This window comes from Humulus lupulus, chromosome 6, assembly GCF_963169125.1.
Source record: "Humulus lupulus chromosome 6, drHumLupu1.1, whole genome shotgun sequence".
NCBI lineage: Eukaryota > Viridiplantae > Streptophyta > Magnoliopsida > Rosales > Cannabaceae > Humulus > Humulus lupulus.
In genome coordinates, this window is record NC_084798.1 from 211,573,769 (window position 1) to 211,645,857 (window position 72,089).

At 31.8% G+C, this 72,089-nt stretch overlaps 2 protein-coding genes and 1 non-coding gene across 5 annotated transcripts; 2 read left to right on the forward strand and 1 right to left on the reverse strand.

Annotated features, from left to right (window-relative positions):
- The first annotated feature begins 19,788 nt into the window (after positions 1–19,788).
- On the forward strand, positions 19,789–19,892 carry LOC133787749 (small nucleolar RNA R71). Its single transcript, XR_009872749.1, has one exon. It is a non-coding gene; the product is annotated as a small nucleolar RNA R71 (small nucleolar RNA).
- Positions 19,893–48,179: 28,287 nt separating this feature from the next.
- Positions 48,180–52,569, forward strand: LOC133783145 (uncharacterized). 3 transcript variants are annotated; one of them, XM_062222687.1, is made up of 16 exons: positions 48,180–48,393; positions 48,478–48,506; positions 48,710–48,821; positions 48,926–49,023; positions 49,209–49,305; positions 49,384–49,473; positions 49,591–49,653; positions 49,751–49,825; positions 49,917–49,982; positions 50,085–50,162; positions 50,816–50,926; positions 51,012–51,089; positions 51,185–51,304; positions 51,733–51,776; positions 51,846–51,903; positions 52,286–52,569. In XM_062222687.1, exons 1-16 carry the CDS (start codon positions 48,361–48,363, stop codon positions 52,298–52,300), a joined length of 1,167 nt encoding a protein of 388 aa, XP_062078671.1. In that variant the 5' UTR covers positions 48,180–48,360; the 3' UTR covers positions 52,301–52,569. The 3 variants fall into 3 exon arrangements, with proteins under 3 accessions (XP_062078671.1, XP_062078672.1, XP_062078673.1); XM_062222688.1 differs by having other exon boundaries at positions 51,873–51,903; XM_062222689.1 differs by having other exon boundaries at positions 51,876–51,903.
- Positions 52,570–54,135: 1,566 nt separating this feature from the next.
- Positions 54,136–55,263, reverse strand: LOC133784455 (uncharacterized). Its single transcript, XM_062223798.1, has one exon. The coding sequence runs from the start codon at positions 54,988–54,990 to the stop codon at positions 54,343–54,345; it is 648 nt and encodes a 215-aa protein (XP_062079782.1). The 5' UTR covers positions 54,991–55,263; the 3' UTR covers positions 54,136–54,342.
- Positions 55,264–72,089: the final 16,826 nt, after the last annotated feature.

Genomic DNA, 72,089 nt, shown 5'->3' on the forward strand with positions numbered 1-72,089 from the left:
CTTTTTATTTTTTAAGCTGGTGGTATGTATACCAATGATGCCCCCTTAATATCCTATGAGTGTGACCATAGGTTATTAACTTAAGAGAGATTGCAAAAATAAAAAATAAATTACATGCGGAACAAAGTAAACATGTTATTCAAAAACAAAGAAACATAGATAGAAAATCATGGTTACAGGCAACACTTTTCCTATACTATTGATAATAAGGTCTAAGGTGTTCGCCATTCCATGCTCGTGGTAGGAGGCTCCCATCTAATCTCGCAAGTTTGTATACGCCAGGGCGGATGACTGATTCTATCTAGTATGGTCCTTCCCAGTTTGGCCCGAGTACTCCTGCTGCTGGATCTCGAGTTGCTAAGAATACGCGTCTCAATACCAGATCTCCTACTCCGAACTTTCGATCTCGAACCCTTTTATTGAAATATCTTGTGGTTCGTTGCTGGTAAGCAGCATTTCTCAGCTGAGCCTCCTCCATTTTTTCTTCGATCAAGTCTAGGGTTTCTTCGAGCTGAGTATGATTGGAGCTCTGGTCGTAAATCTGAGTTCGAATCGTTGGAATTTCGACCTCAATGGGCAACATTGCCTCGCAGCCGTATGCTAGAGAAAATGGGGTATGTCCAGTTGATGTCCGAGCTGTAGTTCTATATCCCCAAAGGACTTGAGGTAATTCCTCAGGCCATCGTCCCTTTGCTTCTTCCAACTTTTTCTTCAAAGAACTTTTGAGAGTTTTATTAACGGCTTCGACCTGACCATTCGCCTGAGGGTGAGCTACTGACAAAAAACTCTTTATTACACCGTTCTTGTTACAAAAGTTCGTAAATAAGTCGCAATCAAACTGGGTTCCGTTGTCAGACACAATCTTTCTTGGCACTCCATATCGGCATACGATGTTCTTTACCACGAAATCTAGGATCTTCTTCGAAGTTATGGTCGCCAATGGTTTAGCCTCCGTCCATTTTGTGAAGTAATCAACCGCGACCACAGCATACTTTACTCCTCCTTTTCCAGTTGGGAGCGAGCCTATGAGGTCGATCCCCCACACCGCAAAAGGCCATGGGGATGTCAACATGGTCAGTTCGGAAGGTGGAGCTCGGGGTATCGTGGCGAATCTTTGACATTTGTCGCACTTTTTCACGTACTCGAAAGAGTCCGTTTTAATGGTTGGCCAGAAATATCCTTGGCGTATAATCTTCTTGGATAGGCTATGCCCCCCGGTATGGTCTCCGCAGAACCCTTCATGAATTTCTTCAATAATCTTCTTTGCCTCGGGGGGAGTCACACATCTGAGCAATGGCATGGAATACCCTCTTCTGTATAGCCTTCCGTCCAGGATGGTGTAACGAGGAAGTTGATACATTAGTTTCCGGGCCTGATTTCGATCTTTTGGAAGAATTCCATTTTCGAGATACTCAACGATCGGGCTCATCCAGGTCGGCTCTGTCTCAATCATACACACATCTTCCTCGTCAGGCTCAGTAATACTGGGTGCTGACAGGTGTTCTACGGGTACAACATTCAGCTCCACATTTTCGGCGGAGGTGGCGAGCCGAGCTAAAGCATCTGCATTTGAGTTCTGTTCTCGGGGAACCTGTTCGATTGCATAAAACTCAAAAAACTCTAATGCGGACTTTGCCTTCTCCAGATAAGCTGCCATTTTTGTGCCACGAGCCTGGTATTCTCCCAAGATTTGATTAACCACGAGCTGGGAGTCGCTGTAGCAATGTATAGCTTTGGCCTTGAGCTCTTTTGCTATTCGTAGTCCCGCAAGTAAAGCCTCGTACTCAGCTTCATTATTAGATGCTTTAAAGCCGAACCTTAACGCAGAGTGAAATTTTCTCCCTGCAGGAGTGATCAGAATAACTCCTGCCCCCGCTCCATTTTCATTTGATGACCCGTCAACGTAAAGTTTCCACAGCTCGCGGGCCGTGGTTGTTATCTCGTCGTCGGCTATACCGGTGCACTCCACTATGAAATCCGCCAACGCTTGTGGCTTAATGGTCGTTCTCGGATGGTAGGTGATCTCGAACTGTCCGAGCTCAACAGCCCACTTTAGGAGTCGACCGGACGCCTCTGGTTTAGACAAGACTTGCCTTAATGGTTGATCTGTCAGTACATGGATATGATGTGCCTGAAAGTAAGGGCGGAGCTTGCGAGATGAGTGGATTAGACTGAGGGCGAGCTTCTCCATCAGTGGATATCTTGATTCTGCCCCCAGTAATCTTTTACTGATATAGTAGACGGGTTTCTGTAATTTCTCTTCTTCTCGTACGAGCACCGCGCTTATCGCGTGTTCGGTAGTTGAGAGGTATAGGAACAGTACTTCCCCCGTCTCCGGCTTCGATAGAATGGGCGGTTCGGCTAAGTGCTTTTTGAGCTCCTAAAAGGCTAGCTCACACTCATCTGTCCATTCGAACTTCTTACTTCCTTTCAATAAGTTGAAGAATGGGAGACTGCGGTCCGTTGACTTCGAGATGAACCTGCTCAAAGCTGCCATCCTGCCAGTCAAGCTTTGAACATCTTTATGTTTCCGAGGCGAAGGCATATCGATCAGGGCCTTTATTTTGTCGGGATTAGCCTTCGAGTAGTCAATGCACGTTCTCCACGTCCCATTGGGCTTCGAGACCAACACTGGATTGGCCACCCAGTCCGGGTAAAAAGCGTCCCTTATGAAATTATTTGCTTTCAGCCTGTCCACCTCCTCCTTTAGTGCTTTCTTTCTGTCTTCATCCAGCTGCCTTCGCTTTTGCTGCTTCGGGGGAAAGCTTTTGTCTATATTCAATGCGTGGCTCGCTACATTAGGGCTTATTCCCACCATGTCAGAGTGTGACCACGCGAAGACATCCTGGTTTTTCTTCAGAAAGCAAATTAATTGCTATTTTGATTCGTCTTGGAGGTGTTTCCCGACCTTCACCTTCTTTGAGGGATCAGCTTCCTCGAGCTGAACCTCTTCGAGCTCTTCCAAAGGTTGGAGGTCAACCTTCTCCTCAATCCTCGGATCGATCTCCTCATCAATTTCTAAAACTGTCCCATCTTTATTCTGTATGACAACGAGTGCTTGAGCGCTCGTTTGTTTCTTTCCCCTCAAGGAAATGCTGTAGCACTCCCTTCCTGCCAATTGATCTCCTTTCAATGTTCCGACTCCGCTCGGAGTTGGGAACTTAAGGGCTAGATGCCTTACAGATGAAACTGCCCCCAGCCCGACCAGGGCGGGTCTCCCGAGCAATACATTGTAGGCAGATGGTAACTCTACTACCACGAACTCCATCATCTTGGTCACCGAGACTGGATAGTCTCCCAAGGTCACAGGGAGTTCGATGGACCCCATACAGGCGGTTCCTTCTCCAGAAAAGCCGTACAACGTGGTTGCACAAGCCTTCAGGTCGCGAAGGGAGAGTCCCATTTTTTCTAGTGTTGCTTTATAAAGAATGTTAACTGAGCTCCCATTGTCTATGAGAACTCGGCGCACTCTTTTGTTGGCAAGCTGTAGGGTGATGACAAGTGGATCATGATGAGGGAACTGGACATGGGAGGCATCCTCCTCGGTGAAGGTTATAGGCTGAGTTTCAACCCTTTGGCTTTTTGGTGCCCTTGGTTCGGGTTCATAAGGAGACTCGTCCCCTGTCTTCAGCTCATTCACATATCGCTTTTGAGCATTTATACCCCCTCCTGCGAGATGAGGACCTCCCGAGATGGTTATTACGTCCTCTCCATCTATCGGCGGAGGCCTGTCTTCTTCCCGAGATCGGGAGTTATTATTCTGTGCTGCCGGAAGCGCGGCTACTCTCTGGCTGGCAGTAGCCTGTCCAGTATTCTGGTTTTTGACATACTGCCGGAAATAACCTCTCGAGATCAACCCTTCGATCTCGTCCTTCAGCTGTCGGCACTCATCAGTTGTGTGTCCGGTGTCCCTATGAAACCGACAATACTTGCTGGAATCCCTCTTGGACTTTTGATTCCTCATAGGGTCCGGACGCCTGAAGGGGACCTGGTTTTCATTAGCCAGGTATATGTTTTCCCGAGACTCGTTGAGCTCGGTGTGCACTTTATATACGGAGAAATACCTTTCTCCTTTTTTCTTATTTCCTCCATCAGCCTCGGGGTTATTTCCCTCGCTCTTTTTCCTCTTGGAGGGATTCTCCGAGGTAGGCTGTGGAGCTGCTGGGTCAGCCGAGGTTGAGGCAGAGTTAATGTTTATCGTTGTAGTTTCGGTCTGCGAGGTCGCCTTGAGCGTTGACCTCGCCTCCTCTACATTGACAAATCTCTGCGCCCGTCTGTTAAACTCGGTTATCGACCTCACCGGTTTCCCTTGCATGTCATCCCAAAGGGCACTCCCGGGTAAAACACCAGCTCGGATAGCCATTAGGTGTCCACTGTCATCCACATCTCGAGCTCGGGCAACCTCAAGATTAAATCTTGTTAGATAGCTTTTCAGTGTTTCGCCCGGCTGTTGTCGGACATTGGTCAAAGTGGATGCCTCTGGTCTGACTCCCATCATAGCCCGGAACTGCTTCTTGAAGTCCCTAGACAACTGATCCCATGAGGTTATCGAGTGTCTCTTGTACTTCTCGAACCAACTCTTGGCAGGTCCGGCTAATGATGTTGGAAACAACATGCATCTGAGCTCGTAACCCACGTTACTAGCTCTCATGATAGTGTTGAATGTACTCAGGTGGCTACATGGGTCGGTTTTTCCTTCAAACGTTGGGACGTGAGGAATCTGGAACCCTTGGGGAAACTGAGTGTTAGAAATATTGGGAGCAAACGGCTCGAGCTCCTCATCAGAGTCCTCATATCGACCGTTCCCTCGTTCATTCTTCAAAAGCCTAAAGGCTTTTTCGAGCTGATCAATCCTTTCTTGGACTGGGTCCTTAGGCGGTGTCTGGAATTGCCAGCCATTGATTATGATCCCAGGCTCGCGTCTCCGTGAGGGATCTCTATGCCCATTTAGGTGATTCCTTAGGTCCGGATTCATCTGATCTCCCTTCCCCCTGCTCTGATTCAGATGATTCCGCAGGTCGGGATGGGTCTTGCGGCTTCCAGTATTTTTACGACCTCGGTCGCGTTTACTGACGGACCTGGTTTCTCCGGACTCGTCACTGGTGAAACTTACTGATCGGTCATTTCGTGGTGAATCCTTTCTACGTCGCCTTGTCTCCGCAGTGCGAGGCCGGGACGTCTGACTTCTCTCAGATTGTGCGCCTCTCCGCTCCTGGAAAGTCTCCCTGTGTCCTTGCCTATCCCCCGTACGCCCTTGATCCTGATTTTGAACAGGTTGAGCGTTTCTACGGGGAGGTGAAGGATATCTTATGGGAGACGGAGGGAACCGTATAGGTGACGGTGGTTGTCGTCCTTGCTTCGGCCTAGAGGGCCCAGAATTTGCCCGAGATGGGCCAGTTGCGTTCGGTGCACTACCAGGAACCTGAGTCCGAGCCTCGGTAGGAGCTCGGTTATTCTCAGTTCCTGCTGGTGCTTCCGCAGGTGTATTAGGCGGGACCCGAGCCCGGGTACTCCTCTGAGGCCTAGAAGGAGCAGATGGCTCTGCTGGTGCTGGAGGTTGTGCCGGCCTCCTTGTGGCAGCATTTTTTCGTGGACGTCCACGGGGCCTCCGGGGAGGAACGTGCACGTCCCTTGGAGGAGGGACTTGGTCTTCGCGCGGAGGCGGGGGCTGAGCCACCTGCGCCTCTGCGGCTATCCTAGTCAACTCCTCGTTACGTTTGTTGGCTTCTGCCAACAACTGTTTCAGCTGCCGATTCTCCAATTCTACGATAGGGACATAACGTTCAGGGTTATAGTACATGTCCTCATCCCTTGGTTGTGGAGGTGGCCCCCGGGAATCGGAGGACCCACTTCTTTCATCAGCGTCCGGGTTCTCCATTGGTTGTTTTCCAGGACCCCTTGGGTAATTTTCTTCAGGAGTGTTCTGATTGTTTGCAGCCATGAATCTCTCAGGGATGAATGCTTAAGGCTCTCAATGAAAGCACCAAACTGTTGACGCTGTTTTTCGTCAACAGATAAAAGAAGAGAGCACGTAAACAATTAAAGAAAATGGCCAAAAGAAACAAACGAATCAAACACACGGTTTTTTACGTGGTTCAGCAGTTAAATCTGCCTAGTCCACGAGTCACTGTTATTAACCTCAAGATTATCTCTGAACAATTCTTTAGCATGAATTCTACAGAGTTTTCTCTCAAGGATCAGAACTTCGGTCCTTTACAATGGTGCATGACCTCTCTATTTATAGAGAAGGTTGCCGAATACTATCCCACATATATTGGGTAGTTACTCTTTTGTGAAATAAAAATAAATGGCTTTAAATGCCAATAATCAGATAAAAAAGGAAACGTCCCTGATGACCAGGGAACGCATAACTGACTAAATAATATCCCACAATTCTTGAGGATTTACGTCAATTAATGAGGGCTACATCTCATAGTTATAATACTTGAAGATATTCAAGGTGGTCATAGCGTATCTTCAAGGTTCCAGCATTTCTGGTCTCATGTCATTGTGCGAGCCACTGACATCTCTCGAGCTAACGTTTCTTTCGAGATGGGATATCGAGCTCAAGAACCATGCTCTGAAGTTCCTGAAGATGAAGGTGTTCTCTGAGCTACCTTTCGAGATCGAGGTCATTTCGAGATCAGATCACCGCATTCGAGATCATACATCATACCTTGCAGGCTCGACTTACAATCCTAGATCACTCTAATCCTCACGAGACCATTTGTTGCGAACTCAACTTTCGAGGTCATATTTACTATGGCTCGAAATCTGGGTATAACAATATGTACACGTAAACCTAGCTAATTTCCAACAAAAATAAATAAAAAATAAAAATAATTTTCTAGCTATGATTATCAAACTCATTTTAATATATAATTTTTATATCTCTTCTATATATTAAGTGTGTAAATAAAGTAAATTTTTAGTTTTAATAGTTTTTTATTTTTTTAATGTTAACTTTAATGGAATATTCTTATATTTAACGGTAGTTTGTAAATACCCCTTAAACATAAATAAAATAAAATAAATAATTAAAATATGATATTTTTTAAATATTTTATAATGATAATTATTTAAAAATAATAAGAAATTAAAATATGATATTTTTTAGATATGTTTAATTATTTAAAAATAATAAAATTATATATTTTATAACTTAAATAAAATTTAATTAAACTTAAACTCACTTATTAGAATAATATTGTTACACCCAGATTTCAAGAATGGGAATCTTGATCTTGAAATTTAGGCTCGTAAGGCGTAAGCTTGAAATAGGTACGGTCATCTTGTGATCCACAAGTCAGTGACAGACCTCGTGAGCTTGAGGATTATGTAGCCTCGAAGGTTCTCCGAGCTTATAAGTTAGGCTCGCAACTCACAATAGCAAGGGTTCAACACTTGTGTAAACTTCTTGATTCATCTCTTGCCCTCAGACAAGATGGTTCGAGCTCGAGAGCTGTAAGCTCGAAGGGGACGGCTTCAACAACGGTTACTTATTGGGAGCATAAGTGAACCAAGATGACGAGCTCGTAACAGGCAAGCGGTCTTGAAGGCACACGGATCTAGTGTCTAAGCTCATCAGCTGTGTGTGAATGAATATATTATTCCCTATGTTTAAGGGATCTGATGTAATTCGTTATTAAATCTCACATTTTATGGGATATTACCGTGTAAGTAGTAACTAATGCATTTAATGGCATTATATTATTTGATTTATAGAATATATTCCCGAAATATGTGGGAAGCAATTCAGAAAACTCATTTATAAATAGAGTGAGATTATTTATTTGTAAATGACTGAAATATTGAGATTTGGAGAGAAAACTCTGGGCAATTGCTTCTTGAAAGCTCCAGGGAATTCCAAACGAGTCAATAATATAGAGGACTAGGCAGATTTTAACTGCTGAACCATGTAAAAGACCTTGTCTACATTCTTTTTATTTACTTTTTCTGGTATATTTTTGTTTAATTGCTCTTCTTTTTTAAGTTGACGAAAAACGGCGTCAACAAATATCATATTAAACATATAATATAATCTACTGTCAATTAGCAATAAACTGTTTTTTTTTAACTAGCAAAAAACTTAAATTTAAAATTTACGTATAATATTTAATATTACATTAAATATATAATACATAATATTTTTTTGTCACTCCTAAATTAAAAAACTAGAACAAATATAAATTTTAAAAAATAAATAAATTATTTAATTAAAATAGAATATTTATTTAAAATTTATATGACATTAATATAAATTTAATAAAAATAATTAATAAATTCTATAAATAAAACTAAAAAAAATTGCATGTATCTAGTATATATATATTTACGGCCATATATTTTTATTCCACACAATAAATATATATATATATATATATATATATTGCTCACGCATATATGACTAAAAAAGATTGAATAATTTTTTTTTAATTCGAATTCTCATATAAATCTCTTCATAACACGACAACGACAATTGTGAACAACAGGTACTCCAATATTCCTAAAATTTACACTAATATATATACATAAATAAAATATGCTCCAAAACATTATGAGGTATAATTTTAATATTATAGAACATATTTTAATAAATAAATGGGGTTTTTTAGTAATTATAGACATAATTTAGTAGTACTATATATTTTCTCACAAAGAGAATTTTCTAATATAAAAGAAAAATGATTTTGAATGAAGTTTTTTATTATCTTAATATTTTGGTACATAAATTTTGTAGGCTTTTAAATTTGTCATTTTTTTTTTGTAAAAAATGAAATGAACTGCTGATTTTTATTTTATATACTTAAATTAAGATTTAATGTATTTTAAAATTGGTTTGATATATTTAAATTTCTAATGATTGATCAATCAACCATAATCCAATAATTTATAAAGTGCTTGCCCTCAGAGTATAAAATCTAATCCCATATTTTGTATATGCACACATAATTATTCATATATCTATTACTAATATCTATAATTGCCCCCTCAGTGTTTCATTATTGTTTGTTATTTTTTATTTATGACATATTTATTTCTTATAAATTAATAACAAGTATATATCTTATAATATTAAGAAAAATGTATAGGAAAAAAAAGACAATAAAAGGTGAAATTGGTTTCACAGTGTTCTTTTTTTTTTTTTAAATAATGTTATTAAAGGTTGCTCTAAATTTGACAATTTCTCAGCTTAGGAAAAATTCGTATTTTGACTAATTACTATATATATATATATATTTATACAGTCAAGCTGTGAGTGCGGATTCGTCTAGAAATTTTCTTGGACATCTCTCGATGGCATTGCTTTAATAATAATTTCACTCATGATGAAGACTTCTACATTAATGCTTTTCGACGTTGTTTGATTTTTTTTTTTTAAAAATAATTAAAAATAATAATAAAGTATGTATATACGTATATCAACGTTATACATGTATACGTATATATATATAACAGTTGAAAAAAATGTCATTTACTTAATTTTAGGTACAAATAGTATTTCGTTTCATGCAAATGAAAAACGTAATTTTAACATTGCTAAACGATCACTAATTAAATAGATTAATTTGTATATTAATTCTCTGTCTTATTAATTAATCTCGGTACAATTAATATATATATATATCAATTATTTTGTAGAAGAATAGTTTTCTAGGGTTCATGAAATTAATAACCACGTGTAGTATAAGTAGTCGATCCAAAACCCTAAAAAGTTATTGTAATTTGGTCAATTAACGCGTTGACCAAATTGGACAGAGTTTTCTAGGGTTAATTAGTCATACGATCAGAGTCGACGAACGTTGCGAAGGAGAGAAAGGTCAACTTTTATATATTTATGGGAACTATACCATAGCAGTAGGCCACTAATTAAGCCACTTTCACTTTATTATTTACACTATCTATACACACGTTTTTTTATATATTAATATTAGTCATAAATAACCATCTCTTTTTTTTATTAGGGTTTTTCACTTTTTTTTTCAAAAAGTGAGTTAATTTAGAGACCAAGAAATCGATCATGCCTACGTCATACCTACTCATTTGCTTACTTATACGTATCGTAAGATTAAATAATATCATTAAATAATATGTGTACTAAAATTATGTAAAAATATATTAGGTGACAATTTTTTTTTTTAACCAATCATATTTATTTTAGACGGAACTCATTTTTTTTGTAAAATAGTGTCATTTTAGTTAGTGTAATAATTTTGTGTATAATTTTGATGCACATATCATTATTGAAAGAGATTAAAGTGTAAAAAGAAAAGGAAATTAATAATTTAAATTTCAGGAAGGGAATAAATTTCTATCTTTAGGTATTTTAAATAAAAAATATGGAGAAAAAAATTGTATGTAGAACTTTTTAGACAAATATATATATAGGAAGTTTTTATTGTGGAGACATGCATTTTGTCCTCATTGGACATGTAAGTATTTACTCTTTTATCCCTACACCACTCACACATAAGATTAGAATCACAAGGTCACAGATGACCTTTCACACTTTATTCTAAAACAAAGCTACAAATACAACGAACAGTAAATCAACACTATTCTAACATTGACCCTAATTTATCTAATGCAGAATTGAACAAGCTTCGAGAATTCTACACAAAAACAAATTACACAAATTAGGGCTTAAGCACTTATCAAAAACATGAATCAACACAAAAAGATGAAGGAAAATATGAGCAAGAAAACACAAACACTAGAGTTATAGAGGTTCGCCCTAATCTGGACTACTTCCTCTGTCGAGCTCGCCTGAGTGGTAGCTTAGTCAATTGCACTATAAAGAAGAATAAAGACAAGTACAATAATGGCGAGAAACTCCAGATCACAGCTTGACAGGTAGTTCTCTAATGTTTCCTCTATTTTCTCTTTCACTACCTCACTCTATTTCTTTCTAATCTCTCAGTTCTTTTTCTTTTACAGTTTCAAATCTCTCTCTCTCTCTCTTTCTCTCTCTCTCACTCAGTACATCAAAAATGAAGAAGATTCTTGGAGTCTTTTTCTTATCGCTTCAGGTGAGAGAAGTTCTCCTTTTGTATATGTTTTGTACTCGACAGTTGTAATATGTAACTGTTTTGAATAGTTGAGTGATGCCGATACTGGTTAGTAACAAATAGTAGTTGTAACTGATTTTAGGTTAGAACACGTGCAACCGATGAGGGGATTTAATCAACACGATGTTTTTATTTTTGGCCCGTGAAAAAATTATAATCCAATTTTTTTAATATGATGGTGTACAATGTAGTTATTTAGGATCTCCCACCAGTTTTCAGAAAATTCTGAATGATTTACGGTGCCCAAAACATGTTTCAAAACAAAACAAAAACTAAATAAGAAAAACTAAACACACTCACACAATGCGAATCAATCCAATAATAATAATCAAGCTTCAATTTCCTTAATACCATGCTCACATAAAGCTTCAGAAATATCCCAACAACACAATCCAGAATTTCAATCTCAACTATTGCCATAATCAACTAATTATCATTCACATCCTTTAACTATTTACCATAATGATTAAAACTCAAGTAATTGACATAGTTATGCACATCAAATTCTCACAGTCATACCACAATCTATATTATTCCATAAGTTTGCATTACTCATTATTCTCCACTAATGTAAACAACGCATGCTTAAGAATCAATAGGACTTTAATGGCTTACAATGTATGGCTTAGGTAAGGTAGATAAGAAAGTCATTTAGGCACTAATACCATAAGCATACCAACCTTTCAAATAACCATGTACACATAAATTCCAAACACCCATATTGAACACCCTTGACATGAATGAGAGATATATATTTTTCTTTCTCAGCTCTGTTTTTTTTTTTTTTTAACACTCACTTCCCAAAACTTTGTGTATACAATATATTTCCTTAAGGGAGTGAGGCTCCATGATAAAAATTTTCTCTTTTTTTTTATTTTTTTATTTTTAGAAGAAACTTTCTCTCATTCATCTTTTCCTTTCTTGAAAACCCAAAATACTTTCCATTACAAAACCCCTTCCCACATTATCTTTGTATGCTTATGATGTTAATATGGTTAGGATATTTGATAAGAATTTCGTTAGGTTTCAACAATTTTGAGATTTCAACAAAAATAGGCCTAGGCTCAATTAGGGTGACTAAGGATACAATTTTGTCTCGGGTTGGCTAGAAAGGCTCAAACGGACCAAACAAAATTGCCTACATCTTCTTCTTAAGCACACATTATCTAGGATTTCGTCTCAAATAACAAGTAACACAAATTCTAGATTAATCAACCAAATCTTTCCACAAATCCCAGTTAACATGCATAACACAGGCAATTAGCACGAATTTAACAATCATGGCAAAAAGTTCAATCTTTCCTCATATATTAGTCAATCATGGCAACAGACAAAATCAAGCACACGGATTCAAAGTGGTTTTATTTCTTAACTTTATGTTCATAGCATTCATTACTTAACCTTGACTTTTATTATTGACTTGATTCGAACACGACAACCCGACTCTAAACACATATTTACAAAACAAAAGAAAACTTTCGTAAGAAATCCCTCCCCCAAACTTTGAAACAAACATTGTCCCCAATGTGTAACTACAAAGAAAAGGAAAGAAACTTACAAAAAGTCCATGCTTACGGATAAGGAGAAGGTGGTGGTGGTGGTGGTGGATCTTGCATCCCTTGAAACGGAGGGGGATAAGCGAAATAGTTATTCTGTCCTCTGTTCAACGTCCACTGAGCTACCAACAAATTTAGTTGATCCACCTGATTATGCTCATATGTCTCCCGAGCAGCCAAATAGTTATGAGTGATCGTGTTTCATTGAACAATGTAGCGTAGCATGTCATGCGAGTATTGCATATTACAATCAATTGGACCACCAAGAGCCAAAGGGACATCCACATTCATTGGCCCTTCCACATTCTCCGGAACACTATCATCCTCTTGATTGTCAAGGTCCTCGTCATCACTCTCCCGCCTTCGTCGTTGGCCTTGTCGTCGTGGAGGTGCGGCTGGTGCTACTAAAGATGCATTAGGATAACGTGCAATTCTTGCTTTAGTAAGTTTCCCTTTGACTGGCACCACTATATCAGTTTTTTCCCTTGGTACTTCATACACTACACACATATCGGTGATCAATGACCCAAATGGCAATCCCCCAGTAGTGGTGCCACGAAGAACAAACCTCATACCCTGACGAATAATTCGTCCAACATCGATGGTCATCCCCTTCATGATAGCAAAAACCAACCTCATCCGGTCATTCGTCATATGGCTAACATGACTAGTTGGGATCAATTTGGCTGCCACAAAATAAAACCATGCACGAGCTTCTTGATTAAGTTGCCATAAAAACATCCCATTAGGCTCATCATGAGCATATACAATTCTAGCTCCTGGGCAACCCAATGTTTCCGCTATAAGAACATGATCATGCTGATCTTGTAGAAACAATTGGTACTCATCATGCTGATTATCAAAGCTCTTAGTATTGAAAAAATCATCGATGGCCTTATAACTCCCCACCGGTAGCCATTTTCCTCTCACAAAACATTCCCCCTTCTCATTCAACTCCGGAAAATTCGCATAAAATTCATACACCCAAGAGATATTCATTTTAATTTCCGGTTGTTTCACGACAGATTCCCACTGCCTACCTTCTATGTTGGCTCTAATTGGCTCAAAGATAGCACACGAACTAGGTTGAGGATCATATTCAATACCTCTTTCCTTGAGCACCGGTTTCCCCATAAAAGAAGTATATCGATCTTCCGCCTCCTTACTTACGAATTTGGTGGTATCAAATGGTGGTGCCCTAGAGGATGAGGGTCTTGAAGATGATGGTTTTGAACTATTTCTCTTAGGTCCCATGGTGACTCGGAACAATCCCCAAACAATACCTCACCTCCCAAGTAATCACGTATTAACCCCCCTCACAACTAAACAATCCCACCAAACTTAATTCACAACTTCTTCCTCACTCCAATTGAGCAAAAATCACCAAGAACAGTCACTTAGGCAATTTCGCAAACACTTGGTGGGCATCGATTATTCTCACTCTTTCCTTCCACTTTTCTCTCAATCTTAATTCCCCAAATCACAATAAAACTTCAAAAACTATCCAATAATCATCATCCAACACATCAAGTCACACATTCATCAAAATCAAAATTGCCCCTTACATGACATATCCATTCAAAAACTTAAGTGATTCAAAAAGATGAGTGAATGACTTACTTGATGAATATGAATGTCTTGTGATCTTCAATGAACTATTCCCCTCATAGAATTCGGCCCCCCTTGAGAAGAGTATGTGAGAACTTGATCAAAATAGAGGTTTGATGTGGTATTGATGATTAGGGTTTGGAAAAATGAAGAAATGGGATGAAAAATTAGGAATGGGAATGAGAAGAGTAGGATTTGATGGTTTGAAATTTGGGGAATAAGCAAAGAAAATTGAGTTATGGGTATAGAATATGGAATTTCGGGGTAGAGGAGAAAGGAGGATAATGGTGTTTGGGATATTGATTTTTCGGAGTAGGGAGAAGAGAAGAGGGAAAAATGGTGGTTAGAGAGAAAGAGGGAAACAAAAAGAGTTTAAAAAAAAATCTTTTATTTTTCTGTTCGAAGGGGCGCTGCAGCGCCACTAACTGGTGCTGCGGCGCTAAAGGCCCTGATGCTCCAGGATTTTTTTTGTTCGCGAATTGGCGCTGCAGCGCCTAGTGAGTGGCGCCGCAGCGCCTGAGACGCCCAGAAATCAGCCTCTCTGTTTGGGTATGGCGCCGCAGCTCTTAAGGGAGGCGCTGCGGCCCTAATTCTCGCCACAATTGCGCTGCAGCGCTATGAAGTGGCGCTGCAGCCCCTGGAACACTGCTTTTCAATATATTTTTTTTTTTTTCACGATTTTTCACGGCTCAAAATAAACTTAATATTTACAAAATAAATAAAATAAAGTCTACTAAAATAAAATAAAATAAACTAAATAAAAATAACAATACAAAAACAATGGGTTGCCTCCCATTAAGCGCTTAATTTATCGTCTTTAGCTAGACATTGATGACGCTTCAGTTGCTGTCTTGGAGATACATCGTCTCCACCTTCTTATGAATTTCACCAAAATAATGTTTCAACCTTTGTCCATTCACTTGAAAAAGTGAACCGTCATTATTCCTTAATTCCACAGAACCAAAAGGAGAAACTTTGGTGATAACGAACGGACCAGACCATCTTGACTTTAGCTTACCGGGAAATAACCTCAAACGAGAATTGAAAAGTAAAACTTGCTGCCCCGGCACAAATTCTCGCTTTAATATCATTTGATCATGATATTTCTTTGTCCTCTCCTTGTAAATACGAGCATTTTCATATGCATCATTCCGGAACTCCTCCATTTCATTCAGCTGCAATAACCTCTTCTCACCCGCTGCTTGGTAATCAAAATTCAGCTTCTTGATCGCCCAGTAAGCCTTGTGCTCCAATTCTACTGGTAAGTGACAAGCTTTGCCAAATACCAGTCGATAAGGAGACATACCGAGAGGAGTCTTGTACGCTGTCCTGTAGGCCCATAAAGAGTCATCAAGCTTTTGAGACCAATCTTTTCTATTCAAATTCACTGTTTTCTCCAAGATAGACTTGATCTCTCGGTTTGATACCTCAGCTTGGCCATTAGACTGGGGGTGATAAGCCAAAGCCACCTTATGTCGAACTCCATATTTCACCAAGAGTGGTTTAATAACTTTGTTGCAGAAATGTGTTCCTTCATCGCTTATTATCGCTCTTGGAGTTCCAAAACGATTAAATATGAACTTCTGCAGAAAATAAGAAACCACCTTGGAATCATTTGTAGTAGTAGCTATCGCTTCGACCCACTTTGAAACATAATCAACAGCGAGTAAAATGAACAAGTTCCCGAAAGATGGTGGGAAGGGCCCCATGAAGTCAATGCCCCACACATCGAATAATTCCACCTCTAAAATCACATTCATAGGCATTTCATTTCTTTGCGAGATATTTCCAACTCGTTGACATCTATCACAGGTCTTGACAAAAGTGTAACAATCTTTAAAAATTGAAGGCCAATAAAAACCTGATTGCAAAACTTTCGCTGCTGTACGCGATGGCCCGAAATGCCCACCGTAAGGCGCCGAATGACACTACTCTACTATTGATTGAGTCTCTTCCATTGGTACACAACGACGAATTATTCGATCCGTACTCATTTTGAACAGGTATGGATCATCAAAGAAGTAGTATTTACAATCATGAATCAATTTCCTCTTTTGATGTGCATTAAAATCAGGAGGTAACTTGCCACTAACCAGATAATTCACGATATCGGCATACCATGGAAGTTCTGTTGATACAGCCAGCAGTAACTCATCCGGAAATAATTCTTTGATCGAGTCTTTACATTCAGCATCTTTATTCTCTAATCGTGACAAATGATCTGCCACAAAGTTCTCTCTCCCCTTCTTATCCACAATCTCAATGTCAAACTCTTGAAGTAACAATACCCAACGTATCAGTCTTGGCTTAGCCTCCTTCTTTGCAAACAAATAACGCAGTGCTGCATGGTCTGTGTATATAATAACTTTGGAACATAAGAGATATGGTCTGAATTTATCGCATGCGAACACCACCGCTAATAGTTCTTTTTCAGTGGTTGAGTAATTTCGTTGAGCATCATCAAGAGTCTTGCTCGCATAATAAATTGCTCGAAAAATCTTCTCTCTTCGCTGGCCCAAGACAGCCCCTATCGCATAATCACTAGCATCGCACATAATCTCGAATGCTTGACTCCAATTCGGGACACTCATAATAGGGGCTGAAACCAACTTCTCTTTTATTGACTCAAATGCCTTCCTACACTCTTCATCAAAAACAAAATCAGTATCTTTTTCTAGGAGATTGCATAATGGCTTGCTAATTTTCGAGAAGTCTTTAATAAACCTCCTGTAAAAACCCGCGTGCCCCAGAAAACTTCTTATCCCCTTGACATTCACCGGTGGAGGAAGCTTCTCAATGATGGCTATCTTGGCTCGATCTACTTCAAGACCTTCCTTCGAAACTCGATGCCCCAAGACAATACCCTCTTGAACCATGAAGTGACATTTTTCCCAATTCAGCACAAGGTTCTTCTCTTCACATCTACAAAGGACCAATGCCAAATTGTGCAAGCACTGGTCGAATGACGACCCAAAAACAGAAAAGTCGTCCATAAATACCTCCATGATCTCTTCTACCATATCTGAGAAGATGGCCATCATACACCGCTGAAAAGTGGCAGGTGCATTACAAAGTCCAAAAGGCATCCTCCTGTAAGCAAAAGTGCCGTAAGGACATGTGAAAGTTGTCTTTTCCTGATCTTCAGGAGCAATTGCTATTTGATTATAGCCTGAATAGCCGTCTAAGAAGCAGTAATGTGTATAGCCAGCCAAACGATCGAGCATCTGATCGATAAATGGAAGTGGGAAATGATCCTTTCTAGTCGCCTTGTTCAACTTCCGGTAATCAATACAAACTCTCCACCCAGTCACTATTCTTGTCGGAATCAATTCATTGGCTTCATTCTTGATCACTGTCATTCCCCCTTTCTTTGGTACAACTTGCACACTCTAACCCAACTACTATCCGAAATAGCATAAATGATTCCAGCATTCAATAGCTTCAGTACTTCTGCCCTTACTACTTCTTTCATGGCTGGGTTCAATCGCCTTTGATGCTCAATCGAAGGCTTATAATTTTCTTCAAAAAGAATCTTGTGCATACAAACAGTTGGACTTATTCCCTTCAGATCTGAAATTTCCCAACCTATGGCAGATTTATATTTCCTCAAAACTCTTAGCAATTTTTCAGTTTCACATTCTGAGAGTTTTGATGAAATGATCACTGGGCGAGTAAAATTCTCTCCTAGATACTCATAACGCAAATGCTCTGGGAGTTGTTTCAAATCTTTCTTCTCCATCACTTCCTTCTCGACTTCTCCTTCCTTGGCTTGACAAAGAGTTTCTTCCACTTTAATACTACTAGCACAAGGAATAGCACTGAGAGCCATCACACATTCAGCCACTTCGTCACCCACAAACTCACCATTCACCTTTTTCAAATCAGCCTGAGTAATACTAGAATTAAGGCAGTGTTGTAAAGGATCAGCACATAATTCTTTTCTCATCGTCTCTTCTACTACTACCTCAATAGAATCTACACGGTGACATGTGCTCGTGTTGTCATGCTGCTGGAGTGCTTGATAAATGTTGAATTTAACCTCTTCATTGTTAACCCTCAGCGTCAAATGACCACCTTGTACATCAATAAGAGCTCTTCCAGTAGCCAAGAATGGACGACCAAGAATAATGGGGATTTCATGGTCCTCCTCCATATCCAAAACCACGAAATCAGCGGGAAAAATAAATTTGTCCACCTTAACCAACACGTCTTCAATCACTCCCCAAGGATAAGTAAGTGACCGATCTGCCAATTGAAGAGTAATGGTTGTGGGCTTCACCTCTCCTACTCCCAATTTCTTGAAAACTGAAAGTGGCATCAGATTTATACTCGCTCCAAGATCACACAAAGCCTTATCAAATGACGACCCTCCAATAGTGCATGGTATAGTAAAGCTACCCGGATCCTTCACCTTTTGAGGCAACTTCTTCTGTAGGATGGCGCTGCATTCTTCTGTTAACTTCACAGTTTCAAAGTCTTCTAATCTTCTTTTCTTAGACATAACTTCTTTCATGAATTTCACATAATTAGGCATTTTCTCAAGAGCATCTGCAAAGGGAATGTTTATGTGAATTCGTTTGAAGATTTCTAGAAACTTTGCAAACTGTTCATCTAATTTCTTCTTCTGAAATCGTTGAGGGTATGGAATGGGAGGTTGATACACTGGAAAGCTATCTTTCTTCATGTCATTCTGGTCACTTCCACTCTGCTTCTTGGCTTGCTCTTCTTTGTCTACCTCTCGTACCACTGGCTCAACTTTCTTCTTTGAACTAGCTTGAACATCACCCTCTTTAAGCACCTTACCACTTCTCAAAGAAACTGCTTGGCATGATTCCTTTGGATTTACCACAGTGTCACTAGGAAAACTTCCCTTCTGATTAGAATTCACCGCATTAGCTAATTGCCCCACTTGAGTCTCAATCTTCTTCATTGAAGCACCCATGTTAGTCATATGGGTTTCTATATTGTCGAGTCTTGTTTCATTTTTTCCGAACCTCTTGTTAGACTCCAAAATAAAGGTGCCCAAAATGTCTTCTAACGACTGCTTTTTCTCTTGTTGCGGTTGAGAATTGAATCCCGGAGGTGGTTGCAACACATTTTTATTATTGGCATAAGAGAAATTCTCATGGTTGCGCAATCCTGGATGATAATAATTAGGCATGTTGTTGCTTCTGTAATTATTGGGGAAGGAGCGGTTTGCCATAAATTGGGCTTGTTCTGGACTCATTTCTTGCCCCTGCATTGCAGCAGCCGCTGCTACACTCTCCATAACCGTTGGATTATTTTGCGCTGATAGAGCAGCCATTTGGGTTTGTAGAGCAGCAATTTGGGCATTCAAGGCTGTCATTTGATCAACTTCATACAACCCAGCAACTTTCCTTGGTCCTGACCTCTCATTAGGCCACTGATAACTGTTGGTGGCCATTTCCTCCATCAAAGTGAAGGCTTCATCCGCTGTCTTGGCTAATAGAGCACCCCCTGCAGCAGCATCAACTATTGTTCGTGTTGGAGCGTTCAACCCTTGATAAAAAATCTGAACTTGCATCCAATTTTGATAACCATGTTGTGGGCAACGTCGTAATAATTCCTTAAACCTCTCCCAAGCCTCATAGAATGGTTCTTGATCTAACTGTCGAAATTGTCCAATATCGCTGCGTAACTGGGCTGACTTGGAAGGAGGGAAAAACTTAATCAGAAACTTTCTTGCCATCTCATCCCATGTCGTAATTGTTCCAGGCTGCAAAGATTGCAACCAACTCCTGGCTCTTTCCCTCAAGGAGAAAGGGAAGAGACGCAATCTGATGGCGTCATCAGTAACGCCATTCATCTTCACTGTGGCACATACCTCCAGAAATATGGCCAAGTGAATGTTGGGGTCTTCAGTAGCTAGACCCCCAAACTGATTTTGTTGCACCATGTTGATTAGTGCAGGTTTCAGTTCGAAGTTGTTGGCAGCAATGGCTGGATTTGCTATTCCAGTGAGATTCTCATTCACAATAGGCATGCAAAAATCACGCACTGCCCGCTGCGCTGGATTAAGAGGAGCCCCAGCAGCTGCTGGTTGATTGTTATTATTGCCATTGCCACCGTTGTTGTTCAACCCGTTGTTTTCCATATTAAGCTCTTCAGTCCTTTTCTTAGTTCTCAACTGACGGAGTGTGTGCTCAATTTCAGGATTCAGAGGCTCAACAGGTGTAGAACTCCTAGTCCTTCGCATATACTGAGAACACAAGAACAATCTATAACGTTAGTAACAAAATAAATAAAAATCTAATTTAAAATCAAGACTTAAAGTTTCAATATTAGTAAAATTAATTTTAATCCCCGGCAACGGCGCCAAAAACTTGATACAGAATTTTCTACCGCAAGCGTACGGTGTATTGCAATATAGTTTTTAATTAAAAGATGTCGAACCCACAGGGATTAAATATTAAATTCACTAATTACTATTACTGTTAAGTCTATAATTTTAATTAGAAAAGTCAATAAATAAATCAAACAATAAAATAAAGAATATGAAATACAAGATAACCAAATCTTATGCTCTTGAAAAGTGATTAAATAGAAGATAAATGTACTAGAGTAATGATTTCACTATTCAATTATGAACATAGTTTCTTTATTATTCTAATCAATTCTCCTCATTTGTAATTTCTAGAATTATAATATAATGCATTTATCTTTCTCAAGCATATATGCAATTAATCTCAATTAATCAATATGATATCTCTATTCGCTATTAAATAATCAAGACGTCATTAAGCAATAGTTATTCTAAACCAAAATTCATAGAGTTCAAGGAATCTCTCAATCTCACAATCACTCTATGTCAAATCTTCTTATGTCCAATCTATGTTTATCTTTCTCAAGCATAAACCCTAGATTTCAATTCACAATAATGATGGCCAAACATTAATATGATAAAAGTAACTCAAGAAGATATGAACAAACGAGAAGAATTTCATAGAAATAATAATAGAAACCGCAATTCAATAATCAAAATAGATTCATCTAATACTCTAGCACAAAAAGAGTTTAGTTCTCCATTATAAACATAAACATAATAACAATGTATTTGTTCATAATTAAAAAAATAGAATGAAAGGAAGAAGAAATAAACTAGATGTAATGGTGATGATCTTGATGATGTCTAGCCTCCTCTTCTTCTCCGAGCCTCTAATCTCTGTCTAATCTCCTCCAAAAACCGTCCTCAGACCCTAATTAAACTTTTCCTTATATATCCCTTGCAAAAAGCCCTCTTTTGCCCTTCAAAAATCTCAATTTACGATTTCCGTACGGCTCCCGGCGCTGCAGCCCCATAAACAGGCGCTGCTGCGCTTCAAATGTGCCAAAAACGAGCCTCTGTTTCAGTCAGGCGCTGCAGCCCTTAAGGATGGCGCTGCAGCCCTAATTCAGCCTGGAAATAGCGATGCAGCCCCTGAATATGGGGCTGCGGCCCTAATGCACGAATTTTGCATTTTTCTTCGTTTCACTCCCGTTTTGTACCAATTTCTCGCCACTTTTCCTTGAACCCTACACAAACAAAACACAAGCATAAAACCAAACAAAAACACCCTAAACACCTACAAATTAGATATAAAATGACACTAATAAGTGAATCTAAAATTCACTTATCAATGGTGTACAATGTAGTTATTTAGGATCTCCCACCAGTTTTCAGAAAATTCTGAATGATTTACGGTGCCCAAAACATGTTTCAAAACAAATTATTTCACGCGTGTATAAAATAGGCTTCAAAACAACATGTTTTATATTTTCGGTACCGTCAATTATTCATAATTTCACAAAAATTTGTGGGAGGTTCTAAATAACTATATTGTATGTCGTCATATAAAAAAAATTAGAATGTAATTTATTCATGTACTGAAAACGTAAAAACATGTTGTTTTGAATCTTGTTTTATACGCAAGTGAAACAGATGGTTTGAAGTCTATTTTTGGCACCATAAATTATTCATAATTTCCTAAAAACTAGTGGAATGCCTATTATAACTACAATGTACACTGTCATATAACAAAATTAAGTTATAATTTCTTTACATGCTAAAAATAGAAACGTCTGCACCGATGGGTACAAAAGTTATGTCCCTACAACTAAATTTTCCTATATATATGTAATTCAAAAGAAAAATAATATGCCTAATGATACTCATTTAAGTATGTTTATAATATCTCTTTTCACTTATTGTTTTTCAATAAAAGATGTTTCATATGTATATATATATATAGGAAATTTATACAATAGAGATATGCCTTTTGTCCCAACCAGTACGGGCGTTTCTATTTTTAGTGCGTGAATAAATTATAACCCAAATTTTTTTAAATGACGGTATACACTGTAATTATAATAGGTCTCCCACAAATTTTTAGGAAATTCTTAATAATGTACGGTGCCGAAAAAAATTTCAAAATAGTTTGTTTCACGTGTGTATAAATCAGGCTTAAAAACAACAAGTTTTTGTGTTTTCGGTATATGGATAAATTACAATTCATTTTTTTAAATATGATAGTGTACAATGTAGTTATTAGAATCTCCACAAAATTTAGAAAATTCTAAATAATTTGTAGTGCTGAAAATAAGAAATACGTTGTTTTGAAGCTTATTTTATACGTTCGTGAAACAAGTTATTTTGAAACTTGTTTTTAGTATTGTAAATTATTCGAATTTTTTTAAAAACTGGTGGAAGGTCCTAAATAACTATAATGTACATCGTCATATAAAAAAAATTAGTTTATAATTTTTGTACGTGCCAAAAACATAGACGCTCCTACCGGTGGGACAATAGGCTTGTCCCACTATAATCGTGCCCTATATATATATAAGTAATGATATGTGCACCAAAAATATACATCCAAACATTACACACAGTGATGTAGCAGTTTAGCCTAGTTAATCACATTTATTAAAATTGGGATCCACTTGTAACGTCCCACGTCACTATGACTACTTCCTGGAATGACGACTGGCCCTGCAAACTAATATGAGTCTTTCCAACGTGTTTTGTCCTCACTCGCACGCTTCCTAAGAAAACTTCTCATGAGATCACCCATCATAAGGCTACTCCAGGTCAAACATGCTTAACTTTGGAGTTCTCTAGTGATGGGCTACCGAAAATGTGGCTGACGGGGATGTCGGACCCCTAAGGGAGGGTGATTGTGACAGTCAGAATCTCGTGATCCGCAGGGGGAAAGACCGGGTAAAAGTTGTGCATGCAATCCCACATCGTCTATGGAATGTCAAGTGTGATGATTCTAAGACTGTGTAGGTACACTACAACAAAAGTCAGTATTACCGGCGGAAGATTCCGCCGGTAATAAATGGTGTGTCCGTCGGTAAAGACCCGCCGGTACTAATCAGTCGGTATTAACACAGATACCAACTGACTGACACACCCGCCGGTATTGTATTAATACCGGCGGATTAATGGAGGCAGGACTCCGCCGGTAATGTATAACGCTGTCAACTTCGTTTGACTCGTTTAATACCAGCGGGTTCCGCCTCAATTAATCCGCCGGTAATAAAATACTAATATTAAAATATAATAATTAATTCTATTTTATTTCTTAATAAATATACATATAATACTTATTTAAAAATAATAATATTTAATATAAATTATAATTAATAACACAATTAATATTCATCAAACAAAAATAGCATTATAATTAATCATAAAATTAACATAATAAAAATATCAATTGTCTCATTTTAATTACATATGAATTAATTATAAAATAAACATAATAAAATTTCAATTGTCTTAATATAATTAAAAAACGTAATCTAATTATTATTGTTTTGATCGGGCCAACTAGGTGTAAAATATTCATTAAGGTCAATATCTTGATCACTAGTATTAGGGTGCGGCAATGGTGGTGAAGCAAACTGTAGTGCTTGTGGAGAGTGTTGCTGCGAAGATGATCTAAATTGTCGAGTATGTGGTCTCGCCGAGGGAGACTGATGCAATAAACTCTCAAACTGACCATACCTCTGCTGCTGCGACGAACTCACAAATAATGTTGAATCAAACTTTTATTATTTAATTAATTAAAAAATTAAAAAATAAATTATTATAAGATATGTAGTAATTTTTAATTAATCATTATTAATTGTAAAAAAAATTATTAAATAAAATTTTCAATTTCTATATTCAAATAATTTAATATCAGTTAATATTAGATAATAATATTTAATAAACAAATTAAAATAATTTCTTAAAATAATTTATTATTTATTTAATTAATCATTGTGTGAAAATTGTACACATTGACATAAGCTAAACATCAATCAATTGCACTTTTAAGCAAAAATACAAACAAAGATATATCAATTAACACAATGCTCTTCATCTAAATCCAACAAAAATATTAATTCAATTATAGGGCACTAAAAAAAATTACTTTTCACAATTATATCCCATTCACTTTCAGAGAAAAAAAAATCATAACCCAATAATATTATGGACTAAAAATATTCAGTTTTTTTCCTATAGAAAGGTTATTTTAAACACAATGGTTGAAAAGAGAAACATGTTTTGTCCCAAACTTACAGCAATATAACAAAGAAGACTCGTAAATGACTTTATTACTATATATTACCTCCCAAATTTGTAAGATATGATAAGCTGAAATTCCACTGAATCTGATCAAGTGGTCTTAGGCAATGAGCACAATCCTGCTCTCCCCATTACCTACACTCATGATCCTCGCATAGCAGTTGGGCATGCACTGCAACAATAATAGGTGCCATTCAAATATTAATGGGTTAAAGAAATGATAAGTTTATTAATCTGATCAAGTGGTCGTGCATACAATGAAAACTTACTGAATGGTTTATTAATCGTGCTATGTTCCCTTTATCTGTAGCATCGACTACTACTTCTTCACTGATCTTAAAGAGCTGCAGAGGAAGGAAATATAACATGCACTTTAAGACCACTTGCGCATACTACTAATAATACATGATCCCTTAACTCAATCATTAGTTTCTAATAACATTGAACAACGAAACATGAAGCAGTTTGTCGTCACTGTAACCAATTCTTCACACAGACATTTTATCAAACACTACACATACATTTTATCGAATATTATCTATCTATCTATCTATATAGATACATATACATATAACAACTACCACAATATTGAATACACAAAGCTATAAAATGGAGACAAGTTGAGCCTGCTCAGAGAAAGAAATGAAAAAGAGAGATTTTTACAGTGTGGTACCTGAGTTGAGTTGAGTTGAGGAGCGGAGAGTTGATGCGTGAGGTGTAAGGAGGTCGACGATGACCGTGGGTGTAGCGTAGCCGCTGGTTGGGGGCGGTGCGTTGATGAACAACGATGGAGGAGCGTTGAGCTTGAGGTGATCTCGGAAGATCAAAAGAGGTAAGAAGAAGAAGGTTGAGGTGATCTGCGAAGGAAGGCCGAAGGCTCTCAAAAAAGAGCATTATATAACATTATTAGTGGCAGGTCTCCGCCGGCAATACACTATTAGCGGCAGGTCTCCGCCGGCAATACACTATTAGCGGGTCTCTGCCGGCAATACAATATTACCGGGGGGTCTACCAGTGGGTCCGCCGCTATTAACCCGCCGGTAATACACTATTACCGGCGGGTCTCGTCGGTATCACCCTAACCCGCCGGTAATATCCCCGCCGCTAATGTCATTACCGGCAGACTAAGACCCGCTGCTAATAAATTTGAAACCGTTCCCGGGCATTGTATTAACGGCGGACAATCCGCTGCTAATAATGGGGAAAGTCCGCCACTAATAAAAAAATTAATTTTTTATTTTGATTTCCCCATTATTAGCGGCGGACTCAGTACTCCGCTGCTAATATACTGTACATTACCGGCGGACAAAGTCCGCCGATAATATTTCCGCCTCTAAAAAGGTTTTTCTTGTAGTGGTATGAGACTACACAGTTGAAGAGACTTAAATGAAATTATGGGTACTACCTATGCCAATAAGATTCATCTTCTTCTCGGTAGCCCATCATTTAAGAACTCAAAAGTTAAGCGTGCTTGACTTGTAGTAGTCTCATGATGGGTGACCTCTTGGGAAATTTTCCCAGGAAGCGCGAGTGAGGACATAACACGCTGGAAAGACTCGTGTTGATTTGCAGGGCCAGTCATTAGTCTTGAAAGCAGTTACAGTGATGTGGGGTGTTACAAAACTGTTTTAATAAGCAATAACACATCACTATGTGTAATATTTGGGTGCACATATTATTACTCGTATATATATATATATATATCTTTTGTTATTTCGTTTTTTAGTATATGATTCTTTTGAACCTCATTAAACTTTTGAGTTTGTCGTAGATATAAAAGTGTTTTTTCTACGAACCATACTTCCATAATGGAACATGTAATATAATATAGTTGAATATAGTTATAATAAGTAGTCGTGTTTGAAATGTGTGTATAATAATGAAAATGAAAGTGCATCGTCAAATTCCGTGTTGACCATCTCTGTGTAATTTCATCATATCTCTCTCTATATATAAATATATATATATATTTATATATATACCACTAAGTTCAGCCAACAGATTAGGAATAATTTTATCATTTTGAGAATTTAAAAAATGGAACTCACAATAAAAATTTGATTGGTATACTTATTTTAGAAAATAGAAAAAATCATTTTTGAAAACAGCCATTTAAGATTTAACAATAATTTGTTGTTTTATTTCTATTCAGAGAATTTTAAATTTATAAAACATCCAACCATTTAAGATTTCAAAAATGAATAGTTTATTTATAAATTTAACATTTTCAAATTATTTGATTTAAAAATAATTTTCTAAAATTATATTTTTGAATTAACTGCTCATTTGTACTAAATCCAAATTCAATTTTATAATTTCTAAAACTAAAAAATGATAGGGCCCATTTGAATATTTAATTGATTATTTGTTTCAAATTCTGAATACAAATACTAATTCTAATTTTAAGCTATAAAATAGAAAACAATATTTTTACGTTTTCTTCAAATCTAAATCATTATATCCTAAATTTCTATAAATCTATCACTTTTTTTTTTATATATTTTTAGATTCTCTACCAATCAAATATTTAGTTTTTTTAAAACTGAAATACATTTTACAGATACTGAACCAATTACATTTTCAAAAATATATTTTCAGACTATAAATATAGATTTTTATTTTAGAAACACATTTTTTTAAAATACAATTTTCCAATAACAAACTAATCCTCCATATTCTCTCTCAATATAAATACATTACTAAAAAATTATAGCAATATTATCGAACATAAATGGGTAGTTATGGTGTTGAATACCGTACAAAGATGAGACTTACACTATTAAATTGTCCTATATAAATAATGATATATATATTTATATTAGTATGATATAATCTTTGAAATTTTCTAAAATAGTATAACTAAATCTAAAATAGAACAGTTCCAATATTTTTATAAAAGCTCATAATATAATTTGCATGTTCTTTTTTTTCTTGACAATAATTTTTTTTAAGAAAAAGTTTTATCAGTTGACCAAACTTGTATTGTTCAAAATAAGAATATTTCCATCATTTTAATTATTAATTGCTCAGATGGTATACATATAAATAATTAGAGTATATTAATTATTTGTCAACACATTTTGTCAAAGAAACAAATTCAAAGGAAAAAAATCTTTTATTTTCTTTCCTTTTCTTTAATTCATTTTTTTGCTCAAGTTCATGGAACCCTCGATAAAATGAAAATCCAACAATGAATAAATACATATTTAAAATATTAGAATGTATTTTCTTTCATATTTTGTATAAATAAAATACGAATATATATATATTTATAGGAAATTAATTGTATTAATAATCAAATCTGACAGCAAATTTGTGTGTGCGCTTTTTTATTTTAGAGAACTTTCAAGGAAATTGGAAGACCTTTAAAAAGAAAAATCAAAATTCACCTCAAAAGTGATTTTTAGCTAATAAAAATAATTAAAAGTAAGCCAAAAAAATAATTCAAAATATAGTAGTCAAATTTGACAGAAAAGTTTTATAATTATTATTATTATAATCAAACTTCTTCTTTTTTCCTCCCTAATACCAGGTCAAAAAACAAATATCTTCGTTAAAAAACACATACTATTATATATATATATAAAAAAAAATTATATTGTCAATGTCATGTACCACAACTCATCCACATGACATAATTACAAAAATGTAGGTCCCATAATATTTCAATTTTAGCTCAAAAGTCACAATTCACAAATAAGTAGGGTACTACTTTGTATTATATATGATTTTAACAATATACTATACTATTGTCAATAAAGTTTTTTTATATATATTTTTATATAGTTATTCAATGATATATATTATTTTTAAATTAAGGTATATATGTATTTGAGAATGTTTAAACTATTATTAGCACACTTTAGCCTAATTAAAGGGTGAGTGGGTGGGTGACCATATTCGTATTAAGTTTTATATATTAACATTTTTATACAACACATAAAAATATGTCTATATGAATTTGACCTTTTTTTTTATTAATATAATACCATGTGTTTTTGTAAAGTACCGTTTTGGTACCATGTGTTTACAATAATATTTATTTGGTACCCTATATTTTGAAATTGTACTTATTTGATACCCTATATTTTAAAATCTTACATATTTGATACCCTAAATGTAAATTTAATTAATAAAATTTTACTAATTTAATACTCTCAATTATATGAGTTTCAAATTCAAATTTAATTACTTAATTGCATATATCTGATGATAGTTTGATCATATTAACAAAATTTTATTTATCAAATCCGAGTTTAGAGTATCAAATATGTATAATTTAAAAATATATAGGGTACCATATGAGAATCATTTAAAAAAAAAAGTATCAAAACGATACTTTGCAAAAATACAGAGTACCAAATGAATAAATTCCCTAAAATATATATAAAGTGATTTAAATATATTTATATGGTTATTATAAATAGATCGATCGATTGGCATTGTTTTGAATTATTTTTTAATTAGGGTCTTCGGCAAAATATAATTTCATGTTACTCTTTTTAATTTTATTTTACTTTTTATTAATTACAGTAATTATAATATTATTTCATCTTATACGAACCTTCTTCATTGCAAAAGGCAACGTCTATGCTAAGCATATAAAGCATACTGAATTTAATTTTTTTTATTAAAAAAATAAGGTAAATATTATTAGAAAATACCAAAGACGTTTATAGTAAAGGAAAATAATATGAGAACATTCATTAATATATACATTTAGAAAATTATATGTATATATACATTGGATTACTCTGGCGTTCGATATCCAAATATTAATGATACATTATTACTGTACATATATATTTTATGTAAAATTTAAGAATTTACTTATTTGATAACTTTTGTAAGATAAATACAAAAGTGTCATGAGAACTTGGGAGTGACAAATAATAATAAAAAAAAAGTAATACGAGAGAGACAAAAATTAACCCATGATATATATTTATTAGTGTTTTTTATACAATATTTATTAGTGTGTAGAGTAATGAATTATATTTAAACATTTATATATATATATAAAAATAAAGTTCTCTTGTTGTCATTCCTCTTCATTGTTGGAAGAATCAAACAATTTTTTCTGGACAATTACAGATTTGTGTGTTCTTCCAATCTACCCCTATATTTGACTCTTTCCAAGTTCCCAACTGTCCATATATATATATATATTTTGATATGTTCAAATCTCAGACAATATATGTCTATATATATATATATGTGTATATATATATTGGTTGAAAGTCATGTATGCTTAATAATTATAAATTGGTTAGGGCACAGACACAATAATTATTAATACCAGTTTTCGAAGACAGATGGGTACCCAGTATAGTTGAGCAATATAAAATTTAGAGGATCGAGCTTTAAATTTTCAATGGAATATATATATATATATATATATATATACATATACATACAAGGGTCACTAAAAAATAAAAAATAAAAAGAAAAAGAACAATTTTATTAAATTACGAGTTTTATTTTATTATTTTGTATATGTAAATGTATTTATGCATATTTTATAGTATGGGTTTATATTTTTTTAGACTTTTTATTTTGTTTCATTGTTTTAACTCTCCTTAAATTTGATTTTGATGAACAAAAAATTGAGTATAACAATACAGTTCTTAGACAGAATGAATATATTTTTATTCTGAGTTGTTAGTTTGATGAATTATTTATGATTTTAATTCAAAAAACTTTGATCAAAATCAAATTTATGGGACTATTTAAATTATTTTATAAAACACATAGTCTAAAAAATAATTTGTCAAAACACAAATCTTAAACAAGCAAAACACGTTGCCTAAAAGTATATAAACTTTTATAATATTACTTGACTAATATTTGGACAAGTATTATTGAATTGTTTCACCATTACTCATCTAATGTTGTGCCGTTTATTTTTGTCTATTTTGTCACAATTACTCTGACTAGATTGAATGCACTTTATTTTGTTTTGATTTACATGAATTTAGTGAAGGGATTAATTTTAATCCTTACTATATATATAGTACTATTTTCACTTTAAGTTCACTTTTTTACAAAAGGTTTATACATTTTTAGACCTTGTATTTTATCTTATTATTTGTTTGTGTAATGACCCACTACTCTAGACTTTTTGGACCATTAACGAAACTATACATAAAATTTACATTTTTTTTTTTGCGAAAATCCCATAATTTATCACAAACTTGTAGAAACAAAGTTTACTTTCATAAAATAAGTAGGATATGGGTACCCATTGTCTTTAAAACAAAAATAACTTAAAAACTAAAAAGAGTTACATAGAAAATGCGAAAAATACATTTAAAACCATAAAAACATAAACAAGACTACATCCTCGAATCGAATAACGCTCGGCCCCTTGACTCCATTCACCATCGATACACATCCTCTAAGCGTCACGAATCTTTCCACCTCTAAAGCTTATTTCCTGCACATAAACAGAAAGGAATGAGCCTAATGCCCAGCAAGGAAAAATCTAACACTTAATCATATACATAATTTCATAAGAAAACATAAAGACTTAACATAATACATATAACATACACTTATTATAATGGTCATTATTCTTGGGGTCCCATAGACTAAACAAGCATATGCCCATGGAGTTAGTGGGGTCCTACTAGCTAAGTAGGTCATATGCCCATAACCCATTTGGGGTCTTGTTAGCCATATGGGTCATATGCCCAAGCCTACAAACATACATACATATCATAACACATTTAATAACATAAAACATATAGATAACATAAGCACATAACATATTGATTCTAGCCTATTTTCCTTACCAAAGTTACCGGGATATAATGGACTGAGTTGGGACTTTTTGGAACACTCCTAAAACCATAAGAAAGAGTGAGTCTAAAGAAAGGAGATGAAATGAAAGAGATGGAAAGACTAAACCATTAAAAGTCACACTTACCAAACTTATGTGCTTTAAGAACTTAGATCCCCTAACCAAAATGAAGATTAAGGTTAGAGATTGAGTAGAAGACTACGAGGAAGAAAATAATATAATACAGAAATGAACTAGAGTTTTGGTTACCTCAAAGACTTGAAAGACCAATCTACACCTCAACCGAAATACTATAGAACCTCACTTCCCAAAGTGTTTGATAAGCTTATGATGTTTAAGCTTATGATTTTCCCAAACCAGGTGTTTACACTCTCACACTCACTTAACACTAGCAGCTTCTGAACTTAGAGCAAAAGGTGAATAATGGCTGGGTACTAGGTCCTATTTATAGAGTTTGGAGATGAAAAGATCTTGATTTTACTTGAATAAAAATAATGGCTTTTTAGGTGAAAATCATTTGAATAATCGTTCAGCAGAGGCTGAAGACTCGTTCAAAAGATGTTGGACTGTTGAAGGAGTTTGAATGGCTGAAAGGAAATGAATTCAAAAGAGTTTGAATTTATGCTGAAGGAGGCGATATATCGCCCCTTGTAGGCGATATATCGCCTGGGCCAGTATGCCCGAGGCGACCGTGCATCGATTCGTGTTTTCCGTATCTACGTGCTGCGATATATCGCCCCCTATAGCTGCGATATATCGGCACACGCTGAATATTTAAACATGAAATTACACATTTTTAGCTAAGTTTGAATGGAGTAAACAGCCTTGACTAAGCCCTCAACGTACTCAAAGCTGCTGACTGACCCTATAACATTCAAACTTTACTCCTTATTATATTAAATCCTCAAAAATCTTTAATCCTTAATCACCATTCATAACATGTGCTTAAAATCCTATTGGTTGATATCTAAACCTTATAGTATAATAAATATAATCCTTAATATCAGTCACATTAATCAAACCTTAGGTTAACTTAATATTCTTAAACTATAGATTAAACTTAGAAAATCTATAAGTACTACTATGAGTGTCCAAATAATTCCCAGTCTGAACCAAAAATTCACAGTAACAAAGATAATGCTATAAATATTATCATACTACTATCTATCTTAGCTAAGTAAAGTTCTTGGACTCTACAGTTTGGACTCTATATTTTGATAAATTATTTTTTTGACTTTATATTTGGTAAAATAGTTCAAATAGACCCCTAAACATGATTTTGAAGAACAAAAAATTGAATATAACAACACAGTTCTCAGGCAGAATGATTGTATTTTTGTTTTGAGTTGTTAGTTTGATAAATTATTTGTGATTTTAGTTCAAAAAACTTTGATCAAAATCGGGTTTAGGAGTCTATTTGAACTATTTTAGAAAACATAAGGTCCAAAAAGTAATTTTTTAAAACACAGAGTCCAAACATGTAATGAGTCAAAATACAGGGTTTAAAAAGACTTAAACCCTTTTACAAATTAAATATAGTGCGTATATATATAATATTTTTATGGTGCATAACTTTTGTCTTACGGGTGCGATCTTTTTTTATTATCGTGTTTATTGTACCTATTTAAAGCATACTTCAAATTTTCAAAAAATTTTGAATAATTTATAGTGCTGAAAACAACATGTTTGAACCTAGTTTTCAGCACTGTAAATTATTCTGAATTTTCTGAAAATTTGGAGGATGCTCTAAATAACTATAATATACACAATCATAAAAAAAATTGCACTGAAAACTATTCACGAGCCAAGAAATAAAAAAGTTATGCACTATAGAATTATCATATATATATATATATATATATATATCCTAAAATATTCTAAAATGTCAAGATTTTTTTGCAAGCTTTAATGTCTATACCTACCCATGTGGAGGTTTTCTAAGGCCTTAGGTATGATAGCATTTTGAAGCCTTATTCTTAAGGACGAAATTTTTTGAGACACTTTTTCTTATTCATAAAGTAAAGCAAATATTTGAGGTCTTAGATTTTTGACTAATTTGCCAAGTTGATGAGACGGTCCTCGGTGTTGGTGCTTGGTTTATTGTATCTTGTTCTTGTTCTTGTTCACTATTGTTGATTGTGAAGTTTGAAGGAAGTTCAAGCTACTAGTACTACTAGATGCTTGGTGCCTAAAGATTTCCATAAAAAAAAAAAGAGTTTGTTGACAAGTTCTTCAGAGTAATATTTAAGAGAGGGAATTTTGAATTGTTTATGTGTTTAAGTTCTTGTAATATCTCTAATTTTTTTTAGTGGATTTGCTTATGTCTAACTAGGTCTCATAAATGTAAGTTAAGAGCAATCAATCTCGAGTAAACCATGTAAAAATTTATAGGGTACTAAAATATTGAGTGCAGTTTGGTCATATGAGAATAAAAATTGTTGACCGCCAATCAAATTATTTACAATTTCAAATTACAAAATACTAAATGAGCATCGTTGAAAATATAAATTAATTAATTACCATATCATTTACATTGATTTATTTGCTTGTTTTTTGAATATGATTATTTAGTAACTAGATAAGCGGTAAAAATAAATAGCTAATTTGTACTATATATAAATTTAGAATAACTATTTACTTTCTTTCATATTATACATTGGTCTTTTATATTTTAATTTTCTTTAATTTTTTTCATATATACTTGAGTATTTTACGTGTGTATATTATATACTAGGTAAAAACAACATGCAATGCACGGTTGTTTAGTATTAAAGTTGTAAACATTATTTATAATTTTAGTATAAACTGGTTAAGTGTTTTTTTTTAAATATATATGTAATAGAATGAATTATAGTTCTATAATATATATAAATATTTTTATCAATAATCTCTACATATATTACATCTAAACACAACGTTGATATGAATATATATTTTAATAACTACATGACATATATATATATAATACAATAATATTAAAAAATAAATTAATAATAGAAATAAAATAAGAATAGAAAAAGTCATAGTGTAGACAATAGTTTATATGCATCAATTATTTTTAGTTTTTAATATATCTCGCAACGTCCTTTGGTGAATTTGATGAAGAAAAAAAGCTTCAATCACTTGATAAAAGCAAACTATCACACAAATTTATAAGATAAAAAATAATATGTATGCATTTACTATTTTAAATAAATATGATTTAATTATTTAAATTATGATAAAATATCTTAAAAATATCACATTTTAATTAATTAATTTTTTTTTTTTAAGTTTATGTTTGTTCTAGTTTTTGAATTTGGCCGTGCAACAAAAAATTATATATTATATGTTTAATATAATATTAAGTTTAATTAAATTTTATATAAGTTATAAAATATATGGTTTTATTAATTGTAAATAATTATCATTGTAAGATATTATATTTTAATTTGTTTAATTATTTATTTAAATTTAAATCATATTTACAATCTAATATTAAATATAAAAATATTCTTTTAAAGTTAACTGAAAAAAATAAAAACTATTAAAACAAAAAACTTATATTATCTACAAACATTTTATATAAATAAGAAATATAAAGAGATCTTTTATCACCACTATCCGTAGATCGAAAAGTTCATTTTAATTTAATAGTCATAATAACTTATTTTGATCTATATTATCAATTTTAATAAATATTGAATATAATTTTCAATATATAATGTTAAACTCTACTAATATAGAAAATAAAGAAATTATTGAACCGGCTAATGAATGAAACTTGTGAAGTGCACGATAGTATTATAAAATATAATGCATGTAATAAAATTGGAGATTTTTATTTTTCCTTCTGTAAATTTGAAAGGAATTAAAAGAAAACCAACACTTAATACTATTGTTAATTAATTATTAGTAGCAAGATTGTATGCTTGTGTTTGATGGCCTTTAACCACTTTTGAGTTGATTTTGTAAGTCTTAAACACTAATTTGTTTGAGAGTGGAAAAAATAATAACTATACATAAATGTATATTTGTCATACTTAAATGCATTTATATTACTTCTTCTAGATAAAAAAAAAAGTATGGATGTAATTGTCTAATAGCAAAACAATTATAATATTATAAGTGATGATATAGAGTATAGAGACACACAGATATTACATCAACTAATTTTAATCAATCCATTTATACCATATGTGTCTAATTAAATAAATATGATTAATTAAAAAAAATATGTAACAAGTAAGTTGATATGATATTTGATAGTGTCTCAATCATTATTCTTGATTATATCTTATATTATTTTCACAGCCTACTAATATTACTAACTTATTTTAGCTAGCTGTTAAACAAAATGGTCTTAGGCTTAGCAAGATTTAAATCTCACATCATATTAATGACATTTTAATTCCTTTCTATCTAAATTTAGTTAAATGATACTTGTATAATTTAAAATGTTCTAATTCGTTTTATTATAATTTTAGGCAATTTTTGAAGATAATGTGTCATAAATTCATTGAAAGTGAATTAATCTTTGATTCCTACTCTACATGGACTAACTATTACTATAAAGCTAGTATGAGTTATTAGATGGAACAAACTAATAACACTATTAACCCTTGGATAGTGAATATAGTAAAGGGATATCTATGGTTAATTCTTTTGTTTATATTTGTATATTAGTCTTATGAACTTTGTAGCTTCTTGTAAAAGAGTTTTACAAGTAAAAAGCTCATTTTAGTTATACGTACAAACAACTCTTCAAAATTACTTTTAAAAAAAAAACTAAAAAGGTGAAAAAAGCTCTTTTGGAAGTGTTCCCAGTAATGGTAGTAAAATAAAATAGTATTACTATGAGTACCTATATTATAAATCAAGCGTTGCTAGACATATACTCAAATCATACCATCAATCTTAGTCATTTGTATATTTTTATATAGAACCCATCATTTTGAATTAAATGTTTGAAAATTGATTAGACATGATAATGTGTGATTTGAGCGTATGATTCAAATGCGTCCCAATTAGTAATCTTACAACATCTCAAGTGGAGTACCAAAAAGATAGTGCATTATTATATATATAGTACATTTTAGCAAAAGTATTACTCTAATAGTGTCCTAAAAAGTGTGTCAAATTTGGAACATGCTAAAAATTATATCAAATTTGACACAAGATATAGCATGAACCAAATATGACACAACAATAAATGTCACTTTTTTATTTACCATATTACCACTAACTTATTAATTAACAATTAATGACTAACCATATTACTTAAGGGTGGCAATATAGGTCACGACACGATAACATGACTCGAAAAAAACATGAAATTAGTGGGTTTGGGTTTAGTATAAATAGGTACGGATCAAAATAGGTTAAACCTGATTAGACACGATTAAATTTCAAGTTAAAACCAGGTTAACCTGCTAAACCTAAAATTAACTCATTTAACACGATTAAGTATATATTACTAAGTAATTCATAAATAAGTTAACCTAAACTTAACCTATTTAATAATATATAATGTTGTATTTTAGTGTATAATATCTTATATTTTGAATATTAGATTTATGTTTTAAAATTGAGTTAATAACATGGGTTAAAATTAACATGTGTAACATATATATAGATGTTATATATGTTAAAATGACTTGTTTGAACCTATTTATCATTTTTATTTTATCTATTGTTGGGGGTGAGTGGGATTACACCACCACAAAAACTATAATCAAAATAAAATAGTGGTTGACAGAGACTAAAGAAGGATTGAGAAAGATGATGTAAACCCTAGTTGTACAACAATCTTCTTCAACTTTGATGAACCTTAAAAACCCTTGGAGGACCACCACTTTGAGCTTTTCCTTCTTCAATAAAAAAACACAAAATCAAAGCTTATACATGATTCTTATCATTGTCATACTTCTCAATTTCATAGCCACCATTAATGCTAGATACCTTTTCTAAAAGGAAATGCGAATTGTGATTGAACAAGTCTTAAACTCACAAAGTCAAGCACATTCTTTATGAGTTTCTTGCAAAAAAATTAGAGATTCTTGAAAGCTAGAGAGAGATTTGAGAGAGTGATCAAATCTTCCGAAACTCTATTAGGACCTTTTTATAGTGTAGGCACTGTCATCAGGTCTAACCAATAGGATTAGAGCTAAATAACTCGTCATTTGGAGGTTACAAAATGTGTACGTACAGACATGATGTCTCACTTACTGGGGCTTTTGAGTCCATTTGCATCTAGGTGATGCAGCGCCTCCAAGGAGACGACGCATCACCACCTCCTCAGACTTGTGACCCCTCCAATGAGCCTAAAATTGCTCAAAATACTACCAAACTTTTTGAGGATCCTTAGATACTTCCATGTGTCATTTTGGACCCAAGAACACAATTTTTAATTGCCTACAATTGAAACTCAAATTTCACATCTACACTATGTGAAATTCACTAAGTGTTTTATACCTAGTTTGCATAATAACACTTATCATTTGTATTTAACCAATCATAACATTTATGCGGGTTAACTAGATTATAAATAAGTCCAAAATATAAATGTGTCATGTAAGGTTAACACAACCTAAATATGACATGTTTAAATACCGTGTTAAATGTGTTGTGTCACAAGTTAACCTGTTTATAAATGTGTTGTGTTAGGGTTTACATTTTATGACACGATATTTAATTGTCTCGTGTTCGTGTCGAATATAATCGTATGGTGTCGACCTGAAACACGACACAATAACACAAATTGATAGCTCTAATATTACTTTTTTTATTCAATTTTGTTATAATAAAAAATGAAAAAAAGATTACTTCTTGTATATTATCAATAAATATTAAATAAATTATTGACTTTATTAGTTAATTTGCATGTATTTGAGCACAATTGCAAATATTAATCCAAATATAACATTCACTCATTTTTTATGCAAAATTTGACACAAAATTTACACATTACATTAGAAATGGTCTTATAGTGCAAATAAAAGTTCAATTATTCCACAATTTTTTAAAAATATTATAATATTTGATAATACAAATATAATAGTTTGATAGCATGATGCCACGTGTCTCTAAATTATTGGCAATTCATAAGAGCCTCCAAATGATGGACACGTGGCAAATGTAAAAGGAAACCAACAACAACGTTGCATAGCAGGCCACCCCACATCTGTTTTGCCGGTTTGCCGCTTTTGCATTAAAAATTATTGTCTTCTTTTCAAGAGAATTAAAGTTAATAAATTTTAATTATAAAAAAAAAGTTAATAAAGTATTAATAATAATTATCATTATTAAGAAATTTATATATAATCAGAGAAAAAATAGATGAAAACGTCACAACATCATTATTTTTTTAAAAGAACTTCTTGGTCACCAACTTATTCACAAGTATTTAATAAGCTTTAATTTTTGGAAAGCTATATATTTATATTGTAAGCTTGACATTTTAGTTTTTGTTTTTTTTGTGGCTAGTTTTGCTCCAATATAAGTTATATTGGTGTATTTTTTGTATTTATATTGATGTATTTAATTACATGCTAATCATACATTAAAAAAAAACAATTGTAACCCAAGTAAGTTATTTTTAATAATAATACACTATATATAATCGCTATGGTAATGTTAAATATGGTAATAAAAACTTGATTTTTCAATGTAAATTATATAATTAGCTATGTAAATTCTTCTTCTTATTTTTTTTTTTGACACACTAAGCTTTTTGTGTTTGAAAATTTACAATCTACATATATGATTTGATTTTTTTTCTTCTTTTTAATCTCATTTTAGTCCATACAATTGGTCATATTTTATTAATAAAAATGTAAAAATTATCCATGTATATTAAAAACCATATAACTTCAACAATTTAAACAAATTTTCCTCCCACAGATTTCTAAATTACTACCAAAGCTAAAATATGGCGAAAATGCATTATGGGCCTAATATCAAATACGATACTGGGCCTCTTTACAATACTTTCAAAATTGGTGTTTCAAAAAGAAAGAGCTAAAATATGCTATTTTTATAATTTTAAGGTTTGGTGAACTCTTTCTATGAGTACTTAATTATACATTTTAAGTAGTTATTTAGCATTTTATAGCATTTTTATAAGATATTTATGGTGTCCAACACCACCTTATATTGATTGGTGCAATTAAGTATTGTGTTAAATAAAACATGTGTGACCTCATACTAAATTACACTAATAGCAGTTTGTCGTGTCAAATAGTGTTGTTGGATACTACTGGTGCTCCTTAACAATTCTCTTAATGGTAATTTTTATTTTCCACCATAGTGTGTTGCTAGTGGCCAGTTAAAACTTTTTTCTTTCCTTTTTTTAACATTTATAATATATTAAATATGTACTATATTCCCCTTTTAAAATGTACTATATTTATACAGGAATTTTTTTTTTTAATTTTGACTAATATATATATTTGAATTGGCTTGTATTTTTCAACACATATGTTACAATAGGTTTGTGTCTATATTCCAAAAAAAAATTCTTTGAGGGGAAAATATCATTGAAACATGTCTTACGCTTAATGCTTATTTCTCTCTCTCTCTCTTTTTTTTTTTAAGGATTAATGATTATTTCTTTTTCCACATATGTTTAAGGTAGTTTCTTATTAGTTTTGAAGATCATATAAGCTAATATATTTATTAAAACTAAACTGAATTATATGTTCAGTTTAAAATAAAAACCCATTTTTGATTATTCTCAGTAATTTACTCTATTTTTTATTAATTTTTACAAATAACATATTCCAGAAATGCAATTATAAAAATACCATATTTGAAAGAGAAATTTACATAAATATTGGAAAAATAAACATAGTTTCTATATTTATGGAAAAATAATAATTATATACAAAATATGGTCAGTTTTGAAGAAAAAAAAGTTTAAAATATGGTAGTTCCATAGAATATAAAAAATAGATTACCATAATCATAAATACACAAAACTCTCTATCACTCTCTTATTTCTCTCCCTCACGACATATTTCTCTCTTTTCTCCTTTTTTCCTCTCTCCTCTCCCATTTGGTTCTCTCATCTCAGCCGGCGATGCTACCTCCGCCCCCGCCCCTGATTGCAACGTACCTCCGCCCCACTAGTTCTTTTTCTTCAAATATAGTTTTATTTTTATTCTTTTTGTTGTTCTTCTTCTTTTTCACATCTGATTTTGCCATTTCAAATATGATTTTGCACTTCATGTTTAATTTTTTTACTTCTAAACCTAACTGTAACCGGTTACAGCCACGATCTGTTCTAATTTCTAGGTTTTTTTTTCCATATCTATTTAAGTAACCGAGTATAATGGTGTTTGATTCTCTTTTATTCATATGTGATTTTTTTTAGATCTAGTTGTAACTAGTTACAATAACGATTAATTTAGATTTGTTAGTTTATATATGATTTTGTTTTCATAGTTGACTAAGTAACCAGGTACAATGGCGATTGGTTCTTTTATTTTTTAGATCGGAATCTGTAACCAATTATGATTATGACTAGTTTAACTTTTTTGTTTGTAATCCTATTTGTTTCAAGGTGTGACTAAGTAAACGGTTACCATCGCAACTGGTTTTTTTTCATATTTATTTTGTTTTTCAAAACTAACTGTGACGAGTTACCTTCACGATCAATTTAATTTATTATTTTCATATCAATTTTATTTTCCAAATCTCACAAAGTAACCAATTACAATTCAGTTGATATTTTGATAATGGAACATTACTAAAAAAATCAAAATTATTTTTATAGATGTAACTAGTTACTACAACACCACTTAAAAATAAAACTGATTTTTATTGTTATAACTACTTACCACACATCACTAAAAAAATTGATAGTGGCATAGGATTACTATAAAAAAAAAATCAAAATTGTTTTGATAGGGTAGTGAGTTAGTACGTATAAATGTTGATTGAATAAGATAAAAAAATAGAAGAAAAGAAGAAGAATTGGGAATAAAAAATATGGTGATGAAGGTCTTAGATTTTTCTTCTTCAAAGAATTATGTAAAAAAATTATGTTATAAAATATCAATGATAAAAAACAATTATACAAATATATTAAAATTATAAAAATAATATAAAAACTAACTACTTAAAATGTATAAAAGATAAAATATGGTATACAAATAAAATTTTATAGATATATGGGAAAAAAATCCCATAAAAATGTAAATAAAAAAAATATGCCATAAAAAACTTAAGGGAAAAAACTGACATATTTTTCAAAGTTTAAGAAAAAATCTGATATGTGGTGTAATTTCCTCTATTTGAAAACTTAGGTAGCAAAGTACAGTTTCTTGTCCAATAGGCCCATTCCAAAACTCTATTGAGATGTGGCCCACTTGCGTAATAGTTGGGTTTGGGTTAACTTGGGAATAAGAGACAGATCGTTTAAGTTGGTATTTTTCAAATTGCTTAATATTATCTTGGTAGATTTTGTAAAAAACTTACAAAAAAATAATTATATTAATGCATCTTATAATCGTCTAACCTAATGGGCAATAGAAAAGCAATAACATCTAACGATAAACACTCCAAATTTTCATGAAGACTAATTTTTACCAATGTATGAGCTAGTTAAGAAGAATGAATTTTTTTGGCAGAATAGTCAGAAGCTGGGTAGGTTATCCAGTATTTTAAATCACACATATAATATATATTTGTTTTAAAAAAAAAAAGATATAAAATGAGATGAATATAATCATTAAAACATATATGCTTTATCCCAAAAATGGGATGAAGCATATGAACAAAATAAACATTAAACAAGGTATATATGTCGAAAATTAAGGGCTAGTTTAATATATATTTACTTGTTTAAACAACTAAGCAAAGAAGATATACATTAGGGCTGAGCATAAAATTCGAAAAATCGAAAAAACGAGTACACTAATCTTCCGAAACTGAAAAAATAAAAAATAATTAAACCGAACACCGAAAAAATTGTTAACGGCGTAAATCGTCACTATTCAGTCAGTTTGAAAAATCTGCTTGGACCGACCGGTTTGAACCGAAGCCGACCGAAATTATAAATATATGTAGGCTATGTTATACTTATGGATTTTTAATTATGGTTTTAAACTTTCAAATTTGTGAATGTAACTATGTTCTATGTATTTATGTTTTAAAAAAGCAAAAAAATAGATTCCAACAATCCAAATTTTTTAGTTTTTTTAACTAAAATTTTCTAAAAAATTATGGGAAAAAATTTAAAAAAAAGAACTTCAGTTCGCGGTCCAAAATTGTTGGTTTTTTTTTCTTTAATTGGTTTGGTCGGTCGGTTTTTTGATCGTACTAATCCGGACCAAAAACTGAATTCTAAATTTAATAATATAAAAAAACCGCTCAAACTAATCAATGCTCGGCCTTAATATACATAGTTTTAATATATAAAAGTTGAATTCTCAAAAAAAAAAAAAAAAAAGTTGAAGTTATGATTAAAAGGGTCAATAATAATGCCAGATCTAAACAATTGCACACTTTATTTATGAGTTATTATTATGACCCATTCCTTAATCATGATAACATTAAAGAAATGATTATGTAGGACAATATTTTATGAAAATGAGAACAAATAATATTATATATACATTTAAAATTTAATTATTACTACAAATACATATAATAAAATTTGAATGATTTACCTTGTGGAATATTCTTGGGCATAAATCAAACTAAACTAGCTTAGTAATGATTAATTACTAGAATTAGGCTAGGAAATCTTTTTTGGGTTACTAGTTTATTGTGCAAAATTTCAAAATTTCACTTTTTCATTTGAACTTTTTTTTTATTTCTCTGTGGTAAGTTTTGCATATTTATCTTATAATATTATTATATTCTAAAATAAACTATTATAGTGATTCAGTTAGCACTATAAAATATATATTGTTTTTAAAAAAAAAAAAAAAAACAACTTGCCAAGTTCAATAAATTTAAAAGAAACCCAATAATCATTTCAAACGAAATAATGTACACGTTATGGGTTATGAAATCAATTTCTTGGAACATATTTGTGAAGTGTGATGAGTTAGTTGTTCGTGAGCCCACCTAAGCCATGTGATAGAAATAAATTGAATTCAATGGATCTACCAAAGAAATCTTTTTCATGAACTCCTTATCGATCTTGATAGTTTAGTTGTTTCTCTCTATATATATTAATATATATATAGATATATGTATATATCTATATCTATCTATTTATTTATTTGACGTAATAACTTTAACTATATAAAAAAAAATGGGTATTTGTGGCATAAATATTTAATGTTTTACACTTGTTATAATTAAATACTTAGTTTTTTTTTACGGTAAAAATATTTAATATTTAATATATGTTAAAGATAAATACATAATTTTATTTCTTTGCGGCAAAAATACCAAAAGTTGCTAAAATATTATTTTTATCAGTACCTCATCTGTTTGAGTTGTTAAGTGTTGACTCATTAGATATGTATTAATCCGTGATTTGAGTATTTTTGTTTTCAAAATATGTATTTTTTAAATTTGAATTAATTTAAAATGTCTTTTTAATTTATTTTTCTAATTTAAAATAGATATATTTTTAAAAATATTATAAAATAGACCGATTGTAGAATGATAAATATCTGCTTAGTCAATATGTTTAACAACTCTAACAGATGAGGCACTTAAAGAATGAATATTTTAACAATTTTAGGTATTTTTGTCGCAAAAAAAATCAGTATTTATCTTTAACATATATTGAACATTATATATCTTTGCCGTAAAAAAATATTAAGTGTTTAACTGTAACAAATGCAAAATATTAGATATTTATGCCGCAGATACCCTTAAAGAAAATTATGTCCAAATAATTGCTTCCAAAGCTCAGTTATTAGTTAAAAATCATCATTAAACACAACAAATATATGCAACAATAGAACGATTATCAAAAATATATTTTCAAAGACCTTTAATCTACAAACATTGTAGTATTTAATAAAAAGGATTATAAGTTTTTTCATAGTATTTTTTTATCAAGTTTGTATATACAAATCAAATAAGTTATCTAGCTAAGAAATGGGAAATGTTTATAAGCAATAAATAGAAGCAATTTTGTTTTTAGCCAAAATAATCATCAAACATATATCAAAAGTATTTATAATAAAATTGGGTGAAGTGGATTCATTTGCTTAGCAAAAAAGGCTTCAAAATATTGAGTCCTTCCAATATTAGAAAGTAAGTAGTGCCTTTCACACTAAATATCCAAAAAAAAACGTATTGATTAAGGCAAATTCGTATAAAGTAATCAAATATTTTATGTATAAATTGTTTATATGCTTCTTGAGTACCATAAGAAACAAATCTTATATTTTTTTGGACTTTTTATTCTATTTTATTACTTATTTGGACCTTGTGTTTTGACAAATTACCTTTTGGACCCTGTATTTTGTAAAATAGTTCAAATAGAACCCTAAATCCGATTTTGGTCAAAATATTTTGAACTGAAATCACAAATAATTCACCAAAGTAACAATTCAGAATAAAAACAAAATCATTAAGTCTAACAAGTATGTTATTATATTTATTTATTTTTATCAAAATTAAATTTATAAGTCTATTTGAATTATTTTACAAAACACAATATTTATTTTTTTATGAGACAAAATATACTGTACAAAAAAATATACCAAAATGTGGGAAATAAAACAATAAAAATATAAGAGATTTATACTTTAACATAAGATAAATTAAAAACAATTGGTGAGAGAATGACCCTAAGACTCTAATAAAATAAAATATACTCATAAAAAAAAAATCTAAAGCCTAAATTGATTCTTGTCATCTTCTTCATGTGTTTTAGGCATTTCATTATCATTAACCACCATAATTGAAGTTGAATAGGACAACTACTCGCTAAATTGTTGTCACATGGCTTATCACCCAAGGTGTAGCATCACACATGGACTTGGTACTAAATTTATATATATATATATAAATATATATATTTGGGGTTGCAATTAATAATTTTTATTATATCACAATAAATACATAAAGCTTTCTAGATGACATATGTTAATTTCAAGGAAGATCATGAAATAAAATTGTAGTGATGCCATTGCCATACATATATTTTGTTTAGTCCTCAAATTATGAGGCCATTGTGATAACCTATCATCATGGATTATATATTAGTTTAGTTTTTAAAGTTTAATGTCTAAATCATTAATGTTGTGATCATCTAAACATTTAAGTTATTTTTTACCCCTAGTTATTATTTTAATTAGGAAAACATTCTTTTCAATTTGAGTATTTATGAATAAATAATTAATTAAAATCGTAGAAGAAAAGTGAAAATAACCCAATCATTTTCATAATAAAATGTACCATAATTGGGGGAAAAATTATTTGGGTGATAAGACAATTAAAAGAGTAATCATATTTAGATTAATAAATTGACAAGTTTCAAAATCTAAAAAGTAATAAATTACTTGGAGTTAAAAATAAAAGAGAAATAGTGGTCATAATTATAGTGTGTACTAAAAAAAAGAGATCTTAAATTCCAATTCACTCTCCCCAATATTAAATAAAATAAAATAATAATAATAAAAAACTATACAAACAACAACAATAATACTAGAATGCTTAAGATTACTCCTAATGATCCTAATGAAAGAGGTAAAATGTCTAATTCTTTATAATATAAATAAAAAATTGTTAAATAGTCTTCCAATGAGTGATGTAAAGTTATATTTTTTTACTTAAATGAAAAATATTTCAAAATATTTTATTATTTTTTATAAAATTTTATATATATATGTGTGTAATAATATTATATTTAATTATTTTATTTCTTAAAATGAATAAAATATTTTTAAAAAATATAATATTTAAGTGATGTAGAGAAAAAATAGAGAAGTTGATATATGATATAATGTAAAAGTTTGAGGTGAATTATAAAAAAAAATGTTTTTGTGATGTATTTTGTAATACATTTTCTCTATAATATTTAGCTAAAACTCACAAAAACACATTTCATCAGCTCCTTTATACATATATTTATAATAGCTATGCACAAACTCTAATTAATCCATATCTACATTTACATAACATTTACATATCCTTTATATAATATTTTAATATTTTTTTCTCTCTCTCTCCCATTTAGGATATATATTAATTATTTCTTTTTTCTTTTTCAATTATTTTATTTTACTTTAATTAATAAAATATGTTTAAAGATATAATATTGAAATAATGTAGAGAAATATATAGAGAGTCTGATGTATGGTATAATGTAAGAGTTAGAAATAAAATAAAAAAAAATGTGTTTTTTGAAAGTATTTTAAAAAATAGAATAGAGCATCTATTATTAGTGCTCTAATAATATAATATTTTGCGATTTCAATGATTGATTTAAAAATAGGTATAATGTAAGACACATATTTTTTTTACACATAAATTGTACAAATTTCAATTTTTTTTTAAGGTGTCCATGTGACTTGTAATGAATACTTAATAAATTATATGTAAAAATTAAAAAAGTGTAAATCATCCCTAAAAATACATCAATTAACTTTGTATACATTTTGATTAAAAAAAAGTGTCTCTAATAACATACTTGGCTAAAGTAATGACTTATTATTATAACAGTTGAATGTGTTTGATGCATTTTATATTGTATTGTATGGTATTATATTGTATAATATATTTTTATGTATATTATATTTAGTTTTAATTTGTATTTATATATAAATCTTAGATACAAATAACATGCAATATGCATGTTTGCTTAGTTTTATTTATAAAATTTATTAATTATTTTTATTAAATTTGTTTAATGTCATATAAATTTTGAAATAAATATCTTATTTTAATTAAATAATTTATTTATTTTTGTTTAAGTTTATGTTTCTTCTAGTTTTTGAATTTAGAAGTGACAATAAGAAATTATATATTATATGTTTAATGTAATATTAAATATTATATGTGGATTTTAAATTTAAATTTTTTATTAGTTTAAAAAAAAGTAATTTGTTACTAATTTTCAGTAGATTATATTATACGTTTAATATAATATTTTTCTAATAAGTGAATTTAGTTTAATTAAATTTTTTTAAGCTATAAAACGTATTTATTATCATAAAATATCTTATTTTAATTATTAATTTTATTTTGTTTAAGTGTTTATAATTTATTATTAAATATAAAAATATTCAGTTAAAATTAATTTTAAAAAATAAAAAACCAATAAAATAAAAAAGTAAAAGTTATACCAAACATTTCTTTTAAGTTTTGCTTGCTCGAATCTTTGGATAGCAGCTGGCGCCATTTAAATCAGGTCTCCCAAACCATTGGGCCTTAACCGGAAAAAAGGGCCCACAGAATTATCATACCCCTCACTCGGCGAATTAACTATCGGCACGTCAGCAAACCAAAACAGTGAAAGCGAAAAAGCAAATCCAAAGTAGTCGACTCCATTGGGCGGAGCGAAATAATATTCCACTAACCCGACCGCACCGGATTATTCTCCCAACTCCGTGCGAGCGAGGATGTTTGAATATAAATATATATATTTAAACAGAAAAAAAAGGGAATTTCAATTTTTAAAATTGGGCACCGCTCAGATCTGTCTCAGAGAGAGACTACACAGCACTACAGAACAGAGCAACGCCTCTCTCTCTCTAACCTCTCTCTCTCTCTTCATAGCTTGAAGACGATAAACCTCTCTCTCTCTCTCTCTCTCTCTCTCTCTCTCTCTTTCTCTCTATATAACTAACAACAATGCCAGCTAGTGAGACAGATTTTGATCTCAGAGTAAGGATTCTTTCACCAGCTTCGCTTTCTCTCTCTAACTTTTTTTTTTGGTTCTAATCTTGTTCTTTATCTACTTCTTCATAGCCATCTTCTCAGTCCGCCTTTGGAATGGGGTCAGTCCTCTCTCTTTCTTTCTCTCTATATGTTTATATGTAAATGTTGATATGTTACGCCATTTGTGATGTTTTTTTAGGGTTAGAAACTGTGTTAGTTTGTGGAAAATGTAGGTTTTGATCGCTTTTGCATAATGTGGATGTTGTAAGGAATTTATGTCTGGTTGTGTATTTATTTTTATTTTTATGAAATTGAGTTTCAGAGAGTTTACATTTGCTGATGTTGGGAACTTGGAGCATTGCATCAAGTATTTGAATCAGACGCTTGTTACGTTTGGGTTTCCGGCCTCGCTTGATCTCTTTGCGAGTGATCCTGTAAGTTTTTGATCTTATCAGACACTTTTTTCAATTGATTTTGTATTCTTTGGGGGTTTCTCTCTGTTGAGGGATTAGGAATATTTATTTGTTGTCTTCTGCAGGTCTCAGTTGCACGTACTTGCAATTGTATGTATGCTTTAATTCAGCAGAGGCAGCGTGATGTCGAGTTCCGGGAATCCGCTAATGAACAGAGACAACGGTATAATTTTGAGAATTCTTTTCTGTTCTATGCGAGTATATGTTGAATGAGGCTTTTTATGTTTCATTTTGCGATGATTTACCATCAATATGGATCTAATTGAGTGTAAATTGACGCAATCTCTTAGGTTTTCAGATTTGCATTCAGTATTTGGGATAGTAACATTGTTGCAATTCTTGTTACAGATTGTTGTCTGACATTACAAGATTAGAGGCTAAAGTTGAGAGGCTTGAAGGGCAGATACAAGTTAAAGATAGGGAGATAGCAACAATTACTAGAACGGTTAGATACCTTGAATATTTTGAAATGGAAATTTTTGATGTTTTGTTGTATTATTGATGTTTTTGAACTGTGTCTCAGGAAGCCAAATCCACGGCAGCCTTTAAGGCCCAAATTGAAAAGTTGCAGCAGGAAAGAGATGAGTTTCAAAGAATGGTGATTGGTAATCAGGTTAGTATATTTGGATATTTGATAGTTAGCTCATTGTTGTATTTTGGTAACCATTTTATGACAATGTGAGACAAGCTCTTAATAGTATCATAATGCTGTTTGTTAACGTTTCTGAAGCAAGTAAGGACTCAACAAATACATGAGACAAAGAAAAAAGAAAAAGAGTACATAAAGTTGCAGGTATTGTATCTTTGACATGCTATTTTTATAAAACAGAATTACTGGTTATTCATTGTTTTTTTTAGCATATATGAAAACGGAAATTTTTGTATTGCAGGAGAGGCTAAACCAAGTATTAATGGAGAAAAAGAAGGAATCTAAGTCAGGCATGGAGATAATGAATTTGCTTCAGGTATATTATAAAATAATTCAGTACTGGTTTCGTGACTACAGATATTGTGATTTTACTTATCATTATTGTTTGGTTTGTTGTTTGTACACAGAAAGAAGGGCGGCAACGTGGAACATGGAATGGGAAGAAGGCCGACAATGATTTTTATAAAAAAATTGTATGCAATGTGAAATATTTTTGATAACTATAGGTACATCTTGATTGACCTTTTTAGTTTTCTGCCGTGGCTGTTTTTAATGCATGTGTATACAACTGTTAGGTGGATGCTTATGAGACAAAAAATCAAGAGTTGATGCAAGAGAATGCTGATTTAAAGGCATTATTACGATCAATGCAGGTAATATTAGATGTTATCCATATTTGTACAATTTGTTTGGTTAGTTAGTAGTTTGAACATCCATTTTAAAATGTTTCAAGATATTTACCCTCTACGCCATGCATGAAAAATATGAGTCTTAAGCTGCATGTTGTTCTCATATTGTCACTCTTGTTTTTGCATATTTCCTATCTCTTTATTCTTTCTATTCCCATTATCTCTCTCGGTTTTTCATACTTTTGCCCCCTCCTCTTGGTTTGCATTTGTTTGATTCAACTCTTGCCTTTACGAAGAAACAATTTTTTTTTACTTCCACAGTATCAAGAAATTCATTATTCAGTGTTCGGATGCCTAGTGCTTACCGCTCCTTAGGCGGTCTCTTGTAACTCCAATAATATTATATATGCCAATCTCATCAATTTGGTTCCGTTGATTGTGGGATGCACATGCTTTTGTTTTTTCCTGTTATGTCTCTTCAGTAACTTGTGAAGAGTCCAATGTTGTATGCAGCTGGAATTTGAACTCTCTACTTCGCTAATCCCTTTGGAGCCATTAAAACCTCAAAAACCCCTTAATATTTTCATGTCAACAATGTTTTCATTGCCTCACATTAAATGGCCTATTGTTTTTTTCTGTGCTCCAAAGAGTTATATATCAGAATCATTGCCTTTCAGGTGGATATGCGAGATTTTATAAATGCTCCAAATGGGTTGTCTAAGGTGACTGCAGCAGTAAATGAAGGAGCGGATGCTGATCCTGCACGGTCTCCATTTGGTGGAAGGACGGTATGGCTAAATGGTTATTTTTAGATTATGTAATGTTCTCTAACAGTGGTTCAACTGATTTATTGGCATAAAATAACCTTTTTAGGATGTCTTTGACCTGCCGTTTCATATGGCTAGAGATAAAATAGAAGAAAGCCTGCGAACTAAGATGGCTTCCATAAAGGTAATTCACCTTCCATTTCTACATGTTCATTTTTTGCATCCTCTGATTGATGCATTGCATTTGATGATGTGTTGTTTATTGTTAATTATTTGAAGGAGCGCATGGTGCAATTGCAAGATGCACAAAAAGGAGCAGAAGTTACTTCTGAAGCAACCGAGAGAGAGCTTGAACTTGAAGCTCAGCTTGTTGAGGCAAGGAGCATAATTCAGGAGCAGGTTTGTCCTTTTACTGTTATGAAAAATTTAACTTGGTTAGAATGCATTCTTGGTCTACTTTTTTTTTGTAGTTAGATAAACTTCTCAGCTTGTTATTTCATATATACTGGCTATTGACTTTAGTACCGTTGCCTATACCTTTGTGAGTTTCTTGTTAGTTTTACACATTGTTTGCAATTTATTATTATTTCTTTAGCTTCTTCTCTCTTTTGATCACCTCAAGTTTTTGGAAATCACTAATCCTCAATATTCGGAAGAATCAAATTTCCTTCACATTTCTGTGAACAACAAGCTCTTATTTTTAATGGAGTTGTGTCATCATTTAATTAAACTTTTCTACATATATTGCTTTCCCTCTTACTTATATTCTGCCTTAATGGCGTGTCTCGTCTGTTATCATTGATTTTTGTTAATGTTTTTAATTGCAGGCGTCTATTATGTCTAAACATATTGCGAAATCTGAGAGGCCAAGGTATTCTCCATCATCCTTTGCGTTATCGAAAGAAGTAATTTTATGAATACTTATTATGCAAACACGCAGGAATCTGAATGGCCATTTTAATTCTAGCAGGGAAGGTATCGTCTCGTCACCTGCCGAGGTATGATATATATATATATATATATATTTATACATATTTATTGACATATTTGCATTCTTAAGTGAGCAACCTTATCAGTTGAGTGCAAAAACAATCTTTGATAATGACATGTTTAGGGACATTGGTTAGGTCCGGATTCAAAATCGTAATTTATTCTTATTTAGGTTCTGAGAAATACATTCGATAATTTGCTCTTAATTCAAATTTCTTAAACTCAATTCATTATTATGATTTGTGAGTTCCCTTTATGTTTTGTATGTTGAGAGTTATTTGTGCAAAGATTTGAGAGAGTTAGAATATTAGTTGATCTCTAGTCGCATAACAATATTTAAATTATAATGTAATTAAAATAATTTGACATGATTTATGATATGATATTCAGGGGGTATGCAATTAATTAAACAAGGCTGATGAGTTTGACACCCAGAAACTATGGCCAAATTTTATCTGTTGGAGTTGGCGCTCTGATGAGATGAATATAATATATACATATATATGTATTTGATTATGATGAGCAAAGCAATTTCTCTTTAGTATTTGTATACATTGCTGATCCTGAGTGGAGGAACATGTTATAGATTTGAATAGCTTAGAATGAAATGTCCTCTAATGTAATTATTTGTCTAACTTTTCTTAGTTATAGTATGATATATTAATTTGAGTTTTTTTTTTGGTTCGTGCTATGCACTAAGACGATGAGATCGAGATCCAATCCAACGTTTCCTAACGTAATATTGAATAATCCTTCTAAAGGTCAATCGATGCGATGCAGAGCAGGTCATCTTCGAGGTCATGACTAAGTATTACTTTTTAATTAAATTAATATATTTGTTAATTTAAAATAAAGAACCAAACTCAGAAGAAATTACATGGTCAAATCTTATTTTCTCTGGAGAATCATTTATGTATGCTTGGAAATAAATAAAATAAGTCAAACTATTGTAGTGTTATAAAAAAAAAGGGAAGGTGAGTGTTTGCTGAATAGGGAAAGCAGTTGAGCTGAACGCATCTTTTCACTCTTGTTCCCACTCTTGAGAAGTAATAAAAATTGAAAAATAAGAATGCAAATGCGAAAATAAATAAAAATGAAAATTAATATTAATAACAAAATTATTAAATTTTTTTCAGTCGTGTATCGGATTGTTTTTTCTTCCTATTTTCAAATGAAATAGTTATTCTACTTGTGCAATCAAACAAATAAATGAATTGAAAATGAATTTCTATTATATTCCATTCTACTACTCTCAACCAAACATAAACTTATTTCTTTTTCTATTCTAGTTTCCCTTGTGTCTAAAGCAAAGAATTAAATAGAACCTTATTTAACTAAAAGAAAATAGTTTATACTTTTTTTGGATTTTTATTTTGTTCAATTCACTGTTTTTATTCTGTGTTTTGACAAATAATTTTTTGGACTATATATTTTGTAAAATAATTTAAATAAAACTTTAAACTTAATTTTGGTGAAAATTTTCTGAACTAAAATTATAAATAATTTACTAAAATAACAATTCAAAACAAAAACAAAATAATTATGCCTAAAATTTTTTTTTATTAAAATTGAGGTTATTAGTTTATTTGAACTATTTTATAAAATATATGGTCCAAAGATGAATTTGTCAAAACATAAGTTGAAACATGAGACAAAATGCATGTTAGAAAATATATAAACCATTTTTTCTAGAACTTTTCAAAGTTGAAAATTTCCAGATTAAAATCACGAATTAGACATCTTTATAATTCAAAATATTAAATATTATCTTAAATAAAATTAAAAATCTGATAATAGTCACTATAATTTTCTAAAAAAATACATTGAACTTGATACAAAATAAATAAAAAGTAATAAAAAAAATTAGACGAGTCTCTGTTAGGGTGGGAGTGCTATCTTCGTTATTGCCCAGTTTAACATTCTGAAATGAAAAATGAGAAATTGACATCCACAGTTAGAAGCTTTATTGTTATGTTTTTTTTTCTTTCTAAACTATACTGTTCTGGATTGCTTGCATGTGAGTTCATTATCTAAATTTGTAAAAAAAATTAACCGTCATCGTAGAGATGTAAAATTTGAAATTAAACTTCTTCTAGTTAACATTATTAAGTACTATATATATATATATTATTTAACAATAATATTGGGGTTTGCTAGAACTTCTAATTCAATACTTTTTCTTTAGAAGGTTCTCTATTTTATTCTAATTTTTATTTTTAACTTCTTTGTAAATTTGTTATTGCACGTAAAAGCAAAATCACTAATAAGACAAGAAATATAACCAAATATTATATAATTTATAAGATAATATTGTAGTTTTATACATATATATCACAGAAATATTTATCATACAAAATTTCATGCAACAAATCCTAACATACAGAAAACACAATACATTATTAGTAATATAAATTAAATGCGATCATTAATATTTATTATGATATTTTTCAAACTCGCTTTGCAAGTGTAACCAGAATAGACCTAATACTCCATGGACTGCAACTCAAGTTTGCCCTAGAACCGTTCATCGGAGAATGCCAAGCCGGGCTCTGCAATCTCGACGACTGTCTCGAAAACGACAACGACGACGACGACGAAGAAGAGCTCGAATCCCGAGCCGGCGACGCCATGAACTCGCTGTCAGAGTTACAAAACTCAAACCTCTCATCTTTATAATCAATATGAGAGATTGCACCACCACCACCACCACCATTATTGCTAATAACTTCATTGTTATTATTACTATTTCGTTTTTTGTTTTTCTTCCAAAACCTAACTATGACCCTCCGCCTGCTAGGCTTACAAGGCTGATCTTGATGGTGATGAAGCTGAGCAGTAATGCTTGGCTTCGGGAGCCCTAAGCTGAGCACTGCGGGCGGCGGACTGAGAGGCGGCAACGCTTCTTCCTTGGGCGGATCTTTGGGTGTTCCGGGCTCCATCTCCCAGTCAAACGGAATCCCTCCGGTGCCGGCGCTCCGGCAGTAGTAGATACGAGAAGAGCAGCCTACGGAAGAGTTTCTTGAGAGACCATTTTTCATGTTGAAGAAGTGATCATCTTGATCCACTTCTTGAAGCTTATGATCATCATAACTCATTATTATTTTTCAGTCTAGAAAAAATAACATGTAATCCTTCTCTCTCTCTCTCTCTCTCTCTCTATACTCTCCTATTTATATGTATGGTCAAGTTCTTTTTTGGGGTTATTAGCTAGTGATTATTAGGGTTTCAGAGGTGTTTGAGAAAATGTCGATATGAGAGGTGTATATGAAAGAAGATTTGGTCATAGTACGTGCCGGTTTTGATGGATTGAGATGGAGTTTTGGGGCGCATGATCCTCTTTTTAGATGGTTATTATTATTATTATTATTATTAAATTATTTATTAATTTCTAAGAGATCGAGCTATATTTATATTTAATTAATTTTTTTTTGGTGTATATATATTTGAGGGAATTAATATATGAGAAATTTGTGAGGATGAACCTTTTTGAAGTGATTTACACTTTAACCTACTTCTGATATTTTTTGCAAAATTGTCTTGGTTTAAAATTTGACTAGTATTGTCTAAATTTATGGATCAATTATCTAAAATTTTCGATCAACTGTCTAAATTTTTCAACCAGCTGTCAAAATTATGAGATGTCATTTCGCAAATAATTATTAAAACTAGAATAGAGTATAAAATAACTCTAAAAAATAAGTATCTTTTAGCAAGTAAATTGAGTTAGAAATAAGAGATAAAAATATTAAGGTAAGAAAAAGTGTTGTATATGTATCTTTTTTATTAAGTTTACGTTGAGTAATTTTGATGTGTAGGGTTAGCTAGCTAGCTAGGGCGGCTTATATTGCATCTGCAGTGATCGATGCCTTAAGAAAAGGCTGTATAGCTTTGCTTGGTATTTACCATACTCTTGGAACACAATATCAATCAAAACCAACCAGTTTTAGACCAATCAGAATGTGCCACGTAAGCAATTTGAGTAGTGTTAAATGTCACAAGTAACCCTATATATTTATGTACTTCTTAATTGTTTATTTTCAACAGATTTTTCCTTATGGTCACATGATGCAGAAATGGAGGCTTTCTCATTTTAAAGTAACAAAGTTTTTTTATTTTTTATTACGAAGGACTCATTCATTGAATTACGATATAATTAATACTATATATATATATTAATTATTAGGAGTTGACCTTACACGTATATGTTTCTCTTACTCCTTCTGTATATAATTAATAAATTCAATTCTTTACTATAACATTTTAATTAATGAGAAAGCTAGAACCCAAAAAAATAAACAAATATATATATACTAGATAAAAACAACATGTAATATCCACGTTTGTTTAGTTTTATTTATATAATTTATTAATTATTTATATTAATGACATATAAATTTCAAATAAATATCCTATTTTAATTAAATAATTTATTTATTTTTGTTTAAGTTTAAGTTTGTTCTAGTTTTTGAATTTGGGAGTGACAACAAGAGATTATATATTATATGTTTAATGTAATATTAAATATTATATGTGGATTTTTAATTTAAGTTTCTTGCTAGATTAAAAAAAAAGTAATTTGTTGCTAATCCACAGTAGATTATATTATATGTTCAATATGATATTATTCTAATAAGTGAGTTTAAGTTTAATTAAATTTTATTTAAGTTATAAAACATATGATTTTATTATTTTTAAATAATTATCATTGTAAAATATCTCAAAAATATCATATTTTAATTTATGTAATTATTTATCATTTATAAATTATTATCATTGTAAAATATATAAAAAATATCATGTTTTAATTTGTTTAATTATTTATTATTTTTTAAATAATTATTATTGTAAAATATCTTAAAAATATCATATTCTAATTTTTTTAATTATTATTTTTATTTTATTTTATTTAAGTTTAAGTGTTTACAAACTACCGTTAAATATAAAAATATTCTGTTAAATATAATAATATTTCGTTAAAGTTGACATTAAAAAATAAAAAACCATTAAAACCAAGAATTTTCGTTATTTACACACTTATTATATAGAAGATATATACAATCGATCTGATATTAATTATTTGAAGAGAAAAGAGGGCAGATTCTTTAGTATTTGAACTCTAATAATAATTTATATTATTATATAGTATTATTAAAATACAAAATATCTTAGTACAGTTCCTATATATATGCTACAAGTTTTAAAAAAGAAAAGGAAAAAAAAAAGAGGGAATTTTACTCGTTCGTATAATATTGCAATTATTAAATTGGTGTTCATACTTAATTAATTCTACGATTCTATATATATATTCTCACCGGCCGACCTTGAGAAAAGAAAAGCTATATGATTGAGTTGGTATGAATGTCGGTCTATAAAACTAAATGATTATTAAGTGGAAAGTACTGTAGAAGATTATGCTTAAAGGTTTTTATTTATTATTTATTAAAGGATGATTATGCATAGAGTTAGAGTTAATCCAATGTACAAATATAAATATAAATTTGGAATTAGATGTTTGAGTTAGAATTCTTTAATTTGGAATAGAAATTTAGGAAGAAAAACTTGGTAGGTTAATATTGTACATGCCAAACAAGACTATCTCTATAGATCAATCATGTAAATTTCTTTACCTTTCAATTATTCATTTTGCACTAAATTATATACAATAAATTTAATCTATATTCTATGTTTTTTCTAACACGTTATATCAAGAGCCAATTGTATGTAATTTATGATCCATTAATTATGATTAACTATGAGGTTAATTAATGAGATCCATGATTATACAATGTCGAATTTATCATTTTCACTACTATAAAAAAAACTTTTTAAGTTGCAAAAAGTATCTCTTGTGCAACTACAACAATGAATCAATAGCTTATGTTTTATGCTTTTTTTTTTATTTAATTTAATTTTAATTTATATTTAATTTATAAAGTGATTATCAATATTTTGTATGCTTTATACTAATCTTTACAAATTTTTAAATCAACATAAATACAAAATTATATAATATTAATTAATTATATCAGTCAGAAGTGTATAAAGATCATAAAAATAAAATATATAATTACATATATTGAACTAAACCATTCACTGTGGTGTTTGTTAGTTACGGTTATAACTATTGGCCCATTCATGTCTAACTTTGTCAATTTCTTCAGGAGGAAATTACATTTTATATGAGATTTTTAATAAAATGCGGAGAAATATGGTTTTATTTAAAAAAAAACAAGTTAATCTATGACTTTTTTTAAGAATTTTCACTTTTATATTTTATTTTTCCATATTTTTGTATAAAAGTTGGTTTATGTCATAGTTTTACTCTTAATTAAGTCTTATTAATTATGAAGGGTATGTTTGTAATTTGATTATTATTTTTTTATATTAAATTTTTCTTTGGTTGTTTTGTAATATGAATTGTGTTTAAAATTATTTTTTATTTATTATAAACATTTTTTCCTTATTTTTTTAGATTGTACGTTTCTTTTTTCAAATCCTGGGTAAGGTAACTAGTTACTTGATTGATCTTTGACAGTTATGTAAAAACAAATCATAGAGCTATGTTAAATAACATGTATCAGGAGGGGTAACCAGTTATTCTAAGATGAGTAACTTTCCGCCATAAGAGGAGTAATCAGTTAGGGGTGACAGGTTACTCATATTAAATATGAAAAGAAACATCAAATTTGAAAGAAAAAGAGGAAGAACACTTCATTAAAAAAGGAAGAAGTAACTATGATTTTAATAACATAGGTAATCGGTTACCATAAAGAATCCAGAAATATACACACACATTAGAATATGAAGGTAACCAGTTACCCAAAAAAATATACGCACAAGGAACGTGAAGGTAACCAGTTACCCCCAGAAATATAAACACAAAGAACATGAAGGTAACCAGTTATCACAAATCTAAAGATAAAAAAAAATCAGATCTACCCCCTTTCCCTTCTCTCCCATTTTCTTCATAATTTTTTTTTTCTAGATTTGAATGTTCCCAATAGGGTAACTTGTTACCCATTCATGTTTTATAATTTTTATTAGTTTTCTTTCCAAATTTTGGGTTTCCTATAAGTGTTACAGTAAAAAGAAGATGTTGAAAAAATCGATTTGATTTTTTTTACATATAATAGAAAAAACTATAAAAAAATTATAACAATAAAAAATAATAAATAAAAAATAGTAAAATAATTATGTAATGTTAAAATATATGTGTGAAAAAAAAATAAAAAAATAGAATGAGAAAAGAATAAGTACAAAAAATGATGAAAAAAGAAGGAAAAAAAACTAAAAAAATATGAAAAAAAAAAAACAAAAGAAATGATGAAGGAAAAAAAATAGATGAATGACTAAAAATGAAAATAAGATGAAAAAATAATGGAAAAATGGAAAGAAAAAAATATGGATGAAAAAATTGATAGAAAAAATAAAGAATGGAAGAAAAAAAAGCTCATGCGTGAAAAAAGAAAAAAATGGAAGGAGAAAATAAAAAATAAAAAAATGAAGAAAAAATAGAAGGAAAAAAAAAGAAAGAAAACTGAAAAAATATGAAAAAAAACAAAACAATACAAATAAAAGAAAAAAAATAGATAAATGAATAAAAATGAAAAGAAGAAGAAGAAGAAGAAGAAGAAGAAGAAGAAGAAGAAGAAGAAGAAGAAAATGGAAAGAAAAAATTGGTAGAAAAAAAAGAAAAAAATTGAAGAAAAAATAAGGAAAAAAGAAAAAAATAACGAAAAAAATAATTAAAAAATAAAAAATTGAAAAAAAAATTATATTCAAAATTAAAGAAAACATAACTATGATAAAAAATGTGACATTTTCATATTTTAGTTAGCTACTAATTGTGTTTCTCATACTTAATTTTTTCTTTAATAAATTTTCTTATACAAATTAAAAAAAATATAATTCCCATATTTTTGTTCATTGATAGTATAAAAACTATATATTTTAAAAATTCTCTTTTTTCAACCATATATATGTTGTGACAGAGTTCTACTACACAAAAAGAAAAGAAAAAAAAAAGAAAAAGAATTATAATTTATTAATTATAAATTCAAAAAATATAAAAAAATATTATATGTAGTGGTATCTTTATGTGGTATATAACATATTGTGAGTAGTTACAAATCGTAACAGATGGTTACAAAATTTTGTATCTCCCACTATATTCATTTATTCACTCTTTAATGGGTTATAGGAGTTAACTACAACATTTGATTTGATTTGATAGGGGTATTAAGTGTATAGCTGTTAGAGACTTGATTTCATCCCTTATAATGAGTATATATGATACACATTATGTACGAGAGTTATTGGAACATTTTGGTAATTTTGAAGTGCCAAAAAAGGAATTAGGTAAGTGCCTACAACGACACGTCACCTACTGTATGGCAAAATGTTGTTGATGGGGACATGTCGCCATATGTCAAGTGACATATCGCCTGACATGTAATTGGTCGAACTGTATTGCTCGGCTTGATCAACACCTTGAGTAATCTCAAAACCACTCATTTATAACGACGAACATTTAATTAATGATTGGTAACAACCAAAGAGTCGGTGATCCTCATTCAAATTCAAATGAGAGTGAGAATTCTATAAATTAAAACTATTTGGACAGGAGACAATTTTGCATTCTTATCTTACAAGCACTATAGGCTGAGAATTTTAGGCTTGTTTTAAATCCAAAAGCTATTTTTATTACTTTGAGAGTTCCCATAATGCTTTGTAACAACTTGTTCAAACCTAATGGTCCCCATCTTCACATCGGTGGGGGTTGTGAGTGTGCGTATTTCTTATTTCTTCATCTTATGTTTCCATGGTCTCTTTCACCTTCCTTCTTTGTTTCTTCTCATTCTTTCGAACGAAAACCCAAGTATGAAAAATAACAAAGGAGAGTTACTTTGCACTCATGGAGGAATCCCTTTATTTTTTCCTTCCCTCTCTCTTTGACCGTGGATTACACTAGGTGGATAGGAAAATATATTTCTTTAATTCTCTTAATTAATAATAATCTACATAATTAATTAAATGCTAAAACTATAAAGAAATTCAAATTCAAATTCTTAATAATCTACTTTTATTTTAATTAAATAAATGCTATCCAAAATATTCATAACACTAACAATAAGTAGAATACATTTCAAACTCCTCCACCTCACCTAGTTGGCCGAAATCTACACTAGGATTAGGATTATATCTATTTTGATCCATTGATAAAATAATCAAAGTAATTCCAACAATATCAATATTAAAGATAATTATGGAGAATTCAAATTCTTTTATCTCCATCTCACCTATCTTATTCGTGCACGTCTATAACTTAATTTGGAGAGATATATATCATTACTCTCCCAATTAAATAATAACGATAATTTAAATATTCTAGAAAACACTTAAGCATTGTCGAATTCCTTTGGCTATTTCTAGGGAAAGTATCTCTTTATTTTCTAATATTTATTAGTGAAGCAAGGGTTTTGTTTTTATTGAACTGTAAAAAGTGTGTTTACAAAGAAAAGGATATGCTCTTATACATCCCTATTATATTATTTCATATAATATAATATTAGATTAAATAATGTGGCAAAATGTGACTTGTCATACTTTGTAACATATAATTGAGAGTTATAAAATTGGACACATATATGTCCAAATGTGACATATTTTGGAATTACGAAATCAATTACAAATTTGTAACTCCCGAATATTACCCAATAATGTGTACATTGTGTGTTACACATTTGAGTTTGGATTTCACAACGCCATTATGAAATATAACTGTTGGAGACATGTTTTTAACTCCCATTAGGTGTATGGAGGTTACAAAATCATGTGGGAAATAGTTTGAGACGTTTTAGAAAAATTGAAAATTTTGTTGCTGAAATTGGAGCTATGGCCGCGACCACTGATTATCCCTGGGCGTGGCCTGGGGGACAGAGGCCAGTGGCCACGACCACTAATACTCCGAGCCGCGGCCAGTGGTGCTGACAACCAATTTCTCTTTTCAGTTTTTTCCAATTTGAACGGTTCTAACATCTCAAGTAACTCCCAAATCTCCATTTTAATTCCATAAACATCAAATTAAACATTGGTAACAACCATGAGGGTTGGTGAAATTTGGAATTCAAAGGGTATCTCAAACTCTATAAATAGGAGCCTAATGCTCACTTGTAAGACAACTCTATTTCTATCCACTAGAGCACTTGGCTAGAAATACACCAAAATACTTGATTATTCCAGAAAGCTATTTCCAATATTGAGAGAATCCCTTAGTGCTTGAGATAGGGGAAAATAAGCTTTTGGATAAGGTTGTAAACCTTGTTCAAGTTGGTGATCTTCAATGCTCTTTACTTTGGTTTTGTGAGTGAGAGAGTTTTACTTTTTGTTCTTGTTATTTCTTTTTCTACTATTGCTTTTCTCTTATCTTCTTCTATTTCTATTTACTTGTATTTTTGTAATAAGAGTTGTGACACTTATTTATCTACCATCTTGTCTATTGTAATCTTTTGCATAGAGTTGTATATTTGGTTTTACCATTTCCATTGAGTATAATAATATATATATAACAATCCCAATAGAACAACTCAAACTAACACCCATAACCACTTTGGGACAGTGATTAGAGACAAACATTTAATATATGTTGGTGTTTCCTTTCAATTATAGAGTTTTTGTTGAGGTGTTTCAACACAAGAGTGATATAATTGCACAACTTTGGTGGCATAAAATGAAGTTAGATTGAGTTCTCTAGTATTATCACATCATATTGCTTTTATATTGGCAGAAACTAAGTAGAAATAAATGTAAAAAAAGGAAGGAATAACCTCCTGCACAACAGATTTATGTTTTAACATGAAAACTCAAGTGAATCGACTATGGTCATCAACTATAGTATGAAAATAACGAAGCCCTTCTAAGCTAATTATGTGAAATGGACCCCATATATCCATGTGAATCAAATCAAATGATGCAGGAGCTATGTTAGTAGTAGAAGAAAATGACAAATTCTTTTGTTTTGCAAGATGACATATATGACATAGAGTACTAGAAAAATTTGAAGGAGTAAAATTGAGATTTTTATTCAGAATGTTGGTAATCAATATAGAAGGGTGGCCAAGTCTTGTGTGCCATTTGTGAGCATCACAATTTCGCACATTAAAAAACAAGAAGTAAGAGAATGATCTTGCTGAAGTATGTATAGGTTGCCAAACCGATTGGTAATCCCAATCTTCTTGGTTGAAGTTGTTGCCTGAATAATGCATTCAAATTGAGTAAAAACAATGGGATGAGTGGGTTATTGTAAGAAAACAACAACAGAGAAAAGATTAAACTTGAAATCAAGTACATATAATACATTAGATAAACATAAGTCAAAACTTAATTGCACAGTTCCAAATTTGCAAACTTTAAGTTTGAGGCCATTTGGTAGAGTTATTGATGTTGCAACAGGTTTAGGATGCAAATAAGTGAAACAATGAATGTAAAAAAAGCATGATGTGTAGCAACACTGTCAACTATCCATGTAAAAGAAGGAGATATAATTTTACCAGATAAGTTGGAGGCAAGTGGTAGTGGTGGTGGTGTTGAAGATGAAGTGCTTTGCTAAAGCTGTTGGCTAAAAAGAGAGATCAAGTGTTGTATGTTGATGTTGCTTTCAGCTGGAGAAGGCAAAGATGGTGCAACAACCTGATGAGCTGAGGACTTGGTAGCTGAGTTAGACTTGCATTTGTCTCCATATTTAGGAGGAAAACCATGCAAAAAATAGCATTTATCACGGAGATGTTCAGACTTTTGGCTATTGGAACACATGAAAAGACTCATTAAGTCTAGTTAAAAATTGTAGAATTTGATCTTGATTAAGGAAATCAAGATTATCAACAGAGGGTGTAAGGGGTTCTAGGGGCAGCAGTTCTTGAATCTCATCCCACATTGATTTGAATTTAGTGAACGAAGTACTTACTATCATCTTCTTGTTGAAGTCAAATGAGGGTTTCTCGAATTTCAAAGATGTGGTCCATTGCCCTGGTCGAAGCGATTATTGAGCTTCGTCCACATGTCGACAGTAGTGCCTAAGAACATTATGCTGCTTTTGATGTCCGGAGATACAGAATGGAGGATCCATGACATGACCATTTGCTTGCATCGGATCCATAGGTTGTAGAGTTTGTGATTCAGATTAGGTTGGAATAGCAATCCAATGAGAAAACCAGTCTTGTTCTTGCAGCCAATTGAAATCTTGAAGTCATGGTGTAGCGACCTAGGATATTTTTTAAATTTATACTATGTTATATAATTGTTGCAATTATTTTTTATTTAATTGTGTGAGAATTTATCTATTTAATATTTTTATTACTTAATTATTTGTGTTAGTGAAATTGCACTACAAGAAAAAATGTTTTTAGGGGCGACTCAAAACCGCCGCTTATAATGCCATTATCAGCGGCGACAAGGCGTCTTCACCCCTGATATCACCGTGGATAGGTAATACTAATTAGATATATTCACCCAACCCTCTTCTTCTTCCACATTCGAACCACTTACCCCAAAAACGCCCTAGTCGCCGCCTACAACTCCCAACCCGACAGAAAACTCCATTCCCACCCCCAAACCTTAAATCTAACCCTATAAATGCATTCCCCCCCCCCCCCCCCACATTCTCTCTCTCCCCGCACGGATCCGACGCTCCACCACGCTAGTTCCGCCTTTTCCACGTCGGTTTCACCACCACACGTACATAGGTATATATATTTGTTTTTTTTTTCAGTTTATATTTTTTTATTTAATTATTTTTCCTGTTATTTATTTATTTATTTTTGTTTTTATTTCTTTATTCTTTATTTTTGTTTTTATTTGTTTTTTATTTTTATATATTTTTTTGTTTATTTGTTAAGTATATATTTTTTGTATTTGTGTATAAATTGAAGGAGGGATCTCTCACTTCTCCAATTTTTAGCCGCAGGTAGTTTTTTTTTTATATTATTATATTATTTTAATTAATTAGTTAGTGAAAAACTATAAAATTATATTTATATTTCTTAATGTTAATATTAATTTTGTAGTAAGATTAGTTTTTGAATTTGTTGTAATATTAAAATTTGTTAGAGGAGTTTGCATATCTTAAATATTAATTCGTATTGAAGTAGGTTCTGAGATACATATTGTGTGTTGCGGTGATAATGAAATGTAATGAACTTGTGTGTATTAGTGAAGTAGGTTATGAGAAATTTGTGTGTGCTGCAGAGATACAAGGAAGAAACTTATTGTGTATTGTTTGAATTATTTTTCTTTCACTATTCACAGTTGGCTAGGTCATTAGTATAGGGAAAATGCTACTTAATTTTTATTTTTGTATATTTATGTATTAATTTATAATATTTAAATTGTCGGGGGTTAGGGTTGAACTCGGGGGTTGGGTAGGGTTCAATGTCGGGGTCGGGGGTTGAGGTCGGGGATAGGGGTCTGGGGTCGAAATATGGCCAGTATAGGGTCAGGGATAGGGGTTGGGGATCAGAATAGTGTTGGTATTGGGTTGGGGAGAGAGGTCGGGGGTCAGAATACAGTCAGGATAGGGTCAGGGATTGAGGTCGGGGATAGGGGTCGGGGGTCGGTGGTCAGAATAAGGTTGGGGGTCAAAATAGGGTCAAGATAGGGGATATAACAACCATCAACACCAATAAGTCCTGAAGATAAAACTTCTTAGCCTGATCATTCTGACAAACCTTATTGATTGTATCACAGAACTTATGTAGCATAAACAAGAGTTCATAATAACCTCAGGATTAAGATCAATTCATATATGATCATCGGTTGATATGTGCAATTAATACTCTTACATTTAAAGGTATTCCTAAGTATAATTCACATATTGAGTCCAATTATTTTTAATCTCATTACACAAAGTACATTCACTAAGATGTCCTACTACACCACCAATTTGGATCTAGATTGCATGTATTCATTAATACTAGTGAACTGTAATAGCAATATTTAATATAAAGATTCCATAACTTTATTTTACTGCAAACAATTTAAATTCGTTCCATATAATCTTAATTCTCTTGTACACATACAAGATTGTATTCACATTGACATTTGGGAATTTTCTGATATTTATATATTATTCCTGTAATAACATAGATCAATAAGATATATAAACTAAAAAAATATTCAACCTTTTATTTTATTCATAAAACAAATGTCTTTACATATGCTTTCATGGCACAATTCCCAACATTTACGAACATAGCTCCTTCGAGTAGTTTGCATGTAGTTGGCTTCGAGTCTTCGATCAACAACCTTTGACAAGAACAACCTTTCATCTTTTGGTCGAATCTATTCGACCAGGGCTTGGTAAAATTAATGCTTCTAAGTGCCACGTGTCATTTTCATATGCCACATCACCATGTTTATTTTTGGGATAAACAAATATAAATACATGTCATACAATATATATTATAAATAATTAATATACATTTTTAATTATAATTTATATACTAAAATTAAATACTTAATGATCTAAATTTATAAAATCAATTAACATATATCATGTATATATATTCTAAATATAAATATAATGTATCCTATTAGTATTTAGAATCTCTATCATATTATATTTGTTGGGTTTTATGCCCTTATAAAACCATGTCGGACATGTAGCATGATTTCATATTATCAATAAAAGTAGTAGAAATCATTTAGTTTGACAACTGTGTTGCTTGCTTGTTTTATTACATGATTATTGAAATAATACAAACATTTATAAAATCCCGAACATATGGATAGTTACAATTATAGTGACTAGGTCACAATGGATTATAGTTGTAATTATATGTTCAAAAGAATGAGTCCTAAGATTAGATCAATGCATTGGATTTTCACTGATTAGGCAATCTACGATATGATCTACTTACACATTCAGGGTGTGATGTCTTGTCCAAGGCTTCGACCAAGTAGATAAGATCAGATGTATTTAGTTACTGACCGCCAGGAGTCTCAAACGTCACTTTCTTGCGTTTGCAGTCGATGGTTGCGCCATGCCTCACTAGCCAATCCATTCCCAGTATTACGTCGAATTCTTTGATCTCTAGTTCTATCAGGTTTCCTTCTAGTTCTACGTCGTCAATTTTAATCGGTACGCCTCGTACTATCTGTGATGATAGGACTACTTCGCCTGAAGGCAACTCTGTTACAAACCTAGTTCTAAATCTTTCACAAGGTTGGTCTAATTTCTCTATCATTCCTAACGAGATATACGAGTGAGTGGCTACTGAATCAAATAATACTGAACATACTTTATTGAGGATAGAAATATGACTTGTGACCACTTTATTGCTAGCGTCAGCTTCTCCCTAGGTTAAAGCAAAGATTCTGGCAGGAACCATCTTATTGTCTTTTTTCTCTTCTGGCTTGAGCTGGGGACATTCTTTCTTTCGATGACCTTCCTGATCACAGTTGTAGCATCCGTTGGTGTTTTCACGGAACTCACAGGATGTTTCTTTTGGCACTTAGGACATTGCGGGTATTCTTCATAACCCGACTTATTGCCTCCATTGTTTGTCCGTGCTCTTTTATCGTTGTTGGGCTGCTTGTTGTCAGGACGCCTTCTCTTTTGACCATTACTATTGTTGCTATTCTGATGGTTGTTGTGGTTGTTGTTCCAACCATTCTGAGGTTGACCATGCTGTTTAGGCTTAGGCTTACTGGCTTCCTCCTTACTAACATTCGCCTGAAGCCTTTCTACTTCTATAACCGTTTCTAGAACATTGGCATACGTAGTATTTCCCGAGTTTGCTAGTTTAACCCCTAGCTCAATCTTTGGTCTAAGTCCTCTAAAAAACTTGGTAACCCTCAGAAAGTTGGAACCAACTCTGGTGCAAACTTGGCTAGTCGGTCGAACTGCCGAGCATACTCTTTTACTGATAAGTTGCCCTGCTTCAGACTAGTGAACTCCTCGACCCCTGTAGCGATGACTGCTGAGTTGTAGTAATTTTTGTGGAACAACTCCACAAATTTGGCCCATGTAATGGTGGCGACATCGTGAGTCTACTGAACTAAGTCCCACCATATTCTAGCATCCTTCTTCAGTAGAGACGAAATGCAGGATATGCAGTCTACGTTGCCAAGATTCATGTGTGCTAGGATCGGCTCTACATTTCTGAGCCACTCTTCCTCCTTGAAGGGGTCTGTTGTCCCTTCAAAGTTTGGAGTGTGTTGCTTACAAAACCGCTCGTAGATTGGCTCCATGTATTGAGCTGGGTAGGGCGCATAGTTTTCCATTGGCCATCCTCCATACGGACCTACTTGATGGGGTGCTTGAGCCATTTGCTGAGGCTGCGGTTGCGACTGAGGCGGAGGCTGAGTTTGAGTATGCTATCGCTATTGCTGCAGTAATTCCTCAACTTGCTGTCGTAGTTTGGAAATTTCTGCAGCATTGGTAGCACGCGCTCCCCTTCTATGAACCGAAGGGAATTCATTAGTCTTAGGAGAGACGCTAGAGGCATTGACATTGGTGCATGCAGACCTTCTGAGCGACATCTTTAGCAAAGTTCTAACAGTTGAGAAAAACATATTAGAACTTACCCTAATAGGCTCTAAAACAAAACTTAATCCAAGCAAACATAACTCGGACCTATTAATTATGATTTCTTATGTAAAGAAAAAAATTATATAAGCCTTCTTTATCATTAGGGTGTGTTTCTATACTTAGAAAAATAAGCCATCTTGATTATTTTCTAAGTGTGTTTCTAATCATCCTATATGACTTAATTCTCAGGCTCAAAACTCATCGTTGTTCCAAAGTTAACCATATCGAGGGAAGGCTGAGATCAGTAAAATCGTTCCCACTACTATGGCCCCCTATCTCTCAATATAGAACTTGGTCTATTGATTTGTATCCACCCTCACCGAACTTGGTCATTATTTATTAAATTTATTATTTATTATGATTGTAAAAAAAAATCAAATTCATACATGTCATTCAAAAATAACAATGATATTTATTTGGAAAAACAGTTTTCACTAAGTACAAGCATAAATGCAAAGATAATAAATAAAATAAATAAAGAAACTAATCTAATCTAAAAATTATGATCTTCTACATCTAACCTTTCATCTAACATATCATTATCTATCTCCTCATAATCATCATTATTGTGAGCCTCAAAACTTCATCTAGGAAGATTCGTAAAGATTCTATTCTTTTGCTCATTTGAGAATTGGAATTCCATCTTAAAGGTGAACCTAAGGATGAGAAAATAATATCTCATAACTACTGATAATTCATCTTCATCATCTATAGTCTCTCATATTTCTTCTAAAGCTGCAATTACAATAGGATATTCTTTAAAAAGTCTAATCACTAAAACATATTGCTCCGTTCCTCTCATCATGATTTGTTTAGTTGTTTGGAGGTGACCTATCTCATGGTGGAATAAGAGTAATCTTCGAGTGATTCTTTCTAGCACTCCTACTATATTTCTTGGCTCTCTAATTCTTTTCAAGGCCTTTGAAGTACCCTATGTTGGGTTTTCTTCCTTTCCATAACTCATATGGAGATATCTCATTTTTCTTCATCGGTATTTGATTAAGAATGTCACAAGCAGTTAATAACGCTTCACCCCATAAGTTGAAATTCAACTTAGAAAATACCAACATAGAATTTATCATCTCTAGATAAGTCCTATTTTTCCTTTCGGCAACACCATTGTGTTGTGGTGTATAAGGTGCGGTGCACTCATGTATTATATCATTTTCTTCACAAAATGTATTGAATTCATTAGAGAAGTACTCTACCCTTCTATCACTTCTTAGCATCTTAATCTTTTTATTTAGTTGATTTTCAACTTCTAATTTATATAATTTAAAAGCATCAAAAGTTTCATCTTTATGCTTTAAAAGAAACACATAGGTATATCTACTAAAATCATCTATAAAAGTAAGAAAATACCTTTTACCACCTCTAGTTAAAACACCATTTAATTCACAAAGATCACTATGGATTAAATCTAGTAAATTAGATGATCTTTCTACACTAGGAAATGGTTTCTTAATCATTTTTGCCTTAACACATGTTTCACATTTACCATAGTTTTTAATATTGCATGCAATCATACCACATTTTACAACTCCTTTCATGGTTAAAAAACCTATATGCGAAAGTCTAAGATGCTACAAAAATAATGTAATGACCCAACTATTTCTAAGACCTTAGACCATTAAAACTACTAGACATAGTTACTACACTTGGAGAAAACATACATAAGAAATAATCATAACTTTATTGAAACTCTAAAATAATATTGTATCAATAACATAAAAGTATAAAATAAAATATGATAGGGTATGGGATCCCATTGTTTACAAAACATAAAACATAATTTTAAATCAATGGAAAAAAAACTAAATGCGGAATTACAAAAGAAACATAATTCAAAAGACTAAAAATAAATAACTTCGTCCTCGATCGACACGCAGTCCATTCATCCTCAACACACAAGTCAAGCTACCAAGAATCCTTCCGCCTCCATATCTATTTTCCTGCATCACACTAAAAATAAAGGAGTGAGCCTAATGCCCAGCAAGGAAAATATACTAACAACATACATCATAAATCAAAAGCACAAGACTATATCATAACCACATACTATAAAACATATATCACAACTCTAACCCATGATCATGGTAGTCTTGGGGTTTGCTATCTAAGCAACTATAAGCCCCAAGCAATATAAAAACATTGGGGTTTGCTAGCTAAGCAACTATAACCCTCAAGTGACATAAAAACATCGAGGTTTGCTAGCTAAGCAACTATTAGCTCCAAGGACTACAAGACATATTCATATATATCATAACATAACATAACATATCATAACATAAACATATTATAACATAACATATCACAACATATAAGCATATAAAATCTATCCTATTTTCCTTACCAAAAGCCAGGATATTTGGAAACAAGAACGAGATTTAGAAACTCCTATAAACCAATAGTAGAAAAATGGTGAGAATCTTTAAGAATAAAGATGAATATGGGAACTAAACCATCAAGAATAAACTTACCAAGAAAGACCTTAAGTTTCAAGAACTTAAATACCTAATCAAGAATCATTAACAAGAGTTAGGATCTGAATAAAAGAAACTAAAGAAAATTAAAGAATTATATAGAACTGAACTTAAGGAATATGAATACCTTGAATAACCTTATGAATTGGTCTAAGCCCCAATACCAAAATTACACTATTTTTCACTTCCCAAATATTTATAAAAGCTTAGAATAATAAAGCTTTAACCCAAAACCCAAGTGTATCTCTCTATAGTAACACTAGCACCTTGGAGGCTCTGATCAAATGCTTGAAGAATGATGAAAATGGCTGAGTACTAGGTCCTATTTATAGAGTTCAAGGAGTGAAACTAACCCATTTTAATTTGAATAAATAAATGATTATAAAATGAAAAAGATTTGAATTTTCATTCAATTAACACCCAGAACTCGGTCAAAATCGTTCAAAAGTAGGTCTAAGTGGTTAAGGGTATTTTTAAAATTCAAAAAGTCGAACTTCCAAAACTATACCCATGGAGTCGATATATTGCCCACCCAAGGCAATATATCGCCCACCTAAGGCGATATATCACCTCCCCTAGTATTCCCGAGGCTTGTTCGATTGTTCCTGCAAAGTCGACGTGTTTTCCGTATCTTCTGTTAGGCGATATATCGACATACATAGATATATTAAATACGTATTTGCACTTTTTCAGCATAATTTGAATTGGATAAACGAGCTTTGACAGAGTCATAATACGATCCTAACAACAGCTGGAAGGTTCTAGAGCTTCTAGATCTTTCTTTTATTAAAACTATTCATCAAAATACTTAATTCCTTAATAATCATGATTATGACAAGTGTCATCTCTTATTGGCTTTATCTAAACCTTAGGTTATAATAAATAATATATCTAGGACCAACAATATTAATCAAACCTTATGTTATAATTAATATTCTTAAACTATAGGTTAAACTTACAAAATCCATAACTGTTGCTATGAGTTTCCAACTAAGTGATGACTTGAACCAAAATACACAGTTACTAACATACTACTAACTAATACTAACTACTACTACTATCTAACTTAGGCTAAGTAAACATCTTGGGACTCTTAAAATAAAGAATCATACTCAACAATATAGGC

Excerpts from the sequence above, each read along its gene's own strand:
- LOC133783145 (XM_062222687.1), top strand. The coding sequence starts at position 48,361 with ATGCCAGCTAGTGAGACAGATTTTGATCTCAGA. Across the intron at positions 48,507-48,709 it reads CAGTCCGCCTTTGGAATGGG|AGAGTTTACATTTGCTGATG; the intron begins GTCAGTCCTCTC and ends ATTGAGTTTCAG. Across the intron at positions 49,826-49,916 it reads AGATAATGAATTTGCTTCAG|AAAGAAGGGCGGCAACGTGG; the intron begins GTATATTATAAA and ends GTTTGTACACAG.
- LOC133784455 (XM_062223798.1), bottom strand. The coding sequence starts at position 54,990 with ATGAGTTATGATGATCATAAGCTTCAAGAAGTGGATCAAGATGATCAC.